Raw genomic sequence first — 72,089 nt, 5'->3', positions numbered from 1 at the left:
ACATATTCATATATATCAGTTGTTTATTTGCTATATAGTATATTAATTGTGTATGTGCTATGTGAGGTATCAATGTTTACCGGTTTTATGCAGCATCAGTCTGTATGCTACATGTGGTATTTATGTTTATTTGCTATATATTATTTTGATTAATCACATGCTAGATGTGGTATCAATGTTTATATGCTACATTTCATATTAGCTAATTATATGCTACACGTGGTATCAATGTTTATAGGTTGTATATTATATTAGTTAATATTATACAGATATGTGGTGTTAGTTGTATATAATGAAGTCATGACAATTATTAAGGAGATATGTATAAAAAAGACAAATTTTATAAATGACGATCTTATGTTTGACGCAAATAATCATGGATAAAAGTAAAATAAAATCTAATGAATAAAGCAAATCAAAAGGGAAGACTCACAGGGTAGGGTTCGAACCTGGAACGTTAGACCCGATCCCTGCGAGTCCCCTACACACTGCGATGCTAATGCTGATTTTGAACGGGACATGTTACCTATTTATAAACTTGTACAATCGAAGTTTACGGATCAGATATACATTTTCGTATTTGGACTTCCTTTCTGGAACAAATCAGAGAAATTAAATATCCTTTGTCTAAATCGGTGTATTCTGTAGGTAAAATGAATAATATGCCAGCATTATTGCGTAATCCGAATCAATACGTTACACTATCACGTGACCCGACAGGATACCGAATGCCTAACTGGTTTTGTGTTGTTGCGCTCACAGAATCCTGCGTGCTCTACTTTCACAAACATAAGTCAATATGCTGAGTGTACTTTAATAACGCGCAACACGTTTTGTATTCAATTGGAAACTAAAAATACAGCTTTTAAACTAAAAGTGAGAGATACCATCACATACAACTTCTAAACAACTGATACCACATATAGCCTACATACAACTAATACCACATATGGCCTACACAGAACTGATACCACATATAGCCTACACACAACTAATACCACATATAGCCTACACACAACTAATACCACATATAGCCTACACACAACTAATACCACATATAGCATATACACAACTGATACTACATATTAACTATAAACAACTTATTCAACATATATCCTACAAACAACTAAAACCATAATATAGCATATAAACATTGCTAACATATATAGCATATAGCATATAACATATAGTCAATAGCATATCAATCAACATAGGTACCACATAGAGCATATAAACAGTTGATACATATTCATATATATCAGTTGTTTATATGCTATAAATGATATTAATTGTTTATGTCTATGTGTGGTATCAATGTTTACCGGTTTTATGCAGCATCAGTCTGTATGCTACATGTGGTACTAATGTTTATATGCTATATATTATTTTAATTAATCATATGCTAGATGCGGTATCAATGCTTCTATGCTTCATTTCATATTAGCTAACTATATGCTACATGTGGTATCAATGTTTATAGGTTGTATATTATATTAGTTAATTATATACAGATATGTGGTGTTAGTTGTATATAATGAAGTCATGACAATTATTAAGGAGATATGTATAAAAAAGACAAATTTTATAAATGACGATCTTATGTTTGACGCAAATAATCATGGATAAAAGTAAAATAAAATCTAATGAATAAAGCAAATCAAAAGGGAAGACTCACAGGGTAGGGTTCGAACCTGGAACGTTAGACCCGATCCCTGCGAGTCCCCTACACACTGCGATGCTAATGCTGATTTTGAACGGGACATGTTACCTATTTATAAACTTGTACAATCGAAGTTTACGGATCAGATATACATTTTCGTATTTGGACTTCCTCTCTAGAACAAATCAGAGAAATTAAATATCCTTTGTCTAAATCGGTGTATTCTGTAGGTAAAATGAATAATATGTCAGCATTATTGCGTAATCCGAATCAATACGTTACACTATCACGTGACCCGACAGGATACCGAATGCCTAACTGGTTTTGTGTTGTTGCGCTCACAGAATCCTGCGTGCTCTACTTTCACAAACCACATACAACTTCTAAACAACTGATACCACATATAGCCTACACACAACTAATACACACAACTGATACCACATATAGCCTACACACAACTAATACCACATATAACCTACACACAACTAATACCACATATAGCCTACACACAACTTAAACCACATATAGCCTACACACAACTAATACCACATATAGCATATAAACAACTGATACTACATATTAACTATAAACAACTAATACCACATATAGCCTACACACAACTAATACCACATATAGCCTACACACAACTAATACCACATATAACCTACACACAACTAATACCACATATAGCCTACACACAACTAATACCACATATAGCATATAAACAACTGATACTACATATTAACTATAAACAGCTAATACCACATATACCCTACAAACAACTAAAACCATATATAGCATATAAACATTGTAAACATATATAACATATAGTCAATAGCATATCAATCAACATAGGTACCACACAGAGCATATAAACAGTTGATACATATTCATATATATCAGTTGTTTATTTGCTATATAGTATATTAATTGTGTATGTGCTATGTGAGGTATCAATGTTTACCGGTTTTATGCAGCATCAGTCTGTATGCTACATGTGGTATTTATGTTTATTTGCTATATATTATTTTGATTAATCACATGCTAGATGTGGTATCAATGTTTATATGCTACATTTCATATTAGCTAATTATATGCTACACGTGGTATCAATGTTTATAGGTTGTATATTATATTAGTTAATATTATACAGATATGTGGTGTTAGTTGTATATAATGAAGTCATGACAATTATTAAGGAGATATGTATAAAAAAGACAAATTTTATAAATGACGATCTTATGTTTGACGCAAATAATCATGGATAAAAGTAAAATAAAATCTAATGAATAAAGCAAATCAAAAGGGAAGACTCACAGGGTAGGGTTCGAACCTGGAACGTTAGACCCGATCCCTGCGAGTCCCCTACACACTGCGATGCTAATGCTGATTTTGAACGGGACATGTTACCTATTTATAAACTTGTACAATCGAAGTTTACGGATCAGATATACATTTTCGTATTTGGACTTCCTTTCTGGAACAAATCAGAGAAATTAAATATCCTTTGTCTAAATCGGTGTATTCTGTAGGTAAAATGAATAATATGCCAGCATTATTGCGTAATCCGAATCAATACGTTACACTATCACGTGACCCGACAGGATACCGAATGCCTAACTGGTTTTGTGTTGTTGCGCTCACAGAATCCTGCGTGCTCTACTTTCACAAACATAAGTCAATATGCTGAGTGTACTTTAATAACGCGCAACACGTTTTGTATTCAATTGGAAACTAAAAACACAGCTTTTAAACTAAAAGTGAGAGATACCATCACATACAACTTCTAAACAACTGATACCACATATAGCCTACATACAACTAATACCACATATGGCCTACACAGAACTGATACCACATATAGCCTACACACAACTAATACCACATATAGCCTACACACAACTAATACCACATATAGCCTACACACAACTAATACCACATATAGCATATACACAACTGATACTACATATTAACTATAAACAACTTATTCAACATATATCCTACAAACAACTAAAACCATAATATAGCATATAAACATTGCTAACATATATAGCATATAGCATATAACATATAGTCAATAGCATATCAATCAACATAGGTACCACATAGAGCATATAAACAGTTGATACATATTCATATATATCAGTTGTTTATATGCTATAAATGATATTAATTGTTTATGTCTATGTGTGGTATCAATGTTTACCGGTTTTATGCAGCATCAGTCTGTATGCTACATGTGGTACTAATGTTTATATGCTATATATTATTTTAATTAATCATATGCTAGATGCGGTATCAATGCTTCTATGCTTCATTTCATATTAGCTAACTATATGCTACATGTGGTATCAATGTTTATAGGTTGTATATTATATTAGTTAATTATATACAGATATGTGGTGTTAGTTGTATATAATGAAGTCATGACAATTATTAAGGAGATATGTATAAAAAAGACAAATTTTATAAATGACGATCTTATGTTTGACGCAAATAATCATGGATAAAAGTAAAATAAAATCTAATGAATAAAGCAAATCAAAAGGGAAGACTCACAGGGTAGGGTTCGAACCTGGAACGTTAGACCCGATCCCTGCGAGTCCCCTACACACTGCGATGCTAATGCTGATTTTGAACGGGACATGTTACCTATTTATAAACTTGTACAATCGAAGTTTACGGATCAGATATACATTTTCGTATTTGGACTTCCTCTCTAGAACAAATCAGAGAAATTAAATATCCTTTGTCTAAATCGGTGTATTCTGTAGGTAAAATGAATAATATGTCAGCATTATTGCGTAATCCGAATCAATACGTTACACTATCACGTGACCCGACAGGATACCGAATGCCTAACTGGTTTTGTGTTGTTGCGCTCACAGAATCCTGCGTGCTCTACTTTCACAAACCACATACAACTTCTAAACAACTGATACCACATATAGCCTACACACAACTAATACACACAACTGATACCACATATAGCCTACACACAACTAATACCACATATAACCTACACACAACTAATACCACATATAGCCTACACACAACTTAAACCACATATAGCCTACACACAACTAATACCACATATAGCATATAAACAACTGATACTACATATTAACTATAAACAACTAATACCACATATAGCCTACACACAACTAATACCACATATAGCCTACACACAACTAATACCACATATAACCTACACACAACTAATACCACATATAGCCTACACACAACTAATACCACATATAGCATATAAACAACTGATACTACATATTAACTATAAACAGCTAATACCACATATACCCTACAAACAACTAAAACCATATATAGCATATAAACATTGTAAACATATATAACATATAGTCAATAGCATATCAATCAACAAAGGTACCACATAGAGCATATAAACAGTTGATACATATTCATATATATCAGTTGTTTATTTGCTATATAGTATATTAATTGTGTATGTGCTATGTGAGGTATCAATGTTTACCGGTTTTATGCAGCATCAGTCTGTATGCTACATGTGGTATTTATGTTTATTTGCTATATATTATTTTGATTAATCACATGCTAGATGTGGTATCAATGTTTATATGCTACATTTCATATTAGCTAATTATATGCTACACGTGGTATCAATGTTTATAGGTTGTATATTATATTAGTTAATTATATACAGATATGTGGTGTTAGTTGTATATAATGAAGTCATGACAATTATTAAGGAGATATGTATAAAAAAGACAAATTTTATAAATGACGATCTTATGTTTGACGCAAATAATCATGGATAACAGTAAAATAAAATCTTATGAATAAAGCAAATCAAAAGGGAAGACTCACAGGGTAGGGTTCGAACCTGGAACGTTAGACCCGATCCCTGCGAGTCCCCTACACACTGCGATGCTAATGCTGATTTTGAACGGGACATGTTACCTATTTATACACTTGTACAATCGAAGTTTACGGATCAGATATACATTTTCGTATTTGGACTTCCTTTCTAGAACAAATCAGAGAAATTAAATACCTTTTGTCTAAATCGGTGTATTCTGTAGGTAAAATGAATAATATGCCAGCATTATTGCGTAATCCGAATCAATACGTTACACTATCACGTGACCCGACAGGATACCGAATGCCTAACTGGTTTTGTGTTGTTGCGCTCACAGAATCCTGCGTGCTCTACTTTCACAAACATAACTCAATATGCTGAGTGTACTTTAATAACGCGCAACACGTTTTGTATTCAATTGGAAACTAAAAATACAGCTTTTAAACTAAAAGTGAGAGATACCATCACATACAACTTCTAAACAACTGATACCACATATAGCCTACATGCAACTAATACCACATATGGCCTACACACAACTGATACCACATATAGCCTACACACAACTAATACCACATATAGCCTACACACAACTAATACCACATATAGCCTACACACAACTAATACCACATATAGCATATACACAACTGATACTACATATTAACTATAAACAACTTATTCAACATATATCCTACAAACAACTAAAACCATAATATAGCATATAAACATTGCTAACATATATAGCATATAGCATATAACATATAGTCAATAGCATATCAATCAACATAGGTACCACATAGAGCATATAAACAGTTGATACATATTCATATATATCAGTTGTTTATATGCTATAAATGATATTAATTGTTTATGTCTATGTGTGGTATCAATGTTTACCGGTTTTATGCAGCATCAGTCTGTATGCTACATGTGGTACTAATGTTTATATGCTATATATTATTTTAATTAATCACATGCTAGATGCGGTATCAATGCTTCTATGCTTCATTTCATATTAGCTAACTATATGCTACATGTGGTATCAATGTTTATAGGTTGTATATTATATTAGTTAATTATATACAGATATGTGGTGTTAGTTGTATATAATGAAGTCATGACAATTATTAAGGAGATATGTATAAAAAAGAAAATTTTTATAAATGACGATCTTATGTTTGACGCAAATAATCATGGATAAAAGTAAAATAAAATCTAATGAATAAAGCAAATCAAAAGGGAAGACTCACAGGGTAGGGTTCGAACCTGGAACGTTAGACCCGATCCCTGCGAGTCCCCTACACACTGCGATGCTAATGCTGATTTTGAACGGGACATGTTACCTATTTATACACTTGTACAATCGAAGTTTACGGATCAGATATACATTTTCGTATTTGGACTTCCTCTCTAGAACAAATCAGAGAAATTAAATATCCTTTGTCTAAATCGGTGTATTCTGTAGGTAAAATGAATAATATGTCAGCATTATTGCGTAATCCGAATCAATACGTTACACTATCACGTGACCCGACAGGATACCGAATGCCTAACTGGTTTTGTGTTGTTGCGCTCACAGAATCCTGCGTGCTCTACTTTCACAAACATAAGTCCATATGGTGAGTGTACTTTAATAACGCGCAACACGTTTTGTATTCAATTGGAAACTAAAAATACAGCTTTTAAACTAAAAGTGAGAGATACCATCACATACAACTTCTAAACAACTGATACCACATATAGCCTACACCCAACTAATACCACATATAGCCTACACACAACTAATACCACATATAGCCTACACACAACTAATACCACATATAGCCTAATAAACAACTAATAACACATATAGCATATAAACAACTAATACTACATATTAACTATAAATAACTTATTCCACATATATCCTACACACAACTAATACCACATATAGCCTACACACAACTAATACCACATATAGCCTAATAAACAACTAATAACACATATAGCATATAAACAACTAATACTACATATTAACTATAAATAACTTATTCCACATATATCCTACACACAACTAATACCACATAAAGCATACACACAACTAATACCACATATAGCCTACACACAACTAATACCACATATAGCCTACACACAACTAATACCACATAAAGCCTACACACAACTAATACCACATATAGCCTAATAAACAACTAATACCACATATAGCCTAATAAACAACTAATAACACATATAGCCTAATAAACAACTAATATCACATATACCCCACAAACAACTGAGGTCATATAAACCATATAAACAGCTTATGTCACATATGGGTTATAAACAATTTATGTCATTTATAGCATATACACATTGATACCACATATAGTCTATAAACAACTAATATCATAGGTATCATATAACAACTCCTACTCTTCCTCCTCCTCCTCCCCCTAACATTGGTACCACACGAAGGGGACAAACAACTGCTTGTACGTGTAGCCTAAACAACATTAATATCATACATAGCATATAAACAACTAATACCCCGCATAGTCTATAAACCACTTAACCCATATAGCCTCATATCGTATATAACATAGGAACATTGCAATCTCATTCAAATCAGATCTTAGTTCTCCCCACAGTAGCGAGAACTAAGATCTGAATTTAATGAGATTGACGTCATGTGTCGCATGTATACAACTAATACCACATGTAGCCTATAATCAACTGCTTCTACATATAATATCATATATATCATATAAACAATTAATACCACATATTGCCTATAAACAACATGGATGCATCCTTCTGGACAGATGCCGGTAAACAAATCGAACAATACTCATATGTTGAATAAAAAGTGTGAGGGGTCATTTTGAAAAGTCACATGACATTACGAACAGTCAATATGCGTGTGTCCATCCTGGTTCCCGACGCACTCTGCACATCGAGCTCTCATTGACCTGACAAGTGTCGGGGGCACGGGGGCCCCAGTCGTCTAAGGCGCCGCGATTCGCTGTGCAGAGTTGCGTCCCTTGGGCACGCCAGAAACCTATGATTGTGGGTTTGAATCCCGGTTCGCACCGATTATGTTTCTAGGTTTGTCAGCACCATACTCGTGGGTTTCACAAAAGTGATAAACGTCGGAAACCTGCATCACTTCGGGCTTTCGTCCCATTTAAGCTGACACGCCGCGATATAACTGGAATACTGTAAAAAGCGGTGTTAAACCCAACTCACTCCCTCACTCACTGACAAGTGTCCGTAATGTTGCCTGGGGCATTGCCTGCCATTCTTGCTGAAGGACCCCGACGATCTAGCTGTTGCAGGTTTGCAGAGGGTAGATGGTTTCACAGAGACGTCGTCGCAAAATGTCCCAAACATGTTATTTGGGGGTGAGATCAGGGGAATATGCTGGCCACTGCATTCTCTCAACGTCCCTCTGAGTGAGAAAGTCGGTGACAACGCGTGCATGATGTGGCCTGGCATTATCATCTCGAAACATGGCGCCAGGTCCAATGACATTGAGAGACAGAATCATAAGGGGTCCAACAACCGCATCCCTGTATCGGATACAAGTCAGATTGCTATACATATGGTACAAGGGTCCTGTGATGCAAACTGTGGCAGCACAAGAATCATGTAAGGCGAGTGGGTGGTTTTGTTTGGCAAGCAGAAACCATCACGTGACAATGGACATTCTGTTATTCTGACTGTCGTTAAAACGCAACCAATATGGATTCCAACATGGCTACACTGCATGTCGGCTTACCTTACCTCTGCAGTGTTCCACATGTACCACTAGATAAAATATCACTGCACCAGGCACAACATGTCTCGTGATAATCTAGCTCTGTTTGAATCTGATCCAGAAAGGTTCTTGCAACGATTTGTAACTATGAATCAAACCTGGCTTCACCGGACCAGCCTGAGGCCAAACTACAATCAAAACGGTGCAAGCATTTATCATCACTTCCAAAGAAGGCAAAGACCCGTCAGTTGTACAGGTTATGGTCTCCGTGTTCTGGGATGACGAGGGTGTTATGGCCTCCGTGTTCTGGGATGACGAGGGTGTTATGGCCTCCGTGTTCTTGGATGACGAGGGTGTTATGGCCTCCGTGTTCTGGGATGACGACGGTGTTATGGCCCCGTGTTCTGGGATGACGACAGTGTTATGGCCTCCGTGTTCTGGGATGACGACGGTGTTACGGCCCCGTGTTCTGGGATGACGACGGTGTTATTGCCCCGTCTTCTGGGATGACGACAGTGTTATAGCTTCCGTGTTCTGGGATGACGACGGTGTTACGGCCCCGTGTTCTGGGATGACGACGGTGTTATGGCCCCGTGTTCTGGGATGACGAAGGTGTTATGGTCCCGTGTTCTGGGATGACGACGGTGTTACGGCCCCGTGTTCTGGGATGACGACGTTCTTATGGTCCCGTGTTCTGGGATGACGAGGGTGTTATGGCCCCATGTTCTGGGATGGCGACGGTGTTATGGCCCCGTGTTCTGGGATGACGACGGTGTTATGGTCCCATGTTCTGGGATGACGACGGTGTTATTGTCCCGTGTTCTGGGATGACGAGGGTGTTATGGCCCCGTGTTCTGGGATGACGACGGTGTTATGGCCCCGTGTTCTGGTATGACGAGGGTGTTATGGCCCCATGTTCTGGGATGACGAGGGTGTTATGGCCCCATGTTCTGGGATGACGAGGGTGTTATGGTACCGTGTTCTTGGATGACGAGGGTGTTATGGCCCCATGTTCTGGGATGACGACGGTGTTATGGCCCCATGTTCTGGGATGACGAGGGTGTTATGGCCCCGTGTTCTGGGATGACGACGGTGTTATGGCCCCATGTTCTGGGATGACGAGGGTGTTATGGTACCGTGTTCTTGGATGACGAGGGTGTTATGGCCCCATGTTCTGGGATGACGACGGTGTTATGGCCCCGTGTTCTTGGATGACGACAGTGTTATGGTCCCGTGTTCTGGGATGACGACGGTGTTATGGTCCCATGTTCTGGGATGACGACGGTGTTATGGCCCCGTGTTCTTGGATGACGAGGGTGTTATGGCCCCGTGTTCTGGGATGACGAGGGTGTTATGGCCCCATGTTCTGGGATGGCGACGGTGTTATGGCCCCGTGTTTTGGGATGACGACGGTGTTATGGTCCCATGTTCTGGGATGACGACGGTGTTATTGTCCCGTGTTCTGGGATGACGAGGGTGTTATGGCCCCGTGTTCTGGGATGACGACGGTGTTATGGCCCCGTGTTCTGGTATGACGAGGGTGTTATGGCCCCATGTTCTGGGATGACGAGGGTGTTATGGTACCGTGTTCTTGGATGACGAGGGTGTTATGGCCCCATGTTCTGGGATGACGACGGTGTTATGGCCCCGTGTTCTTGGATGACGACGGTGTTATGGTCCCGTGTTCTTGGATGACGAGGGTGTTATGGCCCCGTGTTCTGGGATGACGAGGGTGTTATGGTCCCGTGTTCTGGGATGACGAGGGTGTTATGAGGCAACTGCGGAATGAAAGTAAGACTAAGAGACGTCGAAAGCTGAGAAAAGGTGTGCTCTTCCATTAGGACAGTGGGCCAGAGCACACATCAGTCTTTGCCATGGCTACAACCTTTATATCTTTAGGTCAATTCGTTCTATGTGAGGCTCAGAACATATCAATCATCCTTCCTATGTAAGTTTTGGCTGTATGACTGTGGTCTACTCAGTTTATTACTTGCTTGATAAATATATATATACTTGGATCTGTACCGACACGTCGCTTTGAAAGAATAACAGTTGAAATCCATGTCAACTCTGTCTCCATCGTTAAATGAGCAATTTAAATATTAATGCCTGCGTGTTATCATAATGTAACAGTAAAACAGGTCCAACGTCATAGTACGTCTTGCTTAAGTCCAGTCTGCTTGTAAATAGACAGGGTGTGCAGCTTCAAGAAAACAAGGTTGAGCTTAAATTCCGCTCACCTCATGATGTTTGAGCCGAAACTCTCCTCACCTCACGATGTCCGAGCTGAAACTCCGATCACCGTGTGTATGTCTGAGCTGAAACTCCCCTCATCTCACGATGTCCGAGCTGAAACTCCGATCACCGTGTGTATGTCTGAGCTGAAACTCCCCTCACCTCACGATGTCCGAGCTGAAACTCCGATCACCGTGTGTATGTCTGAGTTGAAACTCTCCTCACCTCACGATGTCCGAGCTGAAACTCCGATCACCGTGTGTATGTCTGAGCTGAAACTCCCCTCATCTCACGATGTCCGAGCTGAAACTCCGATTAACTCGTGTATGTCTGAGCTGAAACTCCGATCACCTCATGATGTCTGAGCTGAAACTCCGATCACCGTGTGTATGTCTGAGCTGAAACTCCGATCACCTCACGATATCTGAGCTGGAATGGTATAATGTGCTTCAAAGCAGTACAAGATATGATACCTATGATCCATGAAATCTTTACTAGAACCCGAATTGGTTTTAGAAAAATAGTACGAACAGGAAACTTCGCAACTCATTTACAAGACTTCGGTTTTGGGCTTTGAAATCTCAATTTGAATATTGGCAGGTTTTCCGGTGATTAATGCTTGAGAACCTGCCCATGTCGTCACTGGGTAGAATGCGGCTTTCGGTGTCTTTCAGTGTTGTTATGTACAGAATAGATAGTTGTAATCTAGTTGTATCGAAAGTGAGTGAGTGAGTGAGTTGGGTTTAACGCCGCTTTTAACACTATTCCAGTTATATCGCGGCGTGTCAGCTTAAAGTGGGAGGAAAGCCCGAAGTGATGCAGGTCTCAGACGTCACTTCGGTGAAACCCACGAGCACGGGTATGGTGCTGACAAACCTAGAAACATAATCGGGGCGAACCAGGATTCGAACCCACAATAATAGGTTTCTGGCGTGCCCAAGGGACGCAACTCTGCACAGCGAATCGCGGCGCCTTAGACGACTGGGCCGCCCGTGACCCCTGTATCGAAAGTGTTATGTGGCAGTATAGATTGTGGTTTATGTATTTCTAGTAATTGTCGGTGGCAGGAAATGATTAAAAAGCTAGCAAAATGTCGAGTGTTCTCAGTTGCATCCAGAGAAATTTAGAGTAATTCGCCCCTGGTTGTTTACAAACATGCTTCCAACTTTAGTCCGGATTTAAGATCGGAGACAGGCCCGTCACAAGTCATTCGGCACTGACCAATTCTGAACCTTCATGAATGTATTTACACATTATACTTTATTATTATCTTTATGCGTTACTTTTCTGCTGCTGCCATTTTACTGAACCATTGTCTTGCCACATGACCCATGAAGATCCGGGGTGGAATAGGTCTTCAGCAACCCATGCTTGCTGTCAACGGCTGAATGCGGCGTAAAGCAACAAACAAACAAACGTAGACGGTGACTAATCTTGTTGTAAGAGGCGACTAACGGGATCGGGTGGTCAGGCTCGCTGACTTTGTTGAAGCATGTCATCGTATCCCAAATGCGTACGTAGATCGATGCTCATGATGCCAATCACTTGATTGTCTGGTCCAGACTCGAATATTCATAGACTGCCGTCATATAGCTGGAATATTACTGAGTGCGGCGTTAAACAACAAACAAACACAGTATGGCCAAATGCTCATGACATAGTCGTGATCGTACAATTGAGATTTCTTATTAATATGGAAAGGGGGTTGTCTCTTTTATTTGTTATTGAAAACCTATAACTGTGTGATTGAATGTATTTAGTTGATTATACATTGACTGACTTCACAATATAGTTCTGTACGATCCGTTTTCTTGGGTTTTGCGTTTCAACTTGGAAATCACCTCGTAACAATATGTAATGATTAAGTAGCAGTGACATTTTCATGGTATTTAATGGCTTAATGTGGTTTCTTTGAACATCTCTATTTTACAATTATTGGATGTAACATGGTGTTTTATAACATGGTGATTTAAAGGTAAAATAAGAATAAAAAATGATATATAAGTCATAAAAAGGTTGTTCAAAATATTGAAGAGTATTGTCTCATTCTGGAACCAGGATGAGTGAGTGAGTGAGTGAGTGAGTATGGTTTTACGCCGCTTTTAGCAATATTCCAGCAATATCAGGGCGGGGGACACCAGGAATGGGCTTCACACGTTGTACCCATGTCGGGAATCGAACCCGGGTCTTCGGCGTGACGAGCGAACGCTTTAACCACTAGGCTACCCGACCGCCCCGGAACCAGGATGAAACTTGTTTATCACCAAATTCTTAGCCCCCAGTCTCATTGGCTAATTTCAAAACTAGGATCGCCCCCTTTGCACCAATCTAACTACCTCACAATCAGACCGCCTCCGTGGTCTAGTGGTAGGGCGTCCGCCCGGAGAGCGGAAGTACGGGGCTCAATCCGTTAAAAGACGTTAAAAGATGGTACTTGTTGTTACCCTGTCTGGCGCTCGGCATTAAGGGGCTAAAACAAGGACTGGTCGGCTCGGAGTCAGTATACTGTGTCTGAGTGGGGTATTCATGTTAAACTGCGGCATGGTATCTCAGTGAGCTAGCACTATAAATCGGCATCAGTCCGGACTAGTACAAGCAGCCACACACACACACACACACACACACACACACACACACACACACACGTACATGCACGTCGCTATATAAGTGCAATAATCTTGGACGCGACGTTAAACCCCATTTCACCTCACCTCACAATCACAGCACAGCACACGAGGCAACAAGAAGTCGGCAACAGGATTAAACAGGTCATTTGAATTCTTAATCACTAAATTATGTTTAGGTTAATTAGTTCTTTTATATGTTCAATAAATATGTTGTTTCTTAAACATTAATGTTATTTAGTAACTTGTTAAATATGATAATGTTGGAACAGGTATTTAAGTATCTAAAGTATCTAATGTTGGTCAATTAGTCCGAGATAAAGTTCATTTGGTAGTGTAGGAAGTTGCAATAACTGTTCTGATTAGATTAGATTAGTTCTGTTCTGTTCTGTTCTTATTAGTTTATACAATTATTAAACGTCAGCTTTTTTCAATTGGCTGTGTGTATTTATATGAAATGGTTTTGTTTGAATTGTGTGAGTGGAGACCATGAGTGATGGTGAATGCATTGTCACAATGTTGTATGATGGTGTTTGTGAATTACGGCAATCTATGGTCATGGAGCGTGAGTCACCACGTCTTATTACATGGCTCAATTCCACAAGTAGGTAAGGCTTATTATCATGTTTAAATATTTTATCTTTATGTACACTTTTTGTGTAAACTTTGAGGGTAACCACATATTTATCTAAATGTACGTCATGTTACTTGTGGAATGATGTCTATGTTGGGTATATGTGTAAATATTGTTTTAATTGTGAGTATGTGGGAAATTACCTCCCTTGGCGTGATAGCATTATGTCATCATGACTGACTAACGGATACATTTGTATGACAATTTACATGTGTTGTCATGAGATGCCATAGTATCAACACACATTTTTTATATAAGCTACTTGTGATATTTATGTATAATTGATATAATTTATTGCCGTTACTATACTGTTGTAATTGTTTCAGGGCCATTTCTGAATTTCTATATTTCTTCATTTCTGAATAAAAACCGATCACAAACCCACGAGTCATGTTCACCCTTGGCGACCATAGCAGCTGTACCAAACATAGACTGCTGAGACATAGGTTGATCCTGGAACATTACTTTCTCAATGGTAACAGAAAATATGTCATGTCACTATTCACCTTTCTTGTTGTACAAACTCAACACAACCTATTCTTGTACATACATCATTGTATGTTGTTCAGGAATGTGGAAGTTTAAAATATGTGATGTCCAGTAATGTTAAATGACCATTACCATTGTATACTGGCCGGAGGTCTACCGCACAACGGGGAAACGGGTGGCCCAGTCGTCTAAGGCGCCGCGATTCGCTGTATAAGAGTTGCGTCCCTTGGGCACGCCAGAAACCTATGATTGTGGGTTCGAATCCCGGTTCGCCCCGATTATGTTTCTAGGTTTGTCAGCACCATACCCGTGCTCGTGACCTGCATCACTTCGGGCTTTCCTCACACATTAAGCTGACACGCCGCGACATACCTGGAATACTGTTAAAAGCGGCGTTAAAACTCACTCACTCACTCACCCTACCGCACAACAGTTCTTTTAACTTTGACACACACACTTTGCAAAGAGAAAGATAAGTTTTTATTCTGTTTAATGTTGATCATTAAACATGTAAGCCAATGCAATCTATATCTAAACATTCCGTTTCCGCACAAACTAAGTTCGCATTTCGGTTGTTATTGCCTGGCCCAGTTTTGCCCATGCACACTGTCTACCTTTGGTTACATTCCACCTCATATTTATAGTGTAGCCACACCGGGTCTCGGGTAGCTTCAGGCACTATGGGGGGCGGTCGGGTAGCCTAGTGGTTAAAGCGTTCGCTCGTCACGCCAAAGACCCGGGTTCGATTCCCGACATGGGTACAATGTGTGAAGCCCATTTCTGGTGTCCCCCGCCGTGATATTGCTGGAATATTGCTAAAAGCGGCGTAAAACCATACTCACTCACTCACTCAGGCACTATGGTCTGTTTCAACATAATGTAGGGCTGTCTAACCATTACACACTATTACACTATTGTTCATCATTGCATCAAGTCGATACTTTCAGAAATGGTTTGTTGTGTCAGTATTGTTACTTCAGGGAGAAAACGGTAACATCATTGAAACATATATCAGTCTTATTGCATTCTGAGTATCATAGAGTACTATGTCTGAATTTATTTGTCAAATGTTTGATGCTAAGGCATTATCACATTGTTTTTGTGTTTTCGGGTTTCCTATGCGGAGGCAGGCTCAGCAATCAAAGGACATTTTATGCCTACAGGCTTGATAAAGGCGCTTGCAGCAGCGCAAATAAACTAATGGTCACCCGTATAAATATCTTATTACCTTACCGGACCTCTGATATGTCAATCAAATGTTGACTGTTTGGTTTAATGTCGCTTTGAACTATATTCCGATAATTTAATGGCTTGTCAACTTGATGTGGGAGGAAAGGAGGACGCGATTCAGATCTAAGACGTTTACCACTGTGATGAAAGCCGCAAGCACGGGTAAGGGGATGTCAAACCTAGAAAAATAATCATAGCAAACTGGGATTCGAACTCACGATCGGGGGTTTCTGGCAGCCTCAACATCGCAGCTGAATGTAACGCCTCCGATAACTGGGCCACCGTACCCCAACCAACACACGAAATAATACAACATTGATGGATATCTCTTGAGTAATCAACTTGAAATGAACTTGAATATCGAAGTAATCCAAGTGTTGTTTTATCCCAAATGTATTTAAGGTGTCCATTACATCAGGTCTTCCAGTCTTTGGTTATCGGTCGATGGCTTCCTTTAAAACAGCATATGTGAACTACTTAGGCATCACCCCAGGCGACAGATTCTTCGGATATTTTTAGCAACTTTTTCTATATTGTTGTTGTAATTACCCCTAACATCAAGTGTAAGTTGAGTTTAATGCCACTGTCAACAATATTTCAGCTATTTCAGGGCGGCCAGCTTGATGTTGGAGGAATGCCCGAGGTGAAGCTTACCACTTCGAACAAACAAACCACTCCGGGAATGGTGCTTTCAAAAGGATCATAATTAGTGAGAATATAAGATTTGAACCCCTGACAGGCAGATCCAAGCGGGAACATTCTCGTAGGGGCCATGTTCTTCAACCGTTGTTATGCCGCCAAACCAAGCCAGACACAGGTCAGACAGATACGCCAGAATGTCAAATCAGTAAATCTTTAAATACTCTCTGCAGGCTCTGTTTGACTGCTGGCTGAAAGACCACTTCTGTCAGTGGTCAGATGGTCCTCGATGAATGTGTCCTCAAGAGGCTGATTGACCGTCTCCTTCAACAGGAACGGCAGTCCGGCGTTGGCGACAACTAGGATCCCAATGACAATGTAAGGCACCACAAGGTTTTGTTCGGTCTGTTGAAAAAATAAAGAATAGAGTGAATAATGACTCATACTGCCACATCATATTCGAGCATACAGTGTATTCGAGCTCTAGTATTATGAACAGCTTAACTGGCTCCACTGGCTCCACTGGCCCCCAACAACTTCATTTCTGTCTCTGTTGTCACTAATTCAATCTCATTAAAATAACATCTTTTACTCCGATATGATATCTCTCTGCGTAAAATTCAGAGCACAGCTCCAAAAGATGTGGCTTCGGGTGAACCTTCTAATCAGCCAAAGAGCGTCGATGCTTTTAAATTCCAAACGGCAAGTTCCGAAAGTAGTGCCTCGCGGCGCCATTATCTTGTATATCCTGTCGTTTCCGAAGGCTTTGGCAAAAATTTACCATAAAAAGGGAGTACCATCGATGGAATAATTGTGTTCTGTGTAGTTTTTTGGCCTCAGACCAAATTATTTTCCTTCTTTGCTATCTACAGTGACATGACAGCCCACCATAATTAATATCGGCCGTAGGCTGTTCTTCTGTTGCATGCTGACCAACCTGCCACTTGTCACTTAAACCGCAAAGTATCGGCCTGGATCCACTACCATTTCGCAGTAACCACTGTCAACAATTCTCACCGGATGTTTCGAGCCAAAAATACACACAGCGGCCTTCAACTTGGGGTCAAGTCATGGAAAGCTGGAATTGTGACTAAAAAAAATGCAACAAAGTACAATGTCTAATCTTTCATTTAAGCTATCACAAGTCACTCCAAATAAATTGGCACAGACTGAACAGCCCATGTTAACAGGGCACTATATTCTCCTATTTTCCTTCCGGTTCAGTGGGGTAACTGTGGTCTGAGGCCAAATAGAAATTATCAAATGAAGGCGAATCGTTTTAGAAAGCTGACAGCTGATTGGCTCAAGAACCAACGCAGCCCTCTTTTTGATTGGGCGGTCAAATTTCGCTTTGTGTTCACCCGAATCAACCTCCTACAATGGAGGTATGCTCAGATCTTCACGCAGAGAGTATCGTATCGGAATAAAAGATATGATTTCCATGCGATTGCTTGCTCTATCGCTTAACACCATGTAACATTATGCTCCAAGCCTTTATCAGTACTGCTTGTCTCGACATACGGGTAACTCGACACAATGTCCTTTATGCCCAAGACTTCGAGTTAACGATTCAACTTAACTGAGTTACGTTACAGCCATAACTATTCCCGCTATATCACCGGGCACCGGTAGATAATTGAATCAAACAAGTGGTTCATATCATCCACACCGACAGGGTACGGCGAGGCAGACATTGCAACCACCCGATCGCCATTTGTCTCGGCTCTAGCAGCAGGGGAACTGGGAGACCAGGGACCTAGCGCCTGTTCCACACAGTCATCGTACGGCTAAGACTGTTGCATGTCTGCGATAACGTTCGGGGGTTACGATCGTCTTAGCGCTAACATCGCTTTGTGGAACGGGATGTTGCCCTACAACCCCAATGAAGTCTCACCATTAAGACCAAATAAGGTGCAATGATGCTTCCAATGCCGGCTGCAATGTTGCACGCTCCTAATCCAAGAGTTCTGAAAAAAGACAGTAAGTGTAGGTTGTTGTTTTTTATCTTTATCGACAAATTGTTTCAAACTGACACTGAGATAAACGGTAGGCTAGTACATCGAATGAATCTTTATCTAAATATTCGCAAAAAGGAAAACAGGTTATCATGAGTATCATGTAAAAAAGCCTGAAATTAGGAAAATAAGTGCCATCTTTGATACTTTAATCTACTCAGAAGATATTTTCATCTCCGTATGTGATATTATGATAGTACGTATCGTGACTCAGACAGTGACAATTAAGGATTGACTGTGTATTTCTTTCGGTTCATTGAGGTATGAATCGAAAAATCGATGTGCAAACTAAAGTTTAAGAGATTGATAAACATTCCAGGTGTAGGAATACATGCTGTGGCGTGACATGAATCAGGTGATTGTTTAATTTATGCACATAACTTTACACGCCCAAAAAGTCAGTGGCCAATCAACGGAGAGTAGGATTAAAACAAAGTTCATTGGACCTGTCAATCAAGACAAGAGGCGCGAAGAACTGTACATGACGAGCCGGAACAAATATGTCCGGGAGAAGGCGGCTGTTTCAAATGACATAGTCAGTTACCGCCAGATTCGAACATTAGTTCCCTGAGAACGGGAAGACCCAGTTGGAAAAATGCTAGTTTGAACTGAAACCCGAAGACATGAAAGTTGTGGAACCGAGGCGAGCGGGACCAAAAAAGGCGAGGGAGCAGTCATTTGATGTACTTTTTATAGTTTAAGTGATTCTCAACTTCATATTCACGTTTCACCTCTTAAATCTCATCCGGACGTGATGTTGCTGGAATATTGCTAAAAGCGGCGTAAAATCATACTCACTCACTAAAACCTAATTTCCGTAATGGAGAAATCATGAGAATCAACATATTAGAGTGATTTTTTATCCGACTTTAACCATGTAATGGTTGATGGATAATTTCGCTAAAAGTTTGAATAATGACTTATAGTTTGTTTTTGTTGTTGTTTGTTTGTTCTTTAACGCCGCACTCAGCAATATTCCGGCTATATGACGGCGGTCTATAGATAATCGAGTCTGGACCAGACAATCCAGTGATTGACATCATGAGCATCGATCTACACAATTGGGATCGATGATATGCATCAACCAAGTCAGCAAGCCTGACCCCCCGATCCCTTTAGTCGCCTCCTACGACAAGCATAGTCGCCTTTTACGGCAAGCCTGGGTTACTGAAGACCTATTCTACCCCGGATCTTCACGGGTCTGTTTCTTTTGTAGTTTGGAGAACATTTTGCGCTCTCCTCTCTTTATTACGGTTATTACGAGTGTCATTCTCAAACTTCGACACATTGAAAAGAAGAAAATATTATTACCTAAGTCGAAAATGTGACAGTAGATGATACTTACTTTTGCGTCGATTAATATATTATGTAGGTAGATGAAATTATTTTCTACGTATTTGTGAGTAGTATTATCTACGTAAATAAAAGTATTATCTACGTAGATGATAAAGCACTGTGAGACTGTGGCACTTATATGTTTCCATAGAAACCAAAGTGCCATGCTTGATTTGTAAGTGAGTGAGTTTTACGACGTTTTTAACACTATCCTAGCAATATCACGGCGGGGCACACGAGAAATGGTCTTCGGCGTGACGAGCGAATGCTTTAACCACTGAGCTACCCCACCGCCCCTGATTAGGACCCGGTGTCCATTAGCCCACAGATCGCGCAACAAACATGATATACTGAGGACCTATTCTACTCAAGGGAAACTAATGCCCGTGAGGACATAAGCTTGGCTCCGTCTCTTGATGTTCGCAAGGAGATCGGAGAACCATCCTACTGAGGATACCGATGCCCGATGTAGCATGGCGTCATCAACAGTGACATCAACACAACATGATACTGAACATCTTACCTAATGACAGTCGGGTAATGTTCAGCAGTGTAGACCTTCAGGGCTGCCCAACCAGCTGTGATCGCCATCTTGGCAGTCAAGACCATTGCAAAGTTGATATTCGCCAAACCATCTACACCTTTACAGAATAAAAAAACGTGATAAACATCTTTTCGGATTGAAGGAGTCAACCTTCTGATTTTTATTACGAAACATGAATCTGCTTTGAATATATCAGTCAAGTTATAGACCGTCCATTCTGTCGTAACCTGCTTGCGTCACGGTCGCGATAGAGGCTGTATATGTCTGAATAAAAGTCTACATATGTGTTGATAGCTGTTTAATTAATAACCCCCTGAAAATACCACTGTATGATAAACCTACAGCTGTGTCAGGACTGTTGTGGTCATCCGCTGGTCGTCGGAATGACGAGATATGAGTCAATCATTGGAACGACAGTCAACTTTCAAACCGTCCCTTTAATCCTCTCACTTTCGCGAGGGGCGGTGGGGTAGCCTAGTGGTTAAAGCGTTCACTCTTCACGCTGAAGGCCCGGGTTCGATTCCCCACATGGGTACAATGTGTGAAGCCAATTTCTGGTGTCCCCCGCCGTGATATTGCTTGAATATTGCGAAAGGCGGTGTAAAACCATACTCACTCATTCACTCAGATTCGCAAACTGTTCGAATCAGGGTCACGATCGAGGCCATGTTGATGTTTGTTTACATACATTGTTTCCACGCCAAACCCCACAACAGTGAAGGGAAGAATAAATGAATGAAGGTTTAGTCCTAAGTAGAAATGCAACTGCAATATCACCACTGCCAAGACGATAAAAGCACATTGAAACACATAAAAGCACTTTTATGAGTGAGTGAGGGTAGGTTTACGGAACAATATCAAGGCGGGGGACACCAGAAATGAACTTCAAACATTGTACCCAATCGAACCCGGGCCTTCGGCGTGACGAGCGAACGCTTTAACCACTATAGGCTACCCCACCACCCCTCCTTTCTTTCAACAGTTATAGAGCACTGATGTTTGGATTTTTTAAAACAAAAATAAAAATTTACAAGAATTCAAAATTATCACTGAGAGTCCATATTAGTTATGGACAGAAATGTGATCTTGATATTTTTACTAATTTGTCACATTGACGATACTGACTTCATGTATGGCTACGCTAATGTTTTATACATCATCTCCCAGCATTGCGTTATGTTTCTGTCTCATTTCTCATGCAAAGCAGCAGTCAGTTCATTGAGCGTATGGACAGGTGGGTCTCTTTGTCGAACACGACGGCCTAAAATGGGACAGAATGGGACAGAATTCCTCAGAATCAAATGATACCAGAGATTGATCCAAAGAATGAGGAGGCGTCTTGAAGCAGTTGTTCGGGTTCAGGGGGGTTACACAAGATACTGATGAAAAGTCAATATTTGGACTTGCAGGACATTGTTCTTCAATTCCGTGAACCAGAAGTCTGTATGGTACCGACAATTAAGTATGTGCAACAAAAGTGACGTTCGTAATATTTTTGGATGAAATTAAGTCAAAAGTCCAAATCTGTAACATCACCAAAAACAACCACATTATTCCATGGTAATCTTGGCTATGTTCCTCCTCAACCCTTTCTTTTCACTAAATAATTTATTTGGTATGGAAATCTTTTACACATTTCATGCACTAGTTCATTAAAGCTGCTCAGTCTGAGAATATACGGGTGTTGCCTAACTAAATTCCATGTGTATATTATGCAAGCTGCTTCCGAAAGATCCATGTTGCCTGATTACTTTTATTTATATATATATTATATGCTGCCTGACCACCTGTATGAACATCCTTCATGAATAAAGAACATCCAACACCATACCCGTGCCCGCAGGTTTCACAGAAGTGGTAAACGTCTGAGACCTGCATCACGTCGGGCTTTCCTCCCATATTAAGCTGACACGCCGTGATATAACCGAAATGCCTTTCAAAGGAGCCCTAAACCAAACTCACTTACTCACTCCGAACAAATGCGCGTTTGGGTCTGTATTGGTCTGTTGATAGGCCCTGTTGCGTAAACATTACCTACAATTTTCCTTGAGAGGAGATGGAGACATACCTAACGTTTTCGTCCACGACACACGACAACGAGACAGAAAGAGGATGAAACAGGTATCACATGAACTTAGACTAATATCTAGTCTCTGAAATGAACATATCGTACAGAAAATACAGTTGTTAAATTATCTTTAAAAAAATTAATAAAAAGGAGCCTAGAGACTCTCTTCATTTTCAGATACTGCAGAAATCTAGACTCGCCAAACATTATAGCCTTGCATGGGCTGCATTGATATATTTGTATCAGGGTCTGTAAGACAGACTAACATGAACTCTGAATTGGAGATTAACAATTGTTTGAAGCATACGTACAATCTATCAGTGGCTTAGTGCGCACAAGTCACACGGTGCGAGTGTTTCAACACTCTCCACGGTTTAGGATTTATGGACCTTTGACAGTCGTTATCAAAGCTTTGATATTGGTCTATGCCACAAAGAGGTAAAGTATCGGAATCAAACATCTGACTTTAATACAAATGTTCTAAAGAGATTTATGTAATATGTGCATCATAAAAAATGTAAAATATTCCTACCGTCAAATATGTACATGTATTAAGATTGGTTTATCGATAAAACTAGCCGTTATATCACACAAATGAAGTTATTTTAAATGCGCTTGTCATCAGTATTACAAATTCAAATTGAGTTTTCATTGCTACGGGACTGTCATGTGTGGACCTTGATGTTTGCTTTCATGTACCCGGTGCCAGAGTGGCATACCATAGACATACCGTATCGCAAAACAACGTGACAGCATCAATTAAACATGAACAAAACGTATAGACTGTTGATGACGTGTAGTGGTAATCTGTGTTAATCTGTACAGCCGCCAGGCTTTTGCTGCATATTCATGAACTCAAATCGGATGTGATACCCAGTTTATACGATACCATTATATGGAAAAGCCCATGGCTCGCTACACAATGTGTATTCCTAATACAGGATATTTACCATCCCAAAAGACACTTGCGGGATAACCTAAATATGAAGGTCCATAGATCATTGCAATGCCATATGTAAAAAATAAACGACGAGTGGGAGTTGTTTATAGTACAATAGAACACTGCAGGGAGAATAAATAATGAGGGGCGCAGCTCCGAGCGGTTTATTCTCCCTGTAGTCGTTTATTTCTTATATGAGATATCAACATTACGTACAAGCTCTTTAGTAAGTGAGTGAGTTGGGTTTAACGCCGCTTTTTACAGTATTCCCCTAATATCACAATAATGTTAATATGGGAGGAAAGCCCGAAATGATGCAGCTCTCAGACGTTTACCACTTCGGTGAAACCCACGAGCACGGGTATGGTGCTGACAAACCTAGAAACATAATCGGTGCGAACCGGGATTCGAACCCACAATCATAGGTTTCTGGCGCGCTTAGGGAAGCAACTCTGCACAGCGAATCGCGGCGCCTTAGACGACTGGGCCACCCGTGTCCAATACAACCTCTTTAAGTATGTCAGTAAAAAGTACACGCTTTGAAAAATATTTACCCGTATTTAAATAATGATGACTTCCGCAATCGAATCCGAATCCGGGCGCGAAAATATCGGACAAGTCCATTTTATGAACAGGGGGTTATATTTGTCCTTTCCCGCATATTCTCACAATCTACTCGTTAATTATCTGTAAACTTGTCTCCCAATACCGATTGTCATATCTCTCCCACATTTGGAAGCGACCGTTCGGCCATTGCGTTTATCTACGTTGCCCAGCTACATCTATGGGGAACAACTTCCTTCTCAAACATCACGTCGTCCAATTTACGACGTCATCAAGTTGGGAGCGCATGTACAAACCTCTAGAAACGACGATAGAACAATGCTTATCGTGAAATAAACCACTCTACGTTCTTCATTGTTCTTAGTCATTTATCGAGTAGCTATCTTATATCTAAGAACAGACTTTCACTTTGTATTAGTTCATTGGAGTATGAAGGTTCGCTGAAGGCTCACAATATACATTTTTAAGGATGTTCCAAGTGACAATCATCTGGTCTACGTGGAATGAGGATTGCGTAATGTTTGGTGCTTGGCGTTAAACTCAAGTAACTCCCTCACTAACCCTCGGCGGCGCACACGGCCACGACGAAACAAGCCAGGGCACACAGCAGGTAGAAACAGAAGCACGTCCATCGGCGCCCGATCCTGCAATTAACAATGTCATCAAATACAGTGAAATCTCGTTAATCTGGACGAGAACGTATTCCAAGTGAAATCAGCAGATTAACTTTTTGGTTTGTTGTTTTACGCCGCACTCAGCAATACTCCAGCTATATGACGGCGGTCTGTAAAAAATCGAGTCTGGATCAGACACTCCAGTGATTGATATCATGAGCATCAGTCCACGCATTTGGAATCGATGACATGCATCAACCAAGCCAGCGAGGCTGACAACCCGATCCCTTTAGTCGCCTCTTACGATAAGCATAGTCGCCCTTTACAGCAAGCATGGGTTGCTGAAGACCTATTCTACCCCGGATCTTCACGCAGATATTACTTGGATGCATTTAACTTACATGACAAACAACTTTAAACGGTGATAAACAATACTGAAAAAAAACCGACTATGTATATAGTGCATACATATTCACAACTCAAAATGGGAGGTGGAATAGTCTAGTGGCTACAGCTATTCACACCGAAGATCCCTGTTCGACTCCAAACGTAGGAACGGTGTGAGACAGTGGAACAGTGTAATAGGACAACACTGGCAAACGAGATAATCCTAAGACGATGTTATACGTTGAAAAGCGACGTATAAATATGAAATTGATTGAACGATCCCACTGCCATACATTCCTGTTTACATGCATCCATATATTTGTAAGGAGGTTGGGGTAGCGCCCTGTGGTTACAGCATTCACGCGTCACTCCGAACCGGGCTGGATTCTCCAATCATGTGTGAACGTAGTTTCATTAGAAACGTAAAGCGAATTTCGGATATATACTGCGGGACAAAAGAAAGTATACACCCATGTTTAATGGTGGCTAAAATGAACCAAAGAAGAAATGGTTATTCGATGGTGATGTATTTGATACGGGTATCATAGTTATTATTTTGGACCTTGAGTTTACAGTGTTTCGGCGACTGTTTACAGCCTAGTAACGATGTTCCAATTTTCAAGTTTATACTTTCCCTGCCAGGAGTTGATAAACTGATAGTATCTGACTGCCTCCAGATAGTCACGTGAACTAGCGATACTAGAGAATCCAGGACCCCTCCGGGCTCCTCCGAATGTGTTAATCCGGACGAATTTACTGGGTCGGCATTGTCAGGATAAACGCTAATCTGGTACAGTATTTTTTTTTTTTTAATCTGGTACAGTAGTGTTCCCAGTGAGTTCGGATAATCACATTTCCGGATTAACGAATCGTGGTAAGGGGACAATTTCACTATGTATACATATAGGCGTTCTCAGTAGCACTCGTCCGGATGGTGGGATTTCCAGATTAAACGTGTCTATCAATAAATAATTTCTGATATAACGAACTATATGATTAATTGATTGCTTCGGAAAGATGGGTGCGATGAAAGGGTGAACGTACCTGTCATTTAGAAATATTATCACTGGGATTCTTGGCAACTCTGCGAGACCCGACAGGGAAATGTTGAGGTAGATGTTTCCGACCAAGTTCCGAGCTCCGAAGGACAACCCGTAATACACGATACTAGATATACACCTGTAGTCAAATAGGCCAAGAGATGTTACAATGTAAGGATTCATCAATCTATTACAAATTACATATGCCTATTAGGATGTCTTGGGGTTTATTGTGGTTGTAGAGATCACGTGGTCTGTAGTAGTTGCACCCTCGATTACCCAGTGTACTGTATGTCCATTCCATAAAAAAATACCCTTTGTATGCCCATGTGCTACATAACTTCCGTTTGAGAAGTGACGTCATATCCGTTTCTCCTATCAGTAACTTTCCACAATATTTATTTCGCACATGAATAATATGTTTAAACAACTACTGTTTACGGCGTCGTATTCAAACTGAAGTTTGGTATAAAGGTTTTTGTGAGAGAAAATTTAATATTCACGTACACTTGATGCTCTATGAATACATGAGCGCAATACAAGATCCCCATTTTAGATAAAAGGTATAAAGTTTCGTAAAATCATACCACATTGCTTGAAATACAGCCGTTTTTTTCACCCTCCACAGCGAGGAATACAGGTGAACGAATGTATAGTTCTTTTGAAAGGCGAGAACTGTCTTCTCTCGTTCGGCTAAACAATGCAATTGGCTTAGGTCCGGCATTTTAATCCGGTTCATCTTAACAATCCGGACAATTGTCTTCTCCGCCTCATAGACACGGCCACGTGATAACTGCCATCGAATGCTCTCTGGGAAATACCTGGGACGCAAATTAAGTCACGAGGATCATTAGACATATAAACACATATATTACTAAGCCATGGATATGTCTTAAGGTACTGTTGGTAAATATTTGTATAGAGCTGGAAAAACATCCTGCATTATCCAGTGTATAATCACCTTCCCGAGAAAAAGGAGTTAACTGACTGTAAAAGTCCCGTTTCCACCCTTGCCGAACCAGGCTGGAATTTTTGGGCTCGATCGAAGAACCACCAGTGGCCATTACGAGTTTTGTCCATTCTATGTCCCTGCTATTGACCGATCCGATTCTACCTCTTATATCACTTGCATTTGCTTCAAATAAAATGGCGTCACACCGTGAAGACGATCTGGTCGATAATCAAGATCTATATTGTAAAATAACTCGTCTTACTTCTGGAAGTGCATCAAATCACGTGAGCACCTTGATTAAAAACATGAAAAGATATGGAAAATATCTGTCGACGCCCAGTCGACGGCAGTTTACGAACCGGATGTCGATATCGTTACGCGATTCTGATTGGACTATGCATAGACTCGTTAGTCCAGCCAAACTTTTATAGTCATTAACTCCCTTGCCTCTGGAAGATGGTGTATTAAGCTACCATTCTGTTTATATTGTTTCCTTGGACCCAACAACCACCAAAGATGCATTTCGAAAGTGGAACAGGTGGTTGAGCATAATCTTTCTTTTTTTTGTGCCTCTGAACAAGCGGGATAATAAATTAACTCTGTTAGGACAATCGGTGATAATGGCCCATTTTTGACTTTGGGATCTTTATCAGTATACAGAACGAGAAAATTCTTCAGAGAATGGGTACAATGTGTTACGCACAGAAGATTATGCCAGAAGTCTAAAACTTCCAGGATAAACAATGTGTGAGTTGGGTTTAACACCGCTTTTAACAGTATTCCAGTTATATCACGGTTTGTCAGCTTAATGTGGGAGGAAAGCCCGAAGTGATGCAGGGCACAGACGTTTACCAGTTCCGTGAAAACCACGACCACGGTTATTGTGCTGACAAACCTAGAAACATAATCGGAGCGAACCGGGATTCGAACCCACAATCATAGGTTTCTGGCGTGTCCAAGGGACACAACTCTGCACAGCGACTGGGCCACACGCGCCCCCGGGTAAACAATGACACAAAGGTGTCAACCATGTGCACTTCTGTTCAACATTTCAAACCCTTTACTATACATTTTGTCACTTCAGGGAGGCCAACAGAGGCCATGGTCATACCTAATCCTTTGTTTACACGTTATTCGTATGAAGCTGGTAACATGAGAGACTCTGTCATAATAATAAATGATGAGAAACTCTTTAAGACGGTCACCTTAGGAGGTCGTCATAGCTATGTGTTCGCGGACAACATGTCGGATGTTACGCATCTTGGAACATAGCTACCCTTTCTTCATACAATCACTATGCCAAGAACAAACGATTGTATTGTGGAGATGTTGTCATGCCTTAAAGTCAGATTGACCAATTAGAGAGCAGAAGTACAAACCCCATTTGAGCCCGTATACCAAAGCTCCTCACAGCGATATCCCGTTCGCGGAGCTCTCTATACTGTCGCTGCCACCAGTCAAAGCTCCCCACTGTGGTATTTTGTTTGTTTGTTGTTTAACGCCGCACTCAGCAATATTCCAGCTATATTACGACGGTCTGTAAATAATCGAGTCTGGACCAGACAATCCAGTGATCGATATCATTAGCATCGATCCACGCATTTGGGATCGATGACATACATCAACCAAGTCAGCGAGGCTGACCACCCGATCTCGTTAGTCGCTTCTTACGACAAGCATAGTCGCCTTTATATAGTAAGAATGTTGATTGGTTTTCCGTTCGTCTGCAATATAGAACCATTCTGACACTTTCGTTAAACTCTCACTGTCCACTCTGACACTAACATGTTAGGAGATGACAAATGATATACTAGAAAACAATACAGGTGAAGGACAACATATAATGATTTAAGAGGCTTTTAAAGATAAGACAGCGTGGTTCTGATGATTAATCGTTGAAGTGGTCAGTTAAACCCCGAGGCTCGGCGCGACGAAAAGGTCTAGCCTATTTAAACCATGGTTTACATTCATTCAAAGAACCCAAGCACCTAAATTGTATACACAACAATGTTTTGATAACCGATATTCAAGAACGTTATGCCCGTGAGACACTGTGGAGTTGGCCCTGCGTGATGCACGTGAAATGCGTTACCCGAGCCTTTCGCACGTGCACCTCGCTCTTTGATGACTCTGGTAATGAAATAAACATCCCGAGGCAAGTATACAATAATACTGGACCAGTTTGAGCACATTTATCAATCACTTAATATTACCTGCCCGCGCTGATGAGCGTGTTATGAGCAAACATATCCCTGATCAAGAAAAGAGAAATTTCTTTTCTATCTATTCGTTTCTTTGAACGAAAAGCTACAAAACCACACGTAGGTAGAATGCATTGAACCACATATTTCAGCGTTCATAAACGGATAAACTATGTTATATAAAAGTATTAATAAAAAAATATTTAGCTGTTCATTTCATAAAATTTCTTCCATGTCGAAGTGGCAGAAGACCTCACATGTTGGAATCCCGCTGGCGAAACATGTTTCTCGTGGAAATTGTTCCTTCATCAAGTTGTTTGATAAAGGAGAAAAGAAGTTCAGTCATTGCCAAGTGGTGTTGAACTGACAATTCAGTCAGTTAATGCCCGTTTAAAGAACCATGGTTTAAGTTCAGTTACAAAATACTACCATAAATAATAAACATGTACCTATAATGTACAAGTCTTTTTTATAACACTGGAAAACGTAACTAACCCTTCTTCGATGAGTACATGCAACAAAGTAAATAATTTTGTCAGTCATGAAAAAATAACATTAACAACGTTATAAAGCCAATTTTCAGCAAACACTCATAATTATCTCCTAGGTTCCTCAAAATGGCGAGCGAATCACTGACCAAGGCGGAAGTGTCACGTCACGTGGTCTTGACGCGGATGATACCCCTTCTCTCAACCGCTGCCGCGTGCAGTCTACCAGGGGCCCGTTCCACAAAGCCATCTTAGCGCTACGACTGACGTAAGTCTATGTTAAATTATGGCAGTTACGATCATCTTAGCGCTACGATCGCTTTGTGGAAAGGGCCCAAGGGAGGATGGTACTGATGGTACTAATTATTTAGTTGATTTCACTAGACTTTTTCCTCAGTGCGAGCCTGACAACCTGATCCATTTAGTCGAACAACATAGCTTGCCGGAGACCTATTCTTTCCCTGAAACCTCACCAGATATTACGACCTGTAGTTCGAATACCTCTTACCTGTATGTGAACAAGAATGGTGCCTCCAGGGCCGCTATGATGAAACATAAGTATCTGAAATCATGCACAGGCCATGCCAGAAGACCAAACAGAGCGAATCCCAGCGACCAGAAGGGGAAGCAGGCGACGGCGGTCCGCCATCTTGCTCGGACGAACTCGGCGGCAAGCGGGAAGTAGGTGACGAGATATCCTCCACAGGCGATGCCAATGAAGAAGGAGCAGACAGAAAACATTTGCCACGAAGTCGCAAACCCTGCGATGATGCAGGAGATGGTGAGTATGAGAAGACTTAGGTACAGGGCAACTTTGCGTCCATATACATCTGAGATCTGACCAGAAACAATGGCGCCCACCAAGTTCCCGGCCATCTGGATTGACGTCATTGTGGCGGTGACGGTCTTGCTGTCGCACACGAGGCTCCACTATTGAAACAGATTGCAGAACAGATTATGATATGACAGTTAATGACCATGTAGCTCACATGCATAGAGTGAGTGAGTGAACTTGGTTTAACGTCGCTTTTAACAATATTCCAGTAATATCGCGGCGTGTCAGCTTAATGTGGGAGGAAAGCCCGACGTGACACAGGTCTCAGACGTTTACCACTTCGGTGAAACCCACGATGGTATGGTATGGTATGGTGCCGACAAACCTAGAAACTTAATTGGGGCGAACCGGGATTCGAACCCACAATCATAGGTTTCTGGCGTGCCCAAGGGACGCAACTCTGCACAGCGAATCGCGGCGCCTTAGACGACTGAGCTACCCGTGCCCCCTCACATGCTTAGAACCGTATTACAGGAAGTGAGGTTTTAGCACTATTGAACAGATTGCAAAACAAATTAAAAGACTATTTCTCTGGAATAGGGTATTAATTTGTCTTAGGATAACTAGCTGACGAAATCAATATTACATGTACAAATCCCTTCCAGCATATGGTTGAAGCACAGTGAGGTTACCTTCAAACACAAAACGCTCTACAACGACCAAAGGTACCAAATTTGACGCACCCTGATCTACATCACACACACACACACACACACACACACACACACGTAAAACAGCCCAGAATGACCAGGCTTCGAATTCCATTTAACAAAGTTTTCAACTTCAGATTGCGATCCACATTCTCATTTCTGTTTCAACACTCACTGAACAAATATGAAATCATACTGTTTTTCTTCGCAATATATACTTAACCTGCCTTACTGACTACAGTTGTCATCATAGGGTCAAAATAAATATTGCTACAAGTTGATTGGTTGGCAGGGCAATATTTGTAGGTGTCGTTGAGACAATCGGAGCATCCCACAGATGTAATATTGGTTCCATTATCTCGGCACCACCAATCTGGCACCTTGCCCGAAAATGACATCATCAGCGTCGCCCAGACAACTGGGATTTCCTGCACGTACATCAACAACAACATCAGCACCTGGAACCGCCCCGGGTCTCCCAGCTGGTCTACCAAAACCTCAAAGGAATTCGTAGGATTGCTCATCTGAAACAAAGATGGAGAGTCTTTAAATTTTGAAGTCGCAGTCATCAATGTTCATGGCGAGGTGAGTTGAGGTTCAACGTCGCGTTCAAGATAATTGCACTTATGTAGCGACGTATATATATATGCGTGTGTGTGTGGCTGATTGTGCGTGCGCGCGGGCGTGCGTGTGGGCGTAGTAGTAGTTTCTCCCACTCGGACACAGCATACTAACTCCGAGCCGTCAATTCCTTGTTTAGACCCTTAGCGCCAGGCACTGTAACAACAAGTGCCATCTTTTTGCGTCTTTTGGTATGACGTGGCCGGGGATCGAACCAGCGACCTGTCTGGGCTTCCGCTCTATCCATTAGAACAGTGAGGCTGTACATCGTTGTTCAAGCTGCATGAGTATCACTTGGTCAGACAGACAGCGGCTGATCAACACTGCCAGTTTACCATAACAGTCCGATATTTAGTATGTGAAAAGCGAAAGCTAGCTTGACATGTTTTGCAAAACACGTACAATTCATATCAATGTACATTGCCAATTCCGAAACAGACGTCACTGGTGACAGGACGGTGTGTGAATTTATCAACTAAACTCGATTTGAATTGAATGCCTGCTAACTCGTTTTCGGATATCACAGATATTAGAAGTATCCATCGACTGCGCATTCCAAGCACACCCGTGAAGATCCGGGGTAGAATAGGTCTTCAGGAACCCATGCTTGCCGTTAGAGAATCGGGTGGTCGGGCTCGCTGACTTGGTTGATGCATGTCATCGATCCCAATTGCGTGGACCGATGCTCATGATGTCAATCACTGGATTATCTGGTCCAGACCCGAGTATTCACAAACCGCCATCATTTAGCTAGAATATTGCTGAGCGCGGCGTTAAACAACAAACAAACAAACAAATGCAAATCGGGTAACCCGTTCAACAAACATAGCATTCCAAGCGCTATTTTATCCCAAATACGAGGTATTACCGTGCTATTATCAGCTTCACTTAGTTTTTCCACACATAGGTCCCAACTGGAAGTATAACACTGGTCTCATGTGCGGAAAGGAATGCCAGTGTCACTTATTTTGGTCACGTGCGACACTCGGTCTTCCAGCCTTAGTGTATAGCTCGATGGAATAAATATATTTGGGAAAAAATCAGCTTGAAGCACAGGTACGATACGATAAAAAGATACGAAACAGGAAAAGGGAATTTCAGAGTATTGAGTTGGCAACAAGTTGTGCACAATCTAAAACATTAAGATCACCAACCTTAAAAATCCTTCGTCACTCGCTATTGATGCTCACACACTGAATACCGAGTGCTGTTGATCCAAACGGGTTCTGAATAATAATAGCAGTGGTTTAGTACAGTGTTTTGTGTGTGGGCGAACATATCACAACAATACCAACCCATTCTCACGGGGTATAAAAGACACCTTTTGTTTAAAAACATTACATTGATCGTTGGGAAACAAAATAGAAAAATGTCATATACACTTCACAGCAACACATGCGCACAACCACACAAACTAACCCCATCCAATGCTATCTGATATTCATACCCAACTCAGTCAGACATGGGCGTTCTATGTTGTAGCAGGATCACACGTGGTACATGGGGTTTGAGTGAGTGAGTGAGTGATTTTGGTATAACGTCGTATTCCTGTTATATCATATTGTGACAGCTTAATGTGGGGGGAAAGCCCGAAGTGATGCAGGTCTCAGAGGTTTACCACTTCGGTGAAACCCACGAGCACGGGTAAAATAATAAGAAACATTATCGGGGCGAACAGGGTTTCGAACCCACAATCATAGGTTTCTGGCGTGCCCAAGGGACGCAACTCTGCACAGCGAATTGCGGCGCTTTAGACGACTGGTCCACCCGGGGTTTTATGCTTAGTGCGGCGTTAAACAACAAATAAACAAACATGTATAGATGGCGCTGAGGGCACGCGCAATTTCCGTGTGTGACGTCACACCTTTAGTTTACACACGATTCAATTCTCAAACCAAATCAATAGAGCTCCGCGCAGCGAAACCGACAAACCATGCGCTGCGCAGAATAACTGGCTTCGATCACGTTTAGTTGAGGCAAACTGAAGAGAAAGCTCATGTGTTTTTCTTTCGAATGAGTTACAAAATACTAATTCAAAATACATTAGAAGCCACTGTTTATCCAAGCCTTGACTGTAATATAAATGACTCGGTCGTATGAAGTCAACCAAGTTGCAGAACACTCCTACAGAGTTTTTTGCGGCCAGCGAAGTCCCTCTGCCAAATGGTCACATCTTACACAGTCCCTTTCAGATATTACATATGTTTGTCATCCGTCTAACACGGCTCAACGTGCTGTCAGCGAAGCCATGCGGAGGGCTAGCTCCTCACTGGCGCAACAGTAGTAACATATTTAATATAATTATGGACCTATCCCTCCTTCCACGGGTGCCTTATGAATATTCATGAGCCTAGTGTTATGCTAATAGCATGCATGACGTCACAATGAGAACGGAATCATTATGCATGAATGTTAAACATGTGAAGAATGTGGCCTTCGTTAAAGGCCTAGGAATTTTAGGAATGCCATTGAAGCCATTTAGAATGTAGTCGGGGAGATTCCTTCAGATGTTTAATAGAATGATCATCATCAAATGGAATGTCACCTTTTCGTGAAGAAATGTGGACGCGTTCTCGCCCTTCTCTGCTTAGCGTAGCCTATCTCTCTTCGCCTAAATAAAACAGGACCAATCATTTTAACGCATGCGTACATTCGTTTGTCATTCCATGTTCAGCTGCCTCATCATGGCAACAGTGATAGCAGATAGGTTCGTATTGGTTTATCTCTCAATTCAGTCAACACTACGCTACTGTCATTCAGATCGATGATCAAGAATTTAACTGTCCTGAACAATATTACATGTACAGCAAACCAGTGACATTTGGAGATTTTAAAATGTTCATCACCTGCAGAGGAGAAACGACAAGGTAAACGTGTGAGACAGTTTAACCAATGGTAGTGGGACAGTGTTGGCTGTGATGTAGTGCGAAAAGCATCTCTTGCAAAATATCGTCAGTCTGCTTACTTAAAAGATATTCTGATCAACTCTTATCCTAGAATTCTCGTAGAGGCTAGTCCTTATGATAGGCGATGGGATGTTGGACTATCTCTACATGACTCGAACATTGTATTTCAATCGACATGGAGAGGGGAGAATTTATTGGGGAAAATATTGATGGAAGTTCATTATCATGGCTGAAAATATACCAGTGCAAAGACTATGGAAACGTTTACTTCAAAACTTCCCCTTAGAACGAGTGTTTATATGAATAAATTACTCTGTTTATCACTTTCTGATTGTTTTGTCAATATTGCGTTATCGTTCTTAATTATGATTAGTTTATCTTAACAGGTATTTATGCAGAGACGAATATCGCTCTCTCACAGTTGAATCATGGCTACAGACACAACACATTCCTCTACGGATAAGACTTTAGAAAATTATTATTTATCCCTCGTAATCCGGGTGCCTTCTATGGTCCGATAAAATTCCAACAAGTATTACAGAAACAGAGCAACAAGTATAAAGTCAAGAAAATAAGACAGTTTTTGAATGACAAAGATGCTTATTCGCTGCATAAGCCGGTGAAATATAGGTTTCCAAGTTTGAGAGTTCGGTGAACAGCCGAGATGAAATGTGGGATATTGACTTGGCAGATGTGAGTCCGTATGCGATTGATGAAATACGATATTTACTAATGGTTATTGATATCCCCTCGAGGTATTTGTGGGTTGTCCAATTACTGAATAAAAAGCCTGTGACGGGGGTTGAAAACAATCTTCAAAAAGGTGCGCATTCCGAAAAATTCGCGTTAACAAGGGCAAGGAATTTGCTGGAGAGTTTAGAAAGTATGTGACAAATCAGAACATAAAGCGGAAAAAGAAGATTGAAAGGCTAATTATGCCGAAAGAGTAATGAGGACGGTGAGAGCGCTCATGTCTAGATATCTGACACACAACAACTCTGAAAAATATATATTGATATGTTACCAGATTTAGTGTATAACTATAATCATAGTCAACATAGAAGCCTCGGACATTGGGCCCCTGCTGATGTGACCAAGACAAATGAACTCAAAGTGTTCAAGCACTTTACATTAGACCCATGATGATACATGTAAAAAGCAACAAGTCATTCCATTAAATTGAGCATAAGGTAGGTGATATTGTACGTATAAGTTATTTGAGAAGAACCTTTAGTAAAGAACACAACCTGTGCTGGACTGAAGAATTATTCAAAATTGCTTCGCAAACACGGCGACAGGGTATACCTGTCTACACTTAGAACATGTAACTATAGTCACTGCATGTTCTTCTTATTATTATTCTTTTACACACGATATGCATTATTTGTATTTATTTATTGTGTTTAGCATAGAGTTCACGTTACTATCCACGTAGATTCACATTGCAATCACACGGTTTCACATTACGAGAAGTAGTGGTTGTAGCTATAGTCATTTTAGGGTTGTCATCGGTGATATAAACGTGGTTCATCGGTATTGTGCTCCCCTCTTCATTGCTGTCATGTCGTGTGGTGCAAAAACTATTTAAAAGAATAAAATTCTTTGGTTTTATATGCATGTTGACTGACTTCACGAACGTTAATAAAACAGTGATACAAGAATAGAAACTCATTTTTAAACATATAATACATTTTTAACCAAATGATAATAAAAATCTAAAGTAAATGAGCGAGTGGGTGAGTTTTAACGGCGCTTTGAAGAATATTCAAGTAAGCATCATCATTATCATCATCATTGTAAGCATCTTCATTGGTGACTAAAGTACTGTCGGAAATGCTAGAAAACTGCTTTTTGCCTGTTAAAAAGGGATATAATTTTTCACAGACTGTTGTTATTGAAATATCGAATAACTACCGATCGCCCTACCTGTGGTTTGAAGAATTTCAGTCACAAGGAGTCCTATCGACAAGTTTACAGGAGACAAATTCGAACGAAAACAGGAAGTTCACATTTATTCAAAGTCCAATGATGGCAGTCTGAAACGGACTATAGAAATATGCGCACGTGACTCCGTCACAATGACAATAATGTAGTCTTCATAAAACATCTACTCCACACACAGAAATCATTTTGCGAAAATTCTAGATGTGCATCTTCTAAAATGACAAAATGACGCTGCGTTTTCTTGTGTTAATATTGCTCCCATGATGCATGTTACATTACACTTGCATAGCCATAACCAAGGTACACGATATGGAATCTGTCCTTGGAAATGCATACAAAATATTTATACTTTAGAGAGATATAGGGAAACCATTTATTAATTTAGATAGGGTGAATTACCGAACAGCCCAAGCTATGGTGTTTTCAATTCATACCATCAAGTCTACGGTATGATAAGAAAACAAAACAGGTATAGGGGTGGTCTCAAAAACAAAACTGGGGCGTAAAAGGATATTAGACAGCTTTGATACAGGGTGATTAGGCGTATAGTGTACAAGCTTTATGAGCAGAAGGTAACCCTGACTTGTAGTAGAATTTGGGAGGAATTAAAGATACAATTAATTTTTCCCGGACTGCACTTTTGCTCTCCAAGAGATGGGATTTCGATACACTGCGCGTGGCGATGACAAAGCACTTTTCAGAGGAAACTATCCCGATCCTGTCTATGAGGTCACATTATCTCCGAATCAACTATCACAGTCAGGGTCAGGGCGATAATTTACCTTGGTGAATCATTCCACTGACTACATGTGGCTATTGGCAGATGGACAAAAAGCATCCATGGTACCATCAGGTAAAGGTAATCGTGTCATTGTTTTGCAGGCTGCAACCCATGATATGGGGCTTATTGATGGATGTTTTGGAGGCGAAAAAGAAAACTGGTGATTTTCATAAGGAAATTATTGGAGGTGATGTGTTCATAGACTGGTTGGAACTTCAGCTATTGCCCACTTTAAACAACGCCAGTGTGACTCTCATGGATAACGCCAGTTAATATAACGTCCGGGAATCACATACCGACGCCCAAACCATGAGTAGTCTGAAGTCGACCATACAGGAATATATGACATTGGTCGACTTCAGACCATATGAAACGAAAGTTCATCTAGTGGAGAGAATTCGGCTGAATAAGAAACCAGTAAAGTACAAGACATATGTGCTGGCGGCACAACACGGTTAGGTTGTCTTACGTACGGCAGTCAGACATTGTGAGCTCAACCCTGTTGTGTCTATCTTGGCTAAATGTACAGGGTTCGTGGCAAGACATAACACAAGATTCAAAAGTACAGATTCATATACGTCATCAGCGGAGATAGATACTTCCTAAAGAAACCAACTGTAGAACAACAAATAGTTCTGGGTTCCAAAACCGCAACCTTCCAATACTCATCCCGTTTCATAGCTCTTAACTAGTCTGTCATGTTTCCACGCAAATATAATGCAGTACCTATCCTAAATTGCTACCCCATCAACGCATGTCAATTAAGTACAATAACAGCAATATTTTGAGACCACCCCAAACTCGGTGACATTCGCACCTGTGAGAATGCACGGGACGGTGTGAGGTCATCACCTCGGGACAGGTGTTAGGTAACTACCTCAGGTTATAGTCCGTTTCATACATGCATGACAACACACGAATATTTTCTAAGTTTATCATCATTTTACCTGTAAAAGTACATTTTAAGGGTAATCACAGTGTCAGTTAGGACAGGCTAGAATAGGGCAATTCGCGTTATTTTGATATATTCTCTTTTTATAGTCCTATGACTCGTATTTATTAAATGAAGCCAGAAAAGTAGTTTTCTAGCATTTCCGACAGTACTTTAACTTTGCGTCGTATCTTTGTTTTTTTCATAAGTAAATGTTAAATAAATAGGTGTTGGAACATAGCTTACAAACAGAAGATGGCAACATTCTGTAACAGCATATAACACTTTATCTCTTAAACAATTACATAACCGTATGGTACCGAACTGATAATAAATATAGCTTATCGTCTAGTGGGGTGAGAGCTGTTTTGGTAGCCGAGATGATGAAAAATTCATTGTTAAAACTTCTTTTTTGATGGAAGGTGGCCATCGTTTGAGAATGGTTAAATAAACATTTGAACATTTGATGACGCATATGATTTTGAATAAAGGTTTTTTTCTGAATACCCTTTGCTGTACGCCTTTCAACGATGACACCTGGTGCTTTGTCAAAGATGAATGAATAATTCTTGGCACGAAGTCCCACAAACTCCGTAATCACTTTACCACCTGCCTCATCCTTCATGACACCGATGGCCTCATGTCGGATGGCAGAATGAAGGGTGTGGTCTTTGGGATAATTGGACGTGTCAAAGAGCTCCAGGTGAGCTTTCATGAACTCGTAAAGGTCCGTGTCCGTCATCAGTAATTTTAGTTAGATCGCCATATTGTTTCAACATAACATCATAGTGAAATGACATGAGAATTTGTTTGGCGTGTTCTAAAATGACGAAGCCAACAGTCACGGGATGATCTAATGTTATGGATACTTTATCCATATTCACCTACACTAAATGTTCTGAAAATACCAATCGATGGCGTCTATCTCTTGGCCCCGATACCCATTTAAAGCCGCCACGTGGTAACGGCTTAGACATGGCTGCCCCGCCACAATACATTAGATAGGACTCGTCCAAGCTAGAGTCAAAATCATCCATGCACTTTTTGTTGGCCTCGGCGTGACGATGACCTATCATGGCCACGCCTCCAGTATACCTCTCTCGATAAAGGTGTACATGTCGGGGTCGGTGAACAAACGCATGACGTGAACAAACTTTCTCGTCATGCGTAAACAAGCATCCATGGAAAGCAACAAGCATGGAAAAGCATACCACCATCCCCATACTGTTTTGAGTCATTCACCGGATCGAGAATACATTCAAAATCGGCATAGACGACAAATGAGGTCCGTTGGGTTTTTGACATATGAAAAAGCGAAAACTCTCTCACGGCTTTATCTGGCTCGGGCATTTTGACTGTCTGAGCTTTATGGTGACAATAGGGCTTATGCTTTTCTAAACAGTGATCCGAAGTAAAGGTCCACAAACATTTGCGACAGATACATTTGTTTCGATGATTATTATCTCGTCTCACCAAACCAGACAAACTGGTGATGAGTACGAAGTGAGACGCTCCAACATCTTCTGATGGTACTTCATCATCGATATCGGGCTACAGGAGTAGGATATCTGTCATTCTCTCCTTTGCCACAACATCGCTTTGATCGCTAATACGAGCGGGGAACACAGTGTCTTCCTCGTACCCGTACACGTTTAAAGCTAACTGATTCATACGTTCAAAACGACCGATATCTTTCAACAGCATGGGAAAGTTCAAGTTTAGATTCCTGTGCCGTGTAAATGTACTTGTTCTCGCACATGCTCTGACCCAACAGGGTACAGTTGAGCCAGTACACAAGACATAAAACATTTCTCGTCCTCTGTATTTAGTATTCAACAGAGAACGTTTGCATTGCAGCTGACTGGAAAGGGGAATGTAGGAAGAGACGCGAAAAGGTTCAAATTTCACAACAGACAACGCCACACTGAAAACCTCTTCAAAGCTTAAATTGGAACTATCCCCTTATTCTATTCATGTATGCTAAAAATTGTGTGTCTAAATCGTCGGCTACAGTAGCCAGTTCCATTTTAGTACCAAAACAAGCATGAAATACTCATATCCCACGCCAATATGACGCGTCCGGTTGTGTGCAATGTATTAGCTCCTGTGAACTATGTTCTGTGAACACTGGACCTTTTTGTAAATGGCCTAATTGCAAGCACTAAAAAAGTTATTACTGGTGTTGTTTTGCCTTCTGCAGTTTATGATAGAATATGTAACTGTATTTGTAATGAGTTGTGTTATTACTTAACAATAATCAGAGAAGTAATGGAGTTCTTACTTTACTTAGAGATCACTTTGAGCAGGGGTCACCATGAGGTGTACTGAGAAGTACAGCACCAATCATCTTATGACCTGGGTAGTAGACTGGATTCTGGAATGCTACAGCACTGGCATGATCAGTAAACAACAAGTCCAGTGTAGCTCCAAAACAGTGAGTTTGGGAGTGAATGAGTTGAGTCATTTACCGCACATTAAAGAAATCTTCAAGTTTCAGGGTTTTTTATGATTCCACGATGCACTGCGATGAAGTATTCTGGTTCGGGTGCCACTTGTAAATTATGTTTTCACAATAATTCACCATATACCTTGTCCAAGTTCCTTTGTCAAGATGTACACATCTCAATTAGGTAATTATGGTAACGGTTCTCAGAACACCCTGCGTAGATGTTTTTTGTAGAATATGCAATCTCATTAAAATCAGATCTTAGCTCTCGGTACCGCTAAACAAAGATCTGAGGACACTGCGGGGTCAAGTCAGAACGACCTCTTATCCGACCAATCAGAGCGTCGCTTACCAGATCATGAAAATGACAGTAAGAATGTGATTTCTGAACACGGGGTATTCCGAACTATAGTTACGGGCATAACGACTGAATCCATACAACCTAGACCATCTATTAGTCATTCCTAAATATTCTTTTGTTTAGGTTTCACATTTATAATCGAGAATTTGTCCAAATATGTTTCGAAGCGTAGTGCCGTTATGCGCGAGAAAGCTGCCTCCTGATTGGCTAATGTCGACTTCTTGTCTGTCATTCCATTGGTCGGTCAAAGTTCGCACAAGGTCGGTCTGACGTGACGCGTAATGGGGTTTCCTCATATCTCTGTTTAGCGGTAGCGAGAAGTAAGATCTGATTTTAATGAGATTGGTAGAATTTGTAAACAGTTTCCGGTTTACATTCATAAACACTCCCAAACTATCAAAAGGCACCAGTTTACCACGAGACCAATATTTATATGCCAAGTTTGGCGAAGAAATATTGTACGATTTTCAAGATCTGTGCCAAGTTTGGTAATCTTCAGTCTAAAACGTAACCATCTTCTCAATCTGGTCGCGGGGCAGACACGGCAGCCAAACACTGGAGACCAAACGAAGCTCCGCAGGGTTGCTTTTCTCGACAAGTATTAGGAGGCCGGACTACGGAATATGATTTCATTCCTCAGGGTCGAGAAGAACACGATCCATATTTCTATTTATTGAAGATTCAACCCAATGTTATTCAACATTTAAAATCTCAGATTTTCAGATACACTAGTCATAGTGCCATTCCACTTCGCTCAGTCATTCAACATCAAGGGAAAACTTGGAATTTTCAGATACACTATTCAGAGTGCCATTCCACTTCGCTCAGTCATTCAACATCAAGGGAAAACTTGGATATTTTTATAAACTATTCAGAGTGCCATTCCAATTCATTCAAGATAAGTGAATAGTTTAAATGGAAACAATTTTCAAAATGATAAATGGGTTGACCCACATCATGAACAAGTGTCCCAAAGTGGCTGCCTATATTGAGACACGGTATAGGAGGTATTGTACCTGAGGTATTGTTCCCATCTAGGTCCCATCAGTACAACGCGTGTCCCGTCCATTCATACAGCCGGATGTCGCATGGGGCCCACATTATATAGATACTAACGTATTATCTCTAAACAGGGTGCTGTAATTTCAACATAGGTCACCGTAAGGGGGACGGTTATTTTTGTAGTGAGTGAGTTGGGTTTAACGCCGCTTTTAACAGTATTCCAGTTATATCGAGGCGTGTCAGCTTAATGTGGGGGAAAAGTGATGCAGGTCTCAGACGTTTACCACTTCGGTGAAACCCACGAGCACGGGCATGGTACTGACACCTAGAAACATAATTTGGGCGAACCGGGATTCGAACCCACAATCATCGGTTTCTGGAGCTGGGCGATACCAATGTCATCGTATAGAACAAACATTTGACAACAAATAAAGAAGATATTGGTGAGTTGTGATCGACATTTACTGACAAAAACATCATGGTAACACAGGTACTGTTTTTGACCTTAGACAATACCTAAAATAAGTATGGAGCTGCAGGATTAAGTAAACGAGTTACATTTGATGTTTCATGTGAAAATGTTCCTTAAAGTCTCTACTTGATATGACACGTGAAACAGATCAGTAGCGGGTATAACCGCCACGTGCCCGGATGACGCATTCCACCCTACGTCTCATGCCTCCAGTCAGACGTTGGATCTGTTGATGGGTCAACAACAACCACTCTTGATGCAATGCTGCTTCTAATTGGCGTAAATCTTGTACACGAGGATCTCGTGCCTGTATGCGCCGCCCCGGACTATCAAATCTGGGCTCATTCCTGGCCAGGGTAGAGTCGTTATTGCATTGGCCCTCACGTAATCCACGACTGCATGCGAACGATGAGGCCTGGTATTGTCATCCATGTACTGAGGTTGTGTAGCAAGAGGGTGGTTGTCCAAATGAGGAACGACGACTGGCCTCAAAACGTCCAGGATGTACTGAGCCCCTGTTAAGTTGCCCCTTATGGTGACCAAATCAAACCTTCAATCATGAGAGATACACCCCCAAACCATCACCGAGCCCCCGCCGTATGCAACAGTCGGTTTAATGTTCCTGGGGATGTAGGCCGTGTTCCGGTGCCTCCAAACTCTCGTTCTTCTATCAGTGACGTGGAGCAGAAAGCGACTTTCGTCTGACCAATGGATCCGTCTCCAAGTTCTCAGATTCCAGTTCTGTCGCGCAATACACCATGCTAAACGAGCAGCTTTGTGGTGATTTCTCAACAAGGGACGCTTTATGACTCGTCTAGCCCTCAGTCCTGCTACTTTCAGCCGGTTCCTGACGGTTCTGGTGCTGAAACGACGATTGGGCAGCCACAGCTGTTTCAGACGAGTACTTGTTAAAAAAGGTTCTCGGCGTATGAGACGAAGAAGTTCACTGTCTTCGCGATGTGTCATCACAGGAGGTCTTCCAGATCTTGGGCGGTCCTGTACATCACCGGTCTCAGCATGTTTCTCGACTAAACGGCTTACGACAGTGTGATGACACCCCAAATTCCGACCAATGGCATTACAAGACATTCCTGCGTTATGCATGCCGATTATTTGCCATCTTGTGGCGTTTGATAATTGCCTTCGTGCCATGGTCACACAATGTCATGGAATCACTGTTTAAACCCGAACTTAAGAAAGCAATTTTAACTTTTGGATATACCGCTATTAGAGATACTCGCGGGTAGCATGCTGCACGGGCTACCATGCATGGCAAGTGGGCTTTCGTCACGCATGACTGATTCCATCATCTCGAAAAATCATAATTCCTCCCGTAATTATATACTTCATGACTGTTACAAACATTGGGACCAAACAATAATGAAATATATTAGGGTGTGCTTAACATTTTCCTTTGTGTATATATTTCCTAGCAATCGACCGTGGTAATCAAATGGTGAATGAGTACATTCCCCTCTTTGTCTCGATGACTACATTTACGTACGAAAATCAATCAGTATTGGAGAGAGTAAATTTGAAATCATTAAACTTGCCTTTAATCAAAGAAATTCAACACCAGATTATATGTTGTATGTTGAATTTGGGCGATTTTCAATACGTACAATCATATACAAGGGAATGATTTCGTTTTGGCACAAACATATATGTCATAATCGGCCTGTTATAATCTTTTTAACTCTAATATTGAAATACATGAATTCTATAAATAATACTAATAACAATAGAAACAACTGAATGGATTTCATTAAGAGCTTGTTAAACAAGTGTGGCTCTGAAACATTGAGAAGATTAATGCAGCATGTGGTTTAACCAGATCGTCGCACTGCATTAAAAATACGTTTTGGTCTGCTGGAGACATGGTAATAAACGAGGGGTTAATGAGGGATACGTTCTGCCAAAGATTAAGTCTTAGATCTCTATAACAGTCACACCCTACCAAAAAGTGAACTTAATTTTCAACAGTTTTGCCATTACATAATTTACAGACGCGTTCAGAAACAGGAGTTTTCGGGCGTGTATAACGGCCTCTGTCTAGTTCTGAAGGTAAAGTTCCACAGCGAAGTTTAGCTAAGTGCTTCGTCGTGATCTATCCAGATATGACGAACATAAAATGGAACATTCAGTGTATTTTTAAACAATCTTAACATTCTAAGCTTATTACCTGTAGTATGGCAAGTGTCACTGCAAAGTCCATGAAACCAGTTTTCCACATCAAGTTGTATCAATTTTTATCTACTTTCGGAATGACAAGCTATTAATATCCGTGAGAGAGCTGAATTCAACTTCATCCAGAAACGTACAACTTCAATTTTGTGTTAAGTAATAATCGATAACCAATCCATCTCACCTCTTACAGCCAAATTAGGAGTGTTTTTTCCTAAACCTAAGATACGTCCACAACCCGCAGTGTGGTCACTGGAGCAGAAACTTCACTCGCGGAATAAGGGGAGCTGAGCTGAGTGAGCTCGGGGGTTATCGACAGTTGTTTGCATTCAATGCTCCAGAACGGTCGACGTGCTGACCCTTTAAAGGTTCTGCCTCGGAGCATTATGGTTAGAGAGGATACGCCGAATGTTTTCTGAATATATCAAACAGACGAAGCAGGTAGAATTTACTTTAATTGTATTATAATTCACATTGTGAAACAGGCTGTTGCCAGTTTAATCAACGTGCTGACTGCATATCGCTTCAATACATAATTAGATGAAATGTGAGCATTGTACCTTATATCCCTTCCTTTGAAAAATCAATATGTTAGCCTTTCGAATGCGAAGTTGGTGAAATGTATCGTGTTAATTGCCTGTAACAAATACTCTAAGACTTATTTCATTTGGGGAATATGATCACGTGTTCTAACCTTAAACCGTCTACTTATGTCTCCGTTTGAAAATCTAAAAACTTTATCCCTTAAACACGTATATTTCGAGCACTGTTCTCCCTGTCCTAGTCTAGGACTAGATGTTAATCAAAGTTCATAATACAAGTTGCGATTATGTGTTTGACGTGTCTTTTAGGGACCGACAATTTGATATTCTGAAAAAAATAGTTACGCTATAATCTGCTGAAAAACGTTGCATGGTGAATTAAAAAGAATATTATATGGGTTCCTAGTTTCAATTTTTTAAATAAAATATGGTTTTGCAGCTGTAGCAGAAAAGATGATCGCCCTCAAAACCAAATCCCAGGCCTAGAATACTAGTACGAGATAGCTGGTATGTCAGTAACGACACAGCTAACACACCAAGGACACCAAGAATAGACTTCACACCATCAATGTGGAGATTCGAATCCGGCTCTTCGGCGTGGCGAGCCAAATTTTAACCACTACCATAAACCTCTGATGACGTCATCCTATTGTTAAGCACAATACCTTGTAAGGCCTCGGCGATATCAAGTTTGAGATCATTAGGTCTATCTGGGATTAAGAGACCTCATATAAGGTCATTTGGAGTTACACAAAGTTGGTTGGTTGGTTTGTTGTTTAACGCCGCACTCAGCAATATTCCAGCTATATGACGGCGGTCTGTAAATAATCTAGTGATTAATATCATGAGCATCGATCCACGCAATCGGGATTGATGACATGCATCAACCAAGTCAGCGAGCCTGACCACCCGATCCCGTTAGTCGCCTTTTACGACAAGCATAGTCGCCTTTTACGGCAAGCATGGGTTGCTGAAGACCTATTCTACCCCGGAATCTTCACGGGTCGAGTTACACAAAGACCTGTCCCAACTGCATTTAAACCAATGGAACATACATGCTATGCTACCCCCTGGTAAGAGATTTTACTTTTTAGAAGAAAGATCTGATGAGTTTGGAAGCGGATGAAATTTTAACTTTGTGTTTCCAACGTCCAATTTTCTAAAATCGAAGACAAGAAATCTTTTTCATCAAGTAATTTCACTTGTCGTGTTAAGTTTTGTAACCCACTGCGACATCGGGGCAGGTGATGAGAGGTTGATCAATTTGAGATGTCATGACTTAGTTTGTCTATGCTGCACGTGTTTTTCTCTCTCACACCGTCTGATCGCATTCCTTTATACCGTGACACACTGTATTGTTTCACTATAAGATATCTCGATGTGTTCTTATTATTTATGTTATTTCTGGCATTTAGCAAGTTTATAAGCCAGAGAAAACACCACCCTCGGTATTTCTAGCGATTAATTCATTACAGATAAAAATCGATCGAAACACCTCATCATTGTAACCATCATGAATAAATATGAACAACAAAGATTTCACAAACAAACACATGTACATGTGGGAAGTAATTTTACGCCCAAACCTGATGTTGATCCAATTTTGCAAAATCACCGGGAGCACGACCTTGGCATGAACATTTTCGCAATATCAAGCGACGAAGTCCGTGATGCACGTGACATGTGTCCCCGGACAGGTGTTCTTCTTTCTTCGGCAGACGTGAGTTGTAAAATGCTTCTTTAAGACAAGTAGTGGCAACTCAAGCATGTAGGCCACTTCAGTATTACTTGTCCATGTTTATGGGCCTATAATGTGAAACCCCCGTCGCCTTATCAAAACAAGAGTGTGTTTTGCCAGTTCTTCATTTCCTCTGCCAATAATTTACCAAATTACTTTGACGAGCTTCCACGTAGGTTATTTCCCAATAGTTACACGTCCCATTTGTTTATTTAACAGGACTAAAAGGGGTACAAATTTTGACAATGACCCACATAAAGTTCATGATTACTTTTCTAATTTTCTTGGGTCCTTCAGGCATGACCTATGTTGCTTTAAGGTGTGTGACAAATGGGACGTGTAACTAATGGGAGGCTACCAATGATTCAGTCGCAATTGCCAGACATCCCATTTGTCAATCATCAGACAGACCAGTCAAGTGTGACCAGTGGTCTCACTGGTCTGGTCTTACCTACTGGTTACTGAGCTGTTCCTTGCTGTGGGCAGACTAAGCTACCGCAACTCGTTGATATAATAGGTGAAGCAGTTCAACCATGAAACTTGAATGTGGCTTTTCTTGCAACGAAGAAACACCCGGTTTGCACGAATCTGATTAACCCGTACATTTTTGGTCTTGCTCTGAACAAGATGTGATAGCAGACGACACATCCTACCCCTATGTGGACAGACGACACTGACTTCTCTCGCTCTCTCTCTCTCTCTCTCTCTCTCTCTCTCTCTCTCGATCGAAAACTTTGGCAGTTGCTCTATTACAATCTAATTTACATAAGCGTCTATACAATCTCAACACACTTCTCTATGGGGGTTAAGGGCCATCTTTGTCTTCTGTCTTTGTTGTTTAACGCCGCACAGCCATATGACGGCGTTCTGTAAATGATCGAGTCTGGACCAGACTATCCAGTGATTGACACCATGAGCATCGATCCATGCAGTTGGGATACGATGACATTTATCAACCAAGTCAAGCCTGACCACCCGATCCCGTCAGTCGCCTTGTTCAAAAAACAAATATTGCCTCCAAGTTTATTTAGCTGTCCTTGCAGACGTTAGTCCAGTCTCTTGTCACGCTCAGTTGGGTTAGCGAGCAAATCGACTCACGGTAGCTAGTGAGTCCTTGCGGCCATTGTCAGACAGCCGAGAAGAAGCCAGAGATCAGTGCCCCTTTAAAGTCGTATACATGCATTAATTAACAACAAAACACACGCCAGTTTGGCTGCAGCTCTTTATTGTATACCTTAGTTATGATATACGTCTTCTCATGCTTCGATCCTCCGACCAGTCGAAATTATAGTCCATTATAAGCAATTTTTGAATCCGCGAAGAAAATGCCCATCCATATTTCAAGAGTTTCAAACTTGGAGTGTTTTTTCCCTTTAATTACATTAAGAGCACTGGACGTGCTATAGAAGGATACAAATGCAAATGAAGCAATTATTGTGTTAATATTTGGCACAAGAGTTGGTAGTTATAAGCTGCATAGTACCAACATCACGATAATAGGACATGACCCCCCCCCCCCCAAAAAACAAAAAAAAAAAAACAAAAACAAACCAAAACAAAACACCAAAAAAAAAGAAAAAAAAAAGGGGCTTGGGTAAGTATCTAGGAGAAATTCTCCTTACGTTTATACATGTAGGATACAGCTGCGGTATGCATCGCACTGCATTAAGAGTGAGTGAGTGAGTTGGGTTTAACGCCGCTTTTAACAGTATTCCAATAATATCGCAGCGTGTCAGCTTAATGTGGTAGGAAAGCCCGAAGTGATGCAGGTCTCAGACGTTTACCACTTCGTTGAAACCCACGAGCACGGGTATAGTGCTGACAAACCTAGAAACATAATCGGGGTGAACCGGGATTCGAACCCACAATCAAAGGTTTCTGGCGAGCCCAAGGGACGCAACTCTGCACAGCGAATCGCGGCCAGCCGTGCCCCCAGGAAGTCAGTGACGTTGTGAAGCTCTTCACCTGTTGTTATAATATAATCAACCACGGAACGTCCATGATTAACATAAGTAACATCCTGATCACCAATCCGCCCATTCAACAAACAAAGTTTACAGTCGACGAGGTTATTCGACAAGGCCGCCATATCTGTAAAGTAACAGCGCCACCTCTTTTAATGTATCCTCTCTCGGCACCAACATGGGCGCTGCAGTTCCCGCATATCCACGAAATTCCATTGTTCTGATATTCATACAACTTTTCTAACAGATTTTCCAGAACATTCTCACCATCGTTTTCTTTCCAAACGAACCTCCTGGAGGTAAATAAATTACATATGCATAAAACTAAAATCCACGCAGGATCTGCAATAGAAGAGAGATGAGACCAGAAAATGACGTCAGATTCAGCATCTAAAATATTAACCCATAACTGTTTTATAAAGAGTTCTTAAAAAACTCACCACCTCCACCCTCGGATGAACATGACGGTGGTCTATATTCCCATACCAGGTATATCCGTCCACCGATGTATATACTCAAGATTAAAAAAAAACTCGCTCATATTCAGAAAAGATCACATTCTAAGTTGGGCAAAACGGACTCCATAAATTGTTTTTTACTTGTTTTCCGCCTGGACCAGTCACCAACGTTCCAGAAATCAAGCCGCACGTTGATCTATTCATTGTTTTTCACATGTTTGGCCATGGAAACGGAAGTTCGTACTCTTGCCAATCTCGTTGATCATCGTCTGCAAGTTAGTTTTTCAGATTTTTCTTGTTCTGAGTAACTTCCTGTTATGGTCCAGTGTCACCACAACTATGCCCGGTGTGCCGTCCCGCCGAGTTCTTCTCTCAACTCGTGTAGCACGAACAACTATCAATTTCAGACCGTCTGTTATGAGTTTCTTTACACGTCACTGCCCTGAGCATCGAGGGGCAACTGGTAAGTTTCTCAGAACCACACGGCAAACGAGTTTACTGTCTTGACTGGACTTCACGTCGTCGGAAAACATACTTCCACCATGTCGTTCTGGGATTGTTCCAGTAATTTCATTTTCTCCGTCAGACTTGCTAATTTAACGTCAAATTCTCTTTTCATATTTTCACTTTCCTGTCTAAGCACTGTTGTTAGACGTAGAGTAACTCTCGCCTCATTTTCAGCAAATTGTTCACTAACAAAGGTTTTCATGTTGTTTTTTGCGGCAAGAATGTCACAGTTCACGGCTTGTGTTGTTCGGGGTGTGCACGGACTGCACGGATGAAGCACAAAGCTAAGCTCAGCTCACTCCCCTCTACTGGGCCCAAAAGACTCGCTCAAAGCTTAGATTACTCCCCGTTGTGCTCAAATACAGCCCTGGGACTTCTAGTGACGCTTTAACAGTTTAATGTATATAACATTATTGATCCGACTGGGTCAGTGCTGATGCACGTAAGGGTCACTTCAATACAAAATCCTTTAGTGTGATTGTGTGTGTGCCTGTAGGAATGCGAAATGTAAAACACCAATGGATGGAACTGCTGGAATATTTCTCGACATGAAGGGAAAGATGACAATTGGAAAGTTGAAGTCCTCGCTCTTGCCATACAGTCTTGTGGGGAGTGTATTGTCACTCTGAATCTTTATTCTGAGATCTAACGGTCTCACTGGGCTCCTTTATTTCTATATCAGATGGGTAAATCAATGGAAGGGAATTGGCTATTTTATTGTTATTGAGTGAATGAATGAGTGAGTTGGGTTTAACGCCGCTTTTAACATTATTCCAGTTATATCACGGCGTGCCAGATTAATGTGGTAGGAAAACCCGAAGTTATGCATGTCTCAGACGTTTACCACTTCGGTGAAACCCACGAGCACGGGTATGGTGCTGACGAACCTAGAAACCGGGATTCGAAACCACAATCATAGGTTTCTGGCGTGCCCAAGGGACGCAACTCTGCACAGCGAATCGCGGCGCCTTAGACGGCTGGGCCAACCGTGCCCCCTATTGTTATTGAACGATATCAGATCATCGATATACCTGAAGCTTAAGTTAAACTTTTTGGCCAAATTACCTTGTTTTGACTTTGCCAATCCGAACAGAAATTCCGATTATACATATGCATAAAGAAACAGATCTGCAAGAAGGGTGGCACAATTGGTGCCCATGGGGATGCCTACTTCTTACCAAAATGTCTTACCCCAAAGTTTTACGTAGATGTTATCAATGATAATAAGTCCAGCATTTCACATATTGCTTTCTCAGTAAACTTTAGATGGCATTTTCTTTCATTTTTCACAAATTGTCCTGAACCTCTGAATATAGATACATAACGCATCTTTGTTAACCACGTTTTATAACAAAAAACCCATGGAACAAGGAATGAAGTTTTTCCTTAAGTTTGTCATGTGGGATAGTGGTGTACAAAGTTGAAAAATCAAATGTTTTGACAGAATGGAGCTTGGTTCTTTTCTGCGATTGCTAAAGGTCAAGCAAATCTTAAAGGTCAAGCAAATACTTTCAGTGAATATAAAGAAAGTCCTTCCTTGATTGTATTAAGGATGATAGTCAGTCTTTGAGACAGGGATTTGGTGGTACATTCGCTGGACCCGGCAATATATCTCCCTTTGTACGGAGTTTTGTGGAGCTTTGGAATCCAGTACAAATGAGGATGGACATGTCTTCAGGTTTTAGAGTCAAGTCAAAAGTTGACAATACTGATTTATGGTTTGGGTAGATTTCATACTGGCGTCATATGTTGCATTATTTGACATATCACTTATACCAAGTTCTTTGATCAAATAATTAATGTGGTGATGATTACTTACTTGGTTATATTATCCGAGGCCTTGTCAGTGGGAACAACTACAAACTCTTCATGTAGGGCAGTCAGACTTTGGATGACAGCTGGCTGGGACAGAATGGGTTGATTCCAATTCTGCATCCTCTTTTTAAGTTTGTGCATTCTACCAATGACAACATCACACACTGACTTAACCCACTCTGACATGCATTCAACATTCAAGAAATGCCGGTCAAACAAAATATACAATATGACAATATCTTACTATTTTTGTTGTACTATCCAGTCCGAGTAGAAACACTCCGATAGATTCATGCAATTTCGTCCCACGTGTGACGTTCCAATGTCTCTGTCATATATGGAGCTGATCCCAACTTGTTTCCTAATCCTAGAAACACTCCGATAGATTCATGCAATTCCGTCCCACGTGTGACGTTCCAATGTCTCTGTCATATATGGAGCTGATCCCAACTTGTTTCCTCACCCTGTGATTCTTTTGGTTGACAATCACTGATAGATATTCATTGGCTGACTAAAAGGTGCAGTGGTTGTATTGGATACACGGTGCACTTGAAGCCAGTGTATGTCGACGTGATAGGATTGTGGACCATGTGGTAAACATGTCGGCAGAGCATGCCATGCATACACTTTCTGCGAACACCTGGTGTCATCATTGACTGTCTGTGATCAATTCAAATTAATGCAACCTTATTTTGCCTTTTACGCCCAACAGATAATATCTTTTCGGCAGATAATAGAGACTGGTATTCTCTGGCGTTGGCGTTATATATTTACATCACCACACAAGAGGTAGTGTGTATTGACTGTCCGTTGCAGAGCACATGACTGCGTTTGCACAATGCCGATCGACATCATATGACAGCATGACTTTCTAAACCCTGTCAAGTGCACATTCTCTTTAAGTGTCTGTCAAATACCCGCAGTAAGTAAATCCTCCCACATGTATTATTGACATTGTGTAGAATCCGTGTTTCGATTAACAAAATTCAGCTTTCCATAGTATAATGGTGTAAATGTTTCAAGTCGTCATGCACCACTAGACACTACATTACATGGTAGATTATATTACTGATAAAGTGTAACTGAATTAATGGAAGTAAAAGTAAATAAAACTGGTTCATAGCTTTAACAATAATAATGATAAGGGTGCCCTCTAGCATTTACTTCATTGTAAGTGCACAACCCTCCTTTTCCCCCGTTCACCCCGTTTTGTATTCATGGGTACAGTCACAATACAACAGGTCATGATATTTAGATCAGTAATAATGCACAGAGTTCCGTCGCTAAGGCGCCCAGAAATCTATGAACGTGTATAGATTCCCAGAACCCCTGATTATGTTTTCTGAACCCGAGGTTTAAAAACACAAGTATGACACCCGCATAAAATACGTCATCCTCGAATAACCATTTCTTGGTTCTTTGAAAGACATTTAGAAGTGATACACATAAGGAAGAGAATATATGGATGTCAACTTCTTCTTATGAGGAACCAAAAGTTTCGGAGTATATGCTTACTCCTTCATCAGGTGAGTCAGAGAGCATATATATGTCCGGGTTAGTTTATGTGACAAATACACGTGGTAATCTTAATATCTGCATATAAAATATTGCCTAGCAGAACAAGAAATACGCTTGAAATGTTAAATCATCATGCGTAGTGATGTTCTTTCGCAATTTTTAGATTTACAATTACATAGTTCCATCATGGTGGTCAGATCATCTGCAAAAGGGATTTGTTTGAAAATGGCAGGCTACCAGGACTATTTTTAAAACTGATGTCATGGGAAACACACAAGAGTAAATGTTATGTAATTGAAAATAACAACATAACATTCATTCGTGACCAACTCGTGTTATTCCGGGACAAGCCGAATAGCGAAATGTGCCCCTCCCATGGCCATTTTTGCGACCGGGTTCAGTCTTAGCGCAAACGGGCATACCTAAAAACAATTGTCAGCTCGTTGCGTAATGGTTAACGTATATTTCCCCATATATTATATATATATTTCAGATGCAATTTAAAGCACATCGGGACGTGCGGAATTATACAGTATGATTGAACACATTAAACTGTGTCTTGGGTTTAGATGCAATCAAAAATTATTTCTGAGGGATTCTTTGACGAAGTACTTGAAATCATACGCGCATTCTGATTGGTTTGTCGTATTTTCGTACATAACATTCATCGATAGTGGGACGAGTCTTCTTGCAGGTTGCGGAAAGGGGCGAGTGGTGACGAACATGTTTTGCATAACATTTGGTCATTCGTCTGACCAATGTTTCATCACAACAAAATTTAATTCATTCACAAAACCCAAATCTCGTAACAGGAGTGAGTGAGGTTTGACGCCACTTTTAGCAATATTTCAGCAATATCACGGCGGGGGACACCACAAATGGGCTTCACACATTGTACCCATGTCGGGAATCGAACCCGGGTCTTCGGCATGACGAGCGAACGCTTTAACCACTAGACTACCCGACCGCCCCTTGTAAAAGGAGACAGGGCGACACACCCTAAAACTCAATTGACAATGTCAGTATTGGGTGTGACTACCATTTGCTTTGACACAGGCGGGGCAGCGTCGGAGCATTGAAGGCACCAGATTATTGAACACAGTCTAGGGAATGTTGTTCCAAATGTCAAGCAAAGATTGGCCAAACTGAGCTAACATTACCGGCTGGTCCTGATCCTGTCGTAGGCGTCACCCGTTCGTAAGGCCGCTCGTCACGGTCCAGTGATGGTAGCGCCTTCCTTCTCATAACTGTCCGCTGCGCTCTGCACAGCTCGGTGTCTTCATGCTCATGGGGATGAATCTCATGAGTAGTTTAATCATGTATTGTTTAGATATATGTTTACACATATGAATTATACCTTACCTAGATATATAATATTATTAAAGACATTAAATCATGAATTTATTCAGGGAGTGCAAACATACAGCCCCTATCACTACATTTGCATGCTTTACCAAAAGCCTTAACACATATCACACATTCCTCTCACACACATAAACACACTACATGAATACAAATACTATTCCATCGGCTACTGTGAAATACCTAATGACTTTCTAATCCGATTTACGACAGTACAAATACACGCTAGCCACATACAAGGTAACGAGTTCATCTGTCCCTCACTGGGTGATGTATCGGTTTTGTTTCCAAGGTGAAGTTTGGGTCCCTGCCACACGCAGGGTGAAGTGTCGGGTCTTGTCACACGCAGGGTGAAGTGTCGGGTCTTGTCATACGCAGGGTGAAGTGTCGGGTCTTGTCACACGCAAGGTGAAGAGTCGGGTCTTGCCACACGCAAGGTGAAGTGTCGGGTCTTGCCACACGCAAGGTGAAATGTCGGGTCTTGCCATACGCAAGGTGAAGTGTCGGGTCTTGCCATACGCAAGGTGAAGTGTCGGGTTTTGCCATACGCAAGGTGAAGTGTCGGGTCTTGCCATACGCAAGGTAAAGTGTCGGGTCTTGCCATACGCAAGGTAAAGTGTCGGGTCTTGCCACACGCAAGGTGAAGTGTCAGGTCTTACCACACGCAAGTTGAAGTGTCGGGTTTTGCCCTACGCAAGGTGAAGTGTCGGGTTTTGCCCTACGCAAGGTGAAGTGTCGGGTCTTGCCACACGCAAGGTGAAGTGTCGGGTCTTGCCACACGCAAGGTGAAGTGTCGGGTTTTGACACAAGCAAGTTGAAGTGTCGGGTTTTGCCACACGCAAGGTGAAATGTCGGGTCTTGCCATACGCAAGGTGAAGTGTCGGGTCTTGCCACACGCAAGGTGAAGTGTCGGGTTTTGACACAAGCAAGTTGAAGTGTCGGGTTTTGCCACACGCAAGGTGAAGTGTCGGGTCTTGTCACACGCAAGGTGAAGTGTTGGTCCCTGCCACATTCAAGGTGAAGTGTCGGGTTTTGCCACACGCAAGGTGAAGTGTCGGGTTTCGCCACACGCAAGGTGAAGTGTTGGTCCCTGCCACATGCAAGGTGAAGTGTCGGGTTTCGCCACGAGCAATTTGAAGAGTCGGGTCTTACCACACGCAAGGTGAAGTGTCGGGTCTTGCCACACGCAAGGTGAAGTGTCGGGTCTTGCCACACGCAAGGTGAAGTGTCGAGTTTTGCCACAAACAAGTTGAAGTCTCGGGTTTTACCACACGCAAGTTGAAGTGTCGGGTTTTGCCACACGCAAGTTGAAGTGTCGGGTCTTGCCACACGCAAGGGGAAGTGTCAGGTCTTACCACACGCAAGTTGAAGTGTCGGGTTTTGCCACACGCAAGGTGAAGTGTCGGGTCTTGCCACACGCAAGGTGAAGTGTCGGGTTTTGCCACACCCAAGGTGAAGTGTCAGGTCTTGCCACAAGCAAGGTGAAGTGTCGGGTCTTGCCATACGCAAGGTGAAGTGTCGGGTCTTGCCATACGCAAGGTGAAGTGTCGGGTTTTGCCATACGCAAGGTGAAGTGTCGGGTCATGCCACACGCAAGGTGAAGTGTCGGGTTTTGCCATACGCAAGGTGAAGTGTCGGGTCTTGCCACAAGCAAGGTGAAGTGTCGGGTCTTGCCATACGCAAGGTGAAGTGTCGGGTTTTGCCACACGCAAGGTGAAGTGTCGGGTTTTGCCACACGCAAGGTGAAGTGTCGGGTTTTGCCACACGCAAGGTGAAGTGTTGGTCCCTGCCACACACAAGGTGAAGTGTCGGGTCTTGCCACACGCAAGGTGAAGTGTCGGGTTTTGCCACACGCAAGGTAGTGTCGGGTTTTGCCTAACGCAAGGTGAAGTGTCGGATCTTGCCACACGCAAGGTAGTGTCGGGTTTTGCCACACGCAAGGTGAAGTGTCGGGTCTTGCCACACGCAAGGTGAAGTGTCAGGTCTACCACACGCAAGGTGAAGTGTCGGGTCTTGCCACACGCAAGGTAGTGTCGGGTTTTGCCACACGCAAGTTGAAGTGTCAGGTCTTACCACACGCAAGTTGAAGTGTCGGGTTTTGCCACACGCAAGTTGAAGTGTCGGGTCTTGCCACACGCAAGGGGAAGTGTCAGGTCTTACCACACGCAAGTTGAAGTGTCGGGTTTTGCCACACGCAAGTTGAAGTGTCGGGGTTTGCCACACGCAAGTTGAAGTGTCGGGTTTTGCCACACGCAAGGACTCGAGGACAGTATAAGATGCTCCAGGGAGTAATTCAAAAGCTCAAAGCTCCATGTTGGATGGAAATCTCTCCACCCCAGGTTTGGATGGTTATGAGTACCCAAACTGTTTTGCACGAATTAATGTGAACATTGTTTTTACGACATACATAGAAATGCACCGCGGTACATGTTCATTTTTGTTCGACAAATAACCTTTCAGACGGAGAAGGGAGTACGGCAGTTTACACGACACAGTGGTCTTCAAAATAAGAACCAGTTGAAATTACAGTGTAATTACAGATTGTAATAAGACCCATCTTTAAGTGCAATAAGAATAGTTGAAAATAATATGTATATACAATAAAATGTGAAAATGCATTACTGACCAGTCGGGATCTTGAAGGATGGTATCCGAGTACAACACAGAAAGTTGGAGCCCTGCTAAAATCACCGTCCATATAACTGTCATGGGCTTCTCTGTCATTGTAACCTTTTGACCTTCAGCCTTGACCAACGAACAAGTAATTTCTTTGAATTACTACCATAACTCTACTACTTGACCAAGAACTGATTATTACATGTACAGAATATCTGTTGTTATTCGTCAAATTTTAAATGTAAGTATGTAGTCCGTGATTTTAACATTTAATGCTGCCCCATAAAAATATAAGTAGCTAATTTCCTTCTACCGATTTACCCACCTGAACTAGAAATATAAAAAAACCGTGAAACCGCCTCATCTGTTTCCCATTAAGAGTGACAAAATAAAGTGTGTGAAAGTCTGTATACCAACTTTCCCTTTATGTCGAGATATATTTCAGTAGTGAGCCAGTGATTCCTTCATATACTAGTAATATTCACCACTATTTTGCATGTTACGCGCATGGAATCTGTTTCAGCTGATATCTATAATGATTATTCTCTGGCGTAGACGTTTTTATTTATTTGGTGTTCACATTACAATCAAACCTGCTCGTCTACAAAGATTTCAAAGAGCGACATACGAACCTTCCTCAAAGGTTGTTTGGTGAGGGTTACCAAATTCAAGGACTCAGTAAACCTTCAAAAATGTTAAGGTCGACATATGAAGGGCATTTCCAAACTTGACTCACAATGTGACAACACGATGCCCGAGGCAGTGTTCGCGTGTCTTGTTTGTATAAAACAAAATGACTTTCCTTTGCATGTGTTTGTGACGGGTGACACCGGTGGGTCAGGATACAGTCATTTTCCGGTATCATCATCTGGTATCATATATATGTTCATGTTATCGCCCATCTTCTACAGAAAAGCATGCATTCCATGCAAAAGTTGACTTTTATGCATGCCCCATGCATTTCACTACCCAAAAATGAGTATAAAAACACGGCGTTAACGGGATTCCATATGCATTGTTTAGCATCGTGCTGACAACAACCACTCAGAAAAACAACAAAATTTCGCAATTATTCAACACTACGAAATGCCACGCCTGTCCGAAAATGAGCGTCTGCGAGCCATTGGTATGCTTGAAGCAGGATCGAGTCAACGTGATGCTGCAAGACAATTTAACGTCCACAGAAACACCATTTGGTGTTTATGGCAACGTTGGCAACAGACGAATGCAGTCAGAGACCATCCTCGGAGTGGCAGGCCACGCGTAACCAATAATCGACAACTGGATTCGAACAACACACCTACGAAATCGATTCCAGCCAGCAACAGTGACTGCAAGAAGCATCCTTGGCCTTCGACGAATATCTTCACAAACCGTACGTCGTCGCCTCAGATGTGCAGGGATCGTCGCCAGAAGACCCACCAGACGTCCCATTTTGACAGGAAACCACCGTCAAGCACGTCTACAGTGGTGCAGACAGCGTCTACGCTGGACGGCCATGCAGTGGGGACAAGTTTTATTCACTGACGAGTCTCGTTTTCACCCAAGCCACAGCGATGGATGGATTCGAGTGTACCGACGTCGAGGTGAGCGTTACGTCAATCATTGTGTCATGGAAGAAGATCGGTTCGGGGGCGGCAGCGTTATGGTATGGTGTGGGATTACAGCAAGACAGAGGACCCGTTTGAGACCGGTAAAGGGAAATCTCAATGGACAGCGCTACCGCGACGAGATCATCGGCCCTGTTGTTCTACCGTTTTTGCGTCGCCATGCCCCAGGCATTACCTTTCAACATGACAACGCCCGGCCTCATATTGCTCGACATGTTCAGGATTTTCTTCAACAAAACAACGTGAATGTCATCCCCTGGCCGGCTCGCTCCCCTGATCTCTCATCAATCGAGCACGTGTGGGATGAGATGGATCGGCGCCTTCGACGTCAACCACGTGTTCCACAGACACTCCAGGAACTTCGAAACATGCTCCAGCAGATATGGACAGATATCCCACAGGACTTGTGCGACGCCTGGTCCATTCCATGAGACGAAGATGTGTTGCTTGCATCGCAACCAGAGGTGGGCACACACGCTATTGATTTGTAAATTGACATTTTGGCATGTTCATGTTTTTTTTATGAAATCACGCATTTTCTGAAGTCAGTATGGCAAATTATAACATTTAAACACTTACAGGAGTCTTTTATCTGTTGCAAACCGAAATTCAGATTTGGTAAAAAACATTACTTTGCATTAAATCTTATTCAGTGTCACAGGAACTTTTGTTGTTCAGTATATTCTGGCTGGACTAACGAGTCAATAAATAATCCAATCAGAATAGAATAACGAAATCGATATCCTGTTCGTAACCAACCTGGCGACTGTCGTGCAGATTTCGGTCCATTGCAGGATTTTCAAAACATGTGTGCCGTCCACTGGATGTCTACAGATGTTTTCCATATGATTTAATCAACGTGCTCGAGTGTTGTGCTACAATCCGCATGCATCCGGTGTCTGTGAGGCAGGGAATGTGAAACGTTTCTTTGATTCACTTGATCAGATAGTTTTCACTGAAGGCCGCAATTTTGTTTGAAGCTAATGCAAGAGATATGAGAGGTGGAATCTGATTGGCCATTTTGAGGGAGCATAACTCGTAATAGCCACTGGTGGCGCTACGATCGAGCCAGGAAATTTGGGCCTAGTTCGGTAAAGGTTCGGTTAACTCCCCTGCCTCTGATACATGGTCGTCCACGTTATAACGATAGGTGGTTTGGGACAAGTTGGATGCGTGTAGTGAGCTAAATGACAGCCACTAATATCCCTTTTTTGATGAATGAAGTACATAAACTCACACGCACACACTCAAACACATGCTCACACACGCCCACACACACACACACACACACTTACACTCAAACACGGGCTCGCCTCTATGGTGCTACTCATTCCCACTAACCCAACTTCCTGAAGGGATTAACAGTGATGCCTGACTGATTGTGCAGGGTAGGTGTCCACCCGATTCCACTGAAGGGGTTTGGGGAGTATACCGCCCACCCATGGCAAAATGACCAGGCAAGCTGAGGGATTAGGAGATTAGGAGGAGACATTTACATCTCGTTTGTTTCGACAGAGGCGCCAGTAAAATCCCTCGACTGCCACTGTCAAAGTTCCCATCCCACTGTGATAATACACTCTCCCTTTCACATAACTCCAGCGTCTTGTCCGTGAAACCGACCAAAACTGTATGCGATACTATTGATGTACATGCTTTTGTAAATATGTGGTCAAATGATGACGATGTTATATTGCCCTTTACGCTCGCAGCACATATTGATCATCTACTCTTCAACATGTGGAAAGATGCATGTTATTACTCTGACAATATCTCTTGAACATGTATATCTGTTTCTAAGTTGTAAATCCTGATGGTAACATACCTAAAATTGTAATCTTCAATATTGGAGGAAAGACAATCTATCAGTCAATTTTAGGTTAGATTACAATACTCCTAAGCATGGCTCCAAGGAAGGTACATATCTTTGTTTATCATGTAATGGGTAGTTAGGGTGATATGCGGAAAGAGATGCAAATATCAAAGGTCAAACAGGGACTACTTTCAGTGTTTACAAACAAACATGGCGCCCTTCTCATTCGGCGATGCATTCAGAATTAACCATCGGGAATCTGGAGGAACTACTGGGATAATTGCTATCATTATGAAAAGAAGTCTACCATACTGAAAATTAGTTATCAGCTAAGGCATTCACAAGTGTTGGCAACTAGCCTCGGAGGATCAGTTTCCATAGCTGTGCCTGTATACCCCTGCTATGGTGGCCGAGAGGGGACATCGCTTTCTCGCTTTCTCGCTTTTTCGCTCTATCGCTCTCTCGCTTTATCGCTTTCTCGCTCTATCGCTTTTTCGCTTTCTCGCGGTTAAGCAATATCCGCTCTTGACCTCTGTAGGGGCCGCATGTGATATCTGCTCCAATTGGGAGGGAATGTTGAATTTTTCTCACTATTTACTGAAAACATAATTTAACTGTACAGACGTAGTTAATTTTAAAACAATCCACAGATTTTTGCGTAAAATGTAATTGATTGATTTATGGCCCTATTCAGTTGTATGAATGTGGCAGATCATGGCAATACGCTCTAAATAAATCAGCTTAAAATCTAAATATATACTTCTCAAAAGAAGTTAAGAAGACTATGGTTCATTTGTCATGGCTGAAAACAACATCTGACTGCACATCGTAACGTTATGACAGGACAGGACAGGCAGACTCTAAACAAACGTGACGTCTGATTGACTAGGATTAGAGTAACTTACCTTTGATAAATGGCAGTTACTCAAGCGGACCGACCGATGGATTGCCGCGAAAGGCATGTAGAAACAATTTGTACCGGCAAGTAACTGACAGTAACTGAGATGCGGGTTAACAATTACACGTTCATCTGGGGATTAATGGCAACTGGGTTATTCTAGACAATGCTACATGGTAGCCTAGACAATTCCTACAAAGGTTGTGATGAATAGGTCGCTGTCACAATAGCGTTAGAAAGGATTGTCACCCCTAGCATAAGTGGAGTATTTCTGGGGAAGGAGTTTTTAAATGTATGATTTGTGGATACTGAGGTGAGAATAGACAGAATATTATTAACTGATATTACTTCATGTCACATTTTGTAAGTTCACGATTGGATTCGACAGCCACGGTACACATATTGCAGAATACGACAGACAAACGTTATTTGTTATTCTCGGAAATGTGTCAAATGTTGGTTTACTAGTTCAAAAATTCCTTATAACAGATATCCTTAACAATACTATCTTCTGCTTTAAATGCTTGATAAATATAGTTTAACATATATTTACAAAATATTTACTCTTTTCAAATGGATTTAGTATGGAGTGCGAGAAAAGCGACAACGACCCTTTTGTCGCATTGTTGAAGAAATAAATTGTTTTTTATCACAGGACGACAACGTGACAAGGTCTAAAATGTGCAACAAATTAAGGCATTAAAACTTGCAATGTGCAACAGCGCGAAATTTTCTTTAGTGCAAAACAATGTACACATGTACTCTTCACTAGATAATGGGCGGGATGACGTCACTGTTAACGATGCCTATCAGAGTTTCAGAGGCGTGGTATGTAAACATATACATCTTTTGGTGTTAGCAGATTTAGGAATGTGTTTAAATCGTAAGTATGGTGTGTTTCATCTGAACACTTTTAGGGTCTAATCACACGAAATGAGTTATATTCTCACAGCCGAAACATCTCCACAATCTAAACGCCTTAACATGTTTCTTATCATGTTTCGAATTTAACATGTTTAGATAAAGTGGTCATTGGGCATTAATTCAAATATGAAGAAGATGCATAATACATATTGAAATTAGATGTGCAATCACAATAGCATTCACTTGCAAAACATAAATTAATTATTTGATATGTGATCATCAGATATAACAAAATACGTTCATTTACTGATGTCTAAAAATTGAATTTGGGATATCGATATATATTCTATGATATCATAAAATCGATTTTTTGATATTAATAAGTTAATTTTGTTCTAATAAAATAGGAAATAATACTTAGTAAAACGGGGCCTCATGTCTTGTATAGTTCAGCATTGACATAATGTTTATGACGGTTAATGCACAATCAAAATGTGGATTTCTTTCAATTGGGTATATCATATAACGCATGTCGGTGAATATAATTAATCAGTGAAGTAAATATGAATTAATAACATAATATATTAACCATCATTGAAAACGCAATTCTGATAATCAAACATAACTTACTTCAAAATACACAAGTCACAGCTTAAAACATCATAATATTTCAGAGTGTGTTGAAGACGGATGTTCCGGCCCTGTCTGACTTGACGTCACACGATGTGCACCTGGACAGGGGCGATCTCCGACACTTCCACTCTCTGTTTGATTGGCATTCTATAAGTTGGTGCAGTATATAAGAAAGTATATGACTTTGTGGATAACAACTTCTTGTTTTTTGAATTTAGCGACGTTTCGGTGCAGATTCTAACACCGTTATCAAGCTGGAGTGACTACAATCAAGTTATGAGAGGTATTATATATATGCTCCTGCAAACGGCTAATGATGGATGGGTGCACCTTTAGAACGCCATGCGGAGCTGTCTTTTCTAGCATTCTTCAACTGATACCTTTCTCACTGATTCCGTATGGCGAGGCATTATTCTGAGGTGGAGTAATGGGACGCTGCCACATGATTTTATAGGGCACGTGCAGCACAACTTTGTCCAAAGTCGCCGTGTTTTGGTTAAATATTGAGATTTGCCGCCAGGTCCTTTGATTAAAGGCAATACAGTGTTTGAACTCCCAGTATCCAGGGCATCAATCAATGTTGATCATCGTTGATTTAATTAACTTCACTTACAGGGCTAGGTTCGTGATTGCCGTAACAGCACTGTTGCGCTTTAAATGCTGGCAAGTATATACACTAACGTGATACAGTGTCGATATCTGATTGCTTCGATTGCCGTAAATAAGGTTTTGTGGTTATCAGAAGAGGTCAACATGTATGTTCCGGGTTTTGACCTTCAGTTGATCTTGGCTGCATCGGTCATACTGCAACTGAAAGCTAAAGCGTCTCTTTGGTGTATATATAGTAATGGGGCCCAGGACCGATATTCCATTGTTCACGATATTCTAATTGTTTTTACCTTGATTTGATTGTATGTTTCTCCTTATCATGACCTCAGGCTGAAGACTCGGGTTCGATTCCCGACATGGGTACAATGTGTGAAGCCCGTTTCTGGTGTCTCCCGCCGTGATATTGCTGAAATATTGCTAAAATCGGCGTTAAACCATACTCACTCACTCACTCACTCACTCATGATCATGACATCACATTATAGTGTTCGCGAAAACCTGGTGTCATGTAATTTTCACTTTTGTGCCCCTTACGCTCAATGGTAGCTGTTTGGACAGATAATAGAAACTGATTATTTGCGTGTCGTGTATATTAAATGAGCGTTTTGACGGATAAGTAGGATAGACAACAGAAATTGAAGTGCTAATATTTGAGTGATTGAGTTGAGTTTAATGCCGCTTTCAACGGTATTCCAGTTATATCACGGTGTGTCAGCTTAATGTGGGAGGAAATCTTGTAATCATTATTAACATTATCCTTAAAGAGTCTGTACATTATGTTGATATACCATTTATTGTACGATAAACAACCCCCAACAACTTATTTCTTGAAAGAAACTACGCCATACTGTGATATATCAGGTATATAGTTGGCGTAACACTGTCAGCTGCACTTTAGGTCAGTGTATATATTATCATGTAATAACAGTCCTTCATACTGTGATATGTCATGGATATGAATAACTTAACATTGTTTGTTTGTTTGTTGTTTAACGCCGCACTAAGCAATATTCCAGCTATATGACGGCGGTCTGTAAATGATCGAGTCTTGACCAGACAAACCAGTGTCTGGCATCGTTAGCATCGATCTCCGCAATTGGGATACGATGGTCAACCAACCAATGCAAGTCAGTGAGCTTGACCACCCGATCCCGTTTGTCGCCTCTTCCGTTTGTGACTTCACATAACGCTTAAATGTACTGAACTGTCAGTATGTGACCATTACAAAAATCCCATTGAATAGTGTAATTTGAGTGAGGCCATTCTCCTGAATACGAACTTACACACAGTCAATTACACTGGCAATAACTGTTAACAAACATTAATTGCCAAACCTTATGTAACATCTAATTTCATATGGAAACACAGCCATTATAAGCAGGAGGGACACATAGTTTAAGTGTAATCAAAACTCTGTGAAGACACATGGTACCATCACTGGCACCAGCTTTGAACTATTTAACAGCGGACATGTCACGTGATTGAAAACGTCATGTGTCACGTGACAACAGGGACTATTTTATCGGGACACTGATGAAGCTGGAGAATAAGAAGATATCAGTCGGATGTAAACGCAGTTCAAAGGTAAATAGGCATTTTCTGTTTGAATTTAAGTTCATGATTGCAAATGTGATTTTCGTGTCTACTTTATATTTAATGATGCTCATATTTCTCTGTTTGCATTTGACGTGATTTGAGAGTAATTTTAGTCAATGTTTAAGTAAAAGTTATAAACTTTCCTCCATAAAAAAATCACTTCCATTTGTTGTTCTAGTTTTGTTCATTAGGGCTCTTTTTTATTCTGGGGTTGGGATTATTATATCTTGTTTCTGAAAACAACAGTTTTGACATATTAACTCCACTCATACATTGGTCGCTGGACATTTCCTCTTACGTCCGAAAAAAACAACATGTTGTGTGAAAATGAAATTGTTAGGCTCCTCCTTTTTCAGAAGAAAAGAGAATCAGTGACCTAGAAAATATCCCATCTCAACCCTAACACCCACCCCCACCCCTGCCTCTACCCCTCTCATAACCCCAGACACCCTCCTCTAAGCCTACCCACATGCGTCCATGAATCACCATCAAATAGTCGTGATACCAAGTGTTCGCGAAAAGGTCAGCGTATCCTGTCCCACCGGTGGGACAAACACATGCAAATGCAAGTCAATTGTTCACTTGAAAAACATGGGAACATACAAGTCAAAATAGGGATTAAACACGGGACATCATTTATCAATGTTGGAAGTGTCGTCCACATGTCTACCATAAAACATTTTAATAATATCACTAAAACAAAGACTGGTCGACCTGGAATCAGTATACTGCGTCTGAGTGGGGTATCCATGTTAAACTGGGGCATGCTATCTCGCATGTTAGCACTATGAAACCGTCATAAGTCTGGACTATTACAAGCAGCAACAAACACATGTACATGCTCGTAGACAGAAGAGTGAAATAATCTTGAACACGACCTTCAACACTTTTTCACCTCAAACAAATATTACCCTTGTCACACCTGGTGTTCTAACGTCATTACATTCTGTAAAAGTGGATGCTTATTTGTTTTATAAGATTGACTGTTCATTATTAGTGTCGATGTCGAGCTGCATCTTCTCCTTCGCGGATTCACTTACACTTATTTCATATCTTGATAAGTCCGACAGGTATCGTCAACCCTGAACTGCATCTATTCTGGCAATGTTTGATTGGCAGGTCTCTATTTTATTAATAGTTTGTTGTTATTAAGTTACGAATACCACTTGCAATTATCGTAGATATGATCTTAGACGTGAGATGTGATCTTACAAAACAGCACGGACATATTCAACTCGCGAGACCCTTAAATTAATTCGTAACATCCGAATTTGTTATCGACATTCCTGGGGGATAGGAGCTCTCTTCGATATATATATACTCGATGCGTCAAGGTTCATAATATCCGGACTTGATATAAATTCATCAACGCTTTTGGTATGTTCTGACTTGTATTTCCGCCATAATGGAAAGAAACATTGTAATAGAAGTGGAAAAACCCTTTCCAAAGCCACAAGAAACTCTGCTGAATGCAGAGGCCATCATACGACTCCGACTACATCACAAGCATGTGTTTATGAATCACTATCAAATAGTGTTGAAGCAAAATGAGGCGACGAAAATATGATGGCTTACACTCTCTATAACCTTACAACGAACGACAGGTGGTGGCAGATGATAATGCCCCGTACGATCCGTGTAAATGGAGTATAAATCCTTCTTTGATTTGTGTTTTTCGGAAGCTTTGGGACAAGCACGGATACAGCATTTTGGAAAAGAAAGGGTGTATATTTCAATTTGCCAATTTGTGTTCAGTTGTGTAACTGTGTTGAACTATATCATCAAAATGGGTTAGTCTAGTATTATGAAATGTTTACCTCCTTTTTAACCCAATCACCATATAAACAAACTTGTCGAATGTATTAATGTTAGGTAAGTTCGGCATTAAGTGTAAATTTGTTTTATTGTTAAAGTGTTTTATTGTTGAAGTGTTTTATTGTGTCCGCTCAGAGTGGACACATAAAGTTGGACTCGTCTCTTAAGAACACTTTTTTTGCTGTTAGTAATTATTATATAACGTAATAATTCGTCATAAGTATAGAGTACTCCTATTCATGTTATCGCATATACAGTGAAACTCCACTTAAACGGACGGTTCAGTGTGAATGTGAATTTCTGTTACTGAGCAATGGCCTTATTTCTAACATTCCTTTCACTAATCGTCCAGAATGCGGAGTGTTCGGAATAGTGAGGTCCTTTTCTCAGGTTACCTTTCACTTACTGAGTGTCAGAATTCGTTACCGATATAGACTTTCTGAATTGTGTTTATAAAAGAATACACACATATTAATATATTCATTATTAAATTAATCTTATTTTAATTTTAAAAACTGCGTAGCTGAAGGAATGTAGTATAGTTAGTTTGCTAGAAAGCGCATTCAATCAACAGTGCACAAATACCCTGTTGCTGACATAGACCTGGCTGATGCAATACAAGCTTAAGTATTTATTAATACTTGCGCTACGCGATAAGTTGCCCTCGTAGCATAGATAACATACTTATACAATTCCATTGTGTAGTCTTTAGATCGTTAACAACATCATAGACACCATATTGATAATTGAGTTCATGTAATATAATTATACACGTATATGTTACAGTTATTGTGGAAAATCAGTCTATCTGTAAAATGAATGAAATTTTCACTAAGGCCATTAACCAAACGCCGAAATAATTCAGTCAGATTACAATTATTTTTCCTTCAGATTGACTAAAAGTTATTAAGAAGTTCAAAAGAGCTTAAAAACATCACAATATACTAATTATGCTAGGATAAGAAGCTACAAAATGTCAAAAGTATACATTTACTTTCGTTTTCTTTTAACCCTATCATTATTGGTTCCTACGTGATGAAATAAAGTGTACACATGTTTGGAATTCGTTGCCGTGATATAATGAATGGAAATATAATTGTAAAATTTCAGTCATGTTGACTAATTTTACACATTGACTGTAACACATATAAAACCATTTAGGTGCTAGATGGCTAACAACTGAACAGAAGGACATATGATTTCACCGCCTTTTTTTTCTTGAATTGATAATTGCAGCACTTGTTTTTATTTCAGTAGTTCACACACTACATTTTTCAATGTGTAACCGAGAACAGACACGTCACCATAAATATCACCATAACACCACATATAACACTAAACTTCCAAAGGAAATTTTATATAATTTTTTTTTTTCATTTGTCCTAGGAAAAACATTTGTTTCCATCTCTCGGAAGCCCATGGGATCCAAATTTGAGATCTTTCAAACATCGCTGCACTATAAAATTTAACAGGAAATAATATACACATTTCTGAAAAAACACCGTCAGGACATGGTCAAGGTTTGTTTTGCATTTATGGATAATATACATCTACATGTATATGATTTCGAATAACAATCTACACCAAGTGGGACATTTTCCCAATAAAATGTGTGAATTGTAAATATGCAACCAACATTTTGCCACGGAGTTTTTGAATATGTACATAATGAAGGAATTCTGTTTGTGTCCAAACTGTATTTTTGTATCCGTTTTGCGTTCTATTTTGTCCCCACAATCAGAATGTTCAATAAAAGTGCGATATTGTATCAATATATACCGCTCTAATTGACACGCATTATATAGAGAGGCAAACAGTTGGTCGAAATTGACAATAACGGGTCTCAAATTAACCATTTTGATATCGTAGCTGTCTTAAAAAGCAATAACCATTCGTGCATCGGTTCGTTGAAACTGCCATTTAACTACAATAGCAATAACGTTTATTGCATGCCTCTCTGACTGCGGTGATGGTGTTGTGTCTATTGACGTCCAGTACAGGTTAACGGGGCGTATGATCATGTGTGGTAGAGGTGGGGATTGAGGGGTGTTTCCGGCGTGGGGCCTGGGGTAGAAGGATCGAGTTTGAGGGGCTGTTTGGGAGATAGAAGGGATGCATGCATGTATGCGATTTAATATTGACCGAGTGACGTTGTTTTGCTATATTTACCATTACATTCATAATATATAGGTTGAATGTATCTGTGCGGTGTACAGTGAACCCCACTTAATCCGGAAGTTATTGCCCACAGCGAAACCGTCCGGATTAACAAGTTTCTGGATTAACGATTTCATGTTAAGGAGTAATGTATGTAGACGCTCCTAACAGTAATCGTCCCGAGGATTTGGCTTCACGGGCTCCAAGTTAACGGAGTTCACCTTTGTCCGTTCGCTTTGTATAAGTGTCACTGTATGTTTGTTTTTGCAAAAATGTGTGCACACGTTTCCTCAACATTGTCTTGGGACTTGTAAATAATTTATGCAAATTGTTTGAGCGACGGGTTCTACCGGTCGGGCAGGACATGCTTACCGCGAACACCTGGTGTCATAACTGACTTTTCAGTTATCCATTCATATGATTTTCCCTTTTGTGTCTTTTATTCCAAATGAGATCTGTTTCGATGGATAATCGAGACTGGTTACTCGCTGGTTGAGGTTTTGCCCACATGTGTCTGAGTAAAACATGCGTACTTCCTTCCTTCCTCGACGTTTGGGAAATGTCCAACATCGTATACGACATGTACATGCAACTGGAACTCAGTTCAGTCTGTACAGGAGGAATACTACAAGACTTCAATGTAAAACGTCAGCTACGAGTGTTTCAACAATACTTGATTTATGTCGTGTTAGTGAACATGTGTTTTGATGAATGTTTCACACGTCATCACGTTCGTCACAGAGTGTTATTCAATATTGCATATATCCTCCTCGGGTTTCAGAATAGGACTATGCCAAGTAACCAAGCCTGACAATCAAGAAGTGTAACGAAAAGTTCTTTACAACTTTAAGACATATTATTCCGTTAAATTACACCTGAGCGATTCAAGATGATGTCCTTGAAAGGAAAGACGTTGTACCTGCCCCGTGTGTCGCTGGGGACGTTCATGACGGAGATGTGTGAGCAGCACGGGGAGAAAGTAGCTATGGTGGGTATTTAAACCTGTATAAATTATTATTAATTTTTAAATATTGTCTTTTGCTCGGAAAACGGAACGTCGGTGATTCGATCAACAGGAAGCGTCATACAAAAAGACGTTAAAGAGGGCACGTGTTACCCTGCCTGACGCTCGGTCTTAAGGGCTAAAACAAGGACTGGTCGCCTCGGAATCAGTACACTGTGTCTGAGTGGGGTATTCATGTCAACTGCGTCATGGTATCTCAGTGCTTGCACGTCGCTGTACGAGTGAAATTCTGTCCAAAATGACATTAAACCAAACTCACTCACTTATGTAGTAACATCTGAGACACGATGGATGTTATCTGAGCAAATTATGTGGTTTTTGTTTTAAATGAACAAAATGAAAATGAATTCTACGATACCCATATCTTGACGTAGTGTATTGCAATGAACTATGTCTTTTATTAATCGGCGCATTTCTAATTTATGATATGTGAACAGAATAATGTTTGTTTGATTGTTGTTGACGCTGCCTTCAACAATATTCTAGTTTCTTGTATATGAATGTGACCTGTAAATACTCGAGTCTGGATCAGACAAACCAATGAATGATATTACGAGTTGCCCCTAACGAGAAACATCGTTTTCTGCGAACCTATTCTTACCATGAATCTCCATTTGATACAGAATATATGTGTTTGCAGGTGGACGCCACAACCGGCCGTACTATGTCCTATCAGCAGGTCGCGTCTACAGTGCGTCGTCTGGCCCGCGGGCTGCGCACCCTCGGATTCAAGAAGGGCGACGTTCTCTGTGTCTTCAGCCAAAATGTCATGGAGTATCCTATCGTCTTTTACGCAGTTGCCTCCCTTGGCGGGGTATTACAAGCCACTAACCCAACTTACAATGCAAGTGAGTGATTCATTCAAATGGGCGAGTGAGTGAGTGAGTTTGGTTTAACGTCATTTCAGTCATACAACGGCATATATGCTTAAATATAAAGCCACGGTCAATCACATTTTGGTAAAAGACATGGCTACCGGAATCATGGTAAATAAGGGGGAATGTCCAACGTGAATCAGGTCGTAGACAGGTCGTCACTTAACTCCATTTTGGTAAGTTATAACAAACTTCTAATTTTTTTAAAATAATTGTTAACAAGCGCATGCATGGATATATTGAAATCTCAAATACTTTCAGCCGAACTCAAGGACACTATTGAGATCTGCAAGAGTA

The 72,089-nt window shown here is 40.9% G+C and overlaps 2 protein-coding genes across 4 annotated transcripts in view; one reads left to right on the top strand and one right to left on the bottom strand.

Annotated features, from left to right (window-relative positions):
- Positions 1-16,087: 16,087 nt before the first annotated feature.
- Positions 16,088-55,178, bottom strand: LOC124141957 (organic cation transporter protein-like). 2 transcript variants are annotated; one of them, XM_046510161.2, is made up of 10 exons: positions 55,084-55,178; positions 33,509-33,580; positions 31,961-32,257; positions 30,757-31,178; positions 27,195-27,428; positions 26,612-26,746; positions 25,128-25,210; positions 20,974-21,091; positions 18,995-19,067; positions 16,088-17,505 (listed from the first exon to the last, which is right to left on the bottom strand). In XM_046510161.2, the coding sequence occupies exons 3-10, from the start codon at positions 32,255-32,257 to the stop codon at positions 17,317-17,319; spliced, it is 1,551 nt and encodes a 516-aa protein (XP_046366117.2). In that variant the 5' UTR covers positions 33,509-33,580; positions 55,084-55,178; the 3' UTR covers positions 16,088-17,316. The 2 variants fall into 2 exon arrangements, with proteins under 2 accessions (XP_046366117.2, XP_046366116.2); XM_046510160.2 differs by lacking the exon at positions 55,084-55,178 and adding an exon at positions 47,510-47,648.
- A 10,648-nt stretch (positions 55,179-65,826) lies between these two features.
- LOC124141958 (4-coumarate--CoA ligase 1-like) overlaps positions 65,827-72,089 on the top strand; it is a 15,166-nt gene continuing 8,903 nt past the window's right edge. For both annotated transcript variants that reach the window (XM_048403055.1, XM_046510162.2), the window contains exons 1-4: positions 65,827-65,909; positions 70,675-70,881; positions 71,558-71,765; positions 72,054-72,089. The exon at positions 72,054-72,089 is cut by the window's right edge and continues 65 nt beyond it. In XM_048403055.1, the coding sequence (XP_048259012.1) occupies positions 70,783-70,881; positions 71,558-71,765; positions 72,054-72,089 (343 nt within the window). In that variant the 5' untranslated portion in view covers positions 65,827-65,909; positions 70,675-70,782. The remainder of the gene's footprint in view (positions 65,910-70,674; positions 70,882-71,557; positions 71,766-72,053) is intronic.

Source organism: Haliotis rufescens, unplaced genomic scaffold, assembly GCF_023055435.1.
Source record: "Haliotis rufescens isolate VD_foot unplaced genomic scaffold, xgHalRufe1.0.p SCAF_3, whole genome shotgun sequence".
NCBI lineage: Eukaryota > Metazoa > Mollusca > Gastropoda > Lepetellida > Haliotidae > Haliotis > Haliotis rufescens.
The sequence above is the reverse complement of the archived record's forward strand: the minus strand, read 5'-3'. Positions and strand labels throughout refer to the sequence as shown.

Excerpts from the sequence above, each read along its gene's own strand:
- LOC124141957 (XM_046510161.2), bottom strand. The coding sequence starts at position 32,257 with ATGAGCAATCCTACGAATTCCTTTGAGGTTTTGGTAGACCAGCTGGGA. Across the intron at positions 27,429-30,756 it reads CCATTCTTGTTCACATACAG|GTATTTCCCAGAGAGCATTC; the intron begins GTAAGAGGTATT and ends TTTGCGTCCCAG. Across the intron at positions 17,506-18,994 it reads CACCTTATTTGGTCTTAATG|ACCGAACAAAACCTTGTGGT; the intron begins GTGAGACTTCAT and ends TTTTTTCAACAG.